Source organism: Salvelinus alpinus, chromosome 10, assembly GCF_045679555.1.
Source record: "Salvelinus alpinus chromosome 10, SLU_Salpinus.1, whole genome shotgun sequence".
Taxonomy (NCBI): Eukaryota; Metazoa; Chordata; class Actinopteri; order Salmoniformes; family Salmonidae; genus Salvelinus; species Salvelinus alpinus.
In genome coordinates, this window is record NC_092095.1 from 59,394,582 (window position 1) to 59,447,987 (window position 53,406).

The window sequence follows — 53,406 nt, forward strand, 5'->3', positions numbered from 1 at the left end:
TGACTTTATGATCCGTCAGGACTGCAGGCAATATTTTTACCTCTACAGTGTTGGGCTCAAGACTAGAGGTTATCACCCACAAGTCAATTCTTGATTGTAGAGAACGATCTCTATTACTCCATGTGTTATTTTTTCTCCAGGGATTTTAACTCTCCATATGTCAATTAAGTCCAGGCTTTGGCAGAACTTCACCAACTTGTTTACACCAATGTTAGGCCTATGGGGCAATCTATCAGTCTCATTTGTCTCTGTTATTATAGATTGGAGTTATGAGTCCTTGATTCCAGATGTCAGGGAAATAACCTACACTCAGGATCAAATTAAAGTTTTAATATAGCCAATTTACATTTTGCACTAGTGAGTTTGAGCATCTCATTTAGGATGCCATCAGGTCCGCATGCTATTTTAAATTTGAGGGCCTGAAGTTTCTTATAGAGCTACTGGTCAGAAATTGGGGAGTCCAATGGATTTTGATTGTCCTTTTATAGCTTTTTGTAAGCCATTCAACTTCTCATGAATTTGGCATTGTTCTGCATTTGTGTCAATTTGAACGGTGTTGTAGAGTGTTTGTTTTAAAATGGGTTGTCCATATGTCACCATTTTGTATCGCTAATGCCTCATTTTCCCCCCCCAATTTTGCCAGAAGTTGTTTATGTTTATGGACTCCTCAATTAGTGTCAGCTGCTTGCAGTTGTACTGTGTTTTTTTGGTTCTGAGTGTAGGTTTATAGAGTTTTAAAGTCTCACAGTAATGAAGGTGTAATTCACCATTATTTGGTTCTCTGTGCCTTTGGTTGGATAGTGTTCTAAGTTTTTTTCCTTATAGTTTTACAATCTGCATCAAACCAGTTGTCATCTGTGGTCTTTTTTGTTTAGTTTATCAATTTCAGTTCTTCTTTTGCCTGAATGTATATATATATAATATATACATTATACAGTTGAAGTCGGAAGTTTACATACACTGTAGCCAAATACATTTAAACTCAGTTTCACAATTCCTGACATTTAATCCTAGTAAAAATGTCCTGTCTTAGGTCAGTTAGGATCACCACTTTATTTTAAGAATGTGAAATGTCAGAATAATAGTAGAGAGAATGATTTATTTGTCACGACTTCCGCCAAAGTCGGTCCCTCTCCTTGTTCGGGCGGCGTTGGGCGGTCGACGTCACCGGCCTTCTAGCCATCGCCGATCCACTTTTCATTTTCCATTTGTTTTGTCCTTGTCTTACACACCTGGTTTCAATCCCCCAATTACTTGTTCATTATTTAACCCTCTGTTTCCCAATGGTTGTCACGACTCCGACCGAGGCAGGCTCTCCTTCCCGTTCGGGTGGCGCTCAGCGGTCGTCGTCACCGGCCTATTAGCTGCCACTGATCCTTTTCTCCCCCTCCTTATGTGTTTATTGGTTACACCTGTTTTCATTTGTTGGTAATTAGTTGGGCTTATCAGTCAGCCGGCCCGCCCGGTTCTTTGTGCGGGATTGTTAGTTGGTAAGCGTGGTGTCTGTTTTGAACTACGTGTCTACATGGTTACTGGACTGCTTTCATTCCCCCCCCGTGTCTGGGGTAGTTTTATGTGAGCACCCAGTGTATTAGAAGGGTGGCTTTAGTTTCTCAGTGTTCATTAAAAGGAACATTTGTTATTGCACCCTCTGTTTCCTGCGTTTGACTTCGCACTCCAACACCCAGTCCTTACAATGGTTGTTTGAGTGATTGTTTGTTTGTAATACGGTCCGTTATTCTGGGGTCGATTTATTGTGTTGCATTTTGTGAATATTTGAGTAAATTACGTTTATTACTCATATCTGCTGTCCTGCGCCTGACTCCTCTACACCAGCTACACACAGGCACTATTACATTATTTCAGCTTTTATTTCTTTCATCACATTCCCAGTGGGTCAGAAGTTTACATACACTCAATTCGTATTTGGTAGCATTGCCTTTAAATTGTTTAACTTGGGTCAAACGTTTTGGGTAGCTTTCCACAACCTTCCCACAACAAGTTGGGTGAATTTTGGCCCATTACTTCTGACAGAGCTGGTGTAACTGAGTCAGGTTTGTAGCCCTCCTTGCTCGCACACACTTTTTCAGTTCTGCCCACACATTTTCTATAGGATTGAGGTCAGGGCTTTGTGATGGCCACTCCAATACCATGACTTTGTTGTCCTTAAGCCATTTTGCCACAACTTTGGAAGTATGCTTGGAGTCATTATCCATTTGAAAGACCCATTTGCGATCAAGCTTTAACTTCCTGACTGATGTCTTCAGATGTTGCTTCAATATTTCCACATTTTTCCTACTCATGATGCCATTTATTTTGTGAAGTGCATCAGTCCCTCCTGCAGCAAAGCACCCCCACAACATGATGCTGCCACCCCTGTGCTTCACGGTTTGGATGGTGTAATTTGGCTTGCAAGCCTCCCCCTTTTTCCTCCAAACATAACGATGGTCATTATGGCCAAACAGTTCTATTTTTGTTTCATCAGACCAGAGGACATTTCTCCAAAAAGGACGATCTTTGTCCCCATGTGCAGTTGCAGACCGTAGTCTGGCTTTTTTATGGCGGTTTTGGAGCAGTGGCTTCTTCCTTGCTGAGCGGCCTTTCAGGTTATGTTGATATAGGACTTGTTTTTCTGTGGATATAGGTACTTTTGTACCTGTTTCCTCCAGCATCTTCACAAGGTCCTTTGCTGTTGTTCTGGGATTGATTTGCACTTTTCGCACCAAAGTATGTTCATTTCTAGGAGACAGAACACGTCTCCTTCCTGAGCGGTATGACGGCTGCGTTGTCCCATGGTGTTAATACTTGCGTACTATTGTTTGTACAGATGAACGTGGTACCTTCAGGCGTTTGGAAATTGCTCCCAAGGATGAACCAGACTTGTGGAGGTCTACAATTATTTTCTGTGGTCTTGGCTGATTTCTTTTGATTTTCCCAGGATGTCAAGCGAAGAGGCACTGAGTTTGAAGGTAGGTCTTGAAATACGTCCACAAGTACACCTCCAAATGACTCAAATGATGTAAATTAGCCTATCAGACGCTTCTAAAGCCATGACATAATTTTCTGGAATTTTCCAAGCTGTTTAAAGGCACAGTTAACTTAGTGTATGTAAACCTCTGACCCACTGGAATTGTGATACAGTGAACTATAAGTGAAATAATCTGTCTGTAAACAATTGTTGGAAAAATTACTTGTGTCATGCACAAAGTAGATCTCCTAACCGACTTGCCAAAACTATAGTTTGTTAACAAGAAATGTGTGGAGTAGTTGAAAAACGAGTTTTAATTACTCCAACATACACTGTATGTAAACTTCCGACTTCAACTGTATATGTGTGTGTGTGTAAGATAATGTGCCATATATGAATGCTATGTGCGCTGCAACTTCAAGTTAGAAGCGCAGCCGCCGAGTGGGATTCATATCAAAGAAAAAAACATGGCTATCTGAAATCATAAACATCATTATGGAGGGATGGACATAGCCTTAACATGCTCTTCATATTGATTTTCAACATCTATGTGGGTTTAGTTGAGAAATAAGGACCGCACCATTTCTATTCCTACTTCTAAAAACCTGTTTCGCTTTGTCAATATTGGGTATTGTGTGTAGATTGATGAGAAAAAAAAATATTTAAGACATTTTAGAATAAGGCTGTAAAGAAAATTTGGGAAAATGGGAAGGGGTCTGAATACTTTTCTAATACACTGTACCCCCACAAGAAGAATTGTTGTAATAAAAGTTAAAGGTTTATATTTCACTTTAAATGCCAACAGGTTACATATTTATACCCTAACCATAACGTGTTACCCTGGATACATTGATACCCTGATACATTTTTCAGATCAGCATAATCTTAAAGTGGGAGGTGAGCTCTTGTTGAAACCAGAGTCCACAGTGACTGACCCCATCACAAGCATCATATGGAAGCATGGGAAGAACAAGGTGGCAGATTGGGACAAGGATTTTGGCGGTCTGGATATCTATGCTGCATTCCTAAACCGCGCAACCCTCTCCAACAATACTGCTGGAGAGCTGAGAATCAGTGGCTTGATGAAAACTGTGGAGTTCAACAGTAAACTGCTTGAAAAGACATAAACTATCTGTTATCAGTAAGTGTGCCTGCACAAAACAGCAGGCCTTACAAGTGTAACAGTATAGCTTCCGTCCCTCTCCTCGCCCCTACTTGGGCTTGAACCAGGGACCCTCTGCACGCATCGACAATAGCCACCTTCGAAGCATCGTTAACCATCGCGCCATTAAAGCCGCGGCCCTTGCAGTGCAAGGGGAACAACTACTTCAAGGTCTCAGAGCGAGTGGCGTCACCGATTGAAACGCTATTAGCGCGCACCACCTCTAACTAGATAGCCATTTCACATCGGTTACACAAGCACTTTCCTCTATTTACAGTGGCAGTCCCCAAACCCACAATCACTTCTTCCTGTAACCCAGACAAAACCTCCTGCACTCTGACCTGTGAGGGCAACACCACTGATGCTGAACCAGTCACCTACAGCTGGAAAGTGGGAGAGGGGGCGTGAGAGGTTGTAGGAAAATGGCTGATTGTCTCTAAGAGCGACAAGGGCCAATCAACCAACAGTTACAAGTACACCTGCAAGCTGAAGAACTCTGCTGGAGAAGAGGAAGTCAGTGAGCCAGTTGGAGAGGTGTTTGGCTCAGGTGAGTGGACACTTATAAGTGTGCTAGAGTCTTATGTATTGATATGTTAGTAACACTGCAAGTGTTATAGGACAATTTGAATGCTGCGCTATGTTGAATTCATGATACATTTCTTTCAACATATCAATACAGAATACGTTTTCATTTCAGAGCCTTCTGAAGTCGGTGGTGGTGGGATTGTTGTTGGTGTTGTCATTATCATTGTAGCGCTTGTTGCCGTCATACCAGGTAAGAACAGCACATCTCTAGTAACAGAGCACTGTACATGTACATAGTTCTGAAGCACAGATTGACATAACAGCAGCAACAATAGTGAGCTGTACCCTCTGAAGGGGATACCTGTTGTACCTGTATTTACAGTAGTTCAGATGTGCAGGTACTGTATGAAGGTTGTTTATTGGTGCTCTCAGAAAAGATGGCTTCTAATTGCAGCTTAAGCGTGTAATTGTCGGTGAAGTCATACTCAATAGCTGAAAGAATATTACTTTGTACTTTGAGGTTATAAAATATTTGTATTTTTACTCCCCAGTTTGGTTGCTGCTTCACCAAAATGTTAGACAATGTGAATTTCATTTAAACGCTTTAAGTGTCTTAATAATGTATTCAATTAGTCTCTTTTTCATCTCAGGATATCCCCAAGACACCTGGATAGACTTTTTGAGAAAGTTTTGAAATTTGTGGTAAGTGTTACCCTAACTTGACTCCATATGTAACCTGCTAACAGGGTCCCCAAAGTATACAAACACAACATTATTCATGTACTGCCCTATATTCACAACCTTCCATGCACTGCACACATGCTTCCTCACAGCACAAGACAGTAGTGTTGTATTTGTCCCATCCCAGAAATCCAGAAATCTGTTTTAATCTAATTAGGAACCTTTGCCCACTGTGTGTGTGTGCAGTGGTGGAAAAAGTCCTCAATTGTCATACTTGAGTAAAAGTAAAGATACCTTAATAGAAAATGATGCCCAAACTAACGCGAATGTCACTCAGTAAATTAGTACTTGAGTAAAAGTCTAAAAGTATCTGGTTTTAAATGTACTTAAGTAGTGGTGGAAAAAGTACTTAATTGTCATACTTGAGTAAAAGTAAAAAGTAAAAGTAAATGCTATACATCAAATTCCTTATATGAAGCAAACCAGACCAGACAGCACAGTTTTCTCAGTTTTCAACACTGAGACATCATTTACAAATGCAGTATTTGTGTTTATTGAGTCCGCCAGATCAGAGGCAGTAGGAATGACAATGCATTATATTGATAGGTGCATGGATTGGACCATATTGGTGTCATGCCTGAGCATTCGAAATGTAATTTTGGGTGTCAGGGAAAATGTATGGAGTAAAAAGTACATGATTTTATTTTTGAATGTAGTGAAGTAAAAGTAAAAGTAGTCAAAAATATAATAGTAAAGTACAGATACCCCCCCCCCCCAAACTAAGAAAAGTTTGAAGAATGAAGAAGAAAATAAATAGAAGAAAGTGTGTGGGTGTGTGTCTGTGAGAGAGTGAGAGTGCACAGCTGTAATCTCATCATAACTTTATGCAAACTTAAAGGGAAAATACATCCTAAATTCAAGGAACCTTTTCTAAACCAATGTTGAGGACTGTAGGGGAGAAGACAATGACCATTAACTGTTATTATAAGAAATTTGTACATACTTTTCACAATGCAAATTGTTAATAATAATAATAATAACAGGCCTTTAATTTGTTACATTCACTGCTAAATTGGACTAAAGTTGACCGCCAGGCAATTTTATGTAAAAACAAAAAATAATCAGCGACTTCGCGATTGGTGGTCCTCAAGCTTCTGGTCGATGGTTCCCGGAAACGAAAAGTCTGGGAACTGCTGTTCTAGAGATTACTCCATTAATCAGAATAATAACAATCAGCCCACTAACCAGTGTAATTTCGTCAACAATAACAATGACGAAAAATACTTGTCAACTACCTATTTTTCCTGACTAAAACTACGACGATAACGAGACACGATGCCCTGGGGGAAAAAACGAGAACTATTACAAATTACTTTCATTTTAGTCTACGAAAATGTGACGACAAGAATTCCCCATGAGACTAATGAACATTTAATTTGTCTTGAAGCTCATTTTCATCTGTTTTGTCCAATCATAAGCATGCATGCAGAATATGTCATACATTCATCTCATTGGCAGAATTTACATCTTTCAGTTGCGCAATATGAATGAGCTGATCTGCACGGCTCTCCTACACAGCTCCCAGGCGGTAGCCTAAATATATAAATGATTTTATAGAAAATAATGCACTGACTATTATGTGACTGAAATGGCTGTGTCTAAGGGAGTGGAAGCCATTATGTGCCTGATGGAAGTTAAGTTAGAGGTTTGTATTAACTTTTTAATAAAACAAAAGAAAGTTACAATGAATAAAATAGGACTAGAATCGTCCAGTAGCCTGATAATACCTCAAACTCAGGATGATATTACTAATATGGGTCTAAGATTAAAATGTATTTTGGTCATAAAGACTAAAACTATATCTAAAATGGGTGACAAAATGAACACTGCCACTAACACAGGTATTAACACTAACACACATTTTACGTCGTACTTCTATGGGGCCATTTTGACAATGCAGATATGTGGAGATGTTGCCAGAAACGTGTTTCTCATATTATTATTGGTGGCATTTATTTAAAGAACATGTTTTAGTGACGTCTACATACAGTATGAGAAGGTGATTCCTAATGTGAGTTTAAAGTTAGCAGTGTGTGGGCTAACCTATATAAAATGTGTATTATGCAGTTAGAATCTGCAAGGAAAATGTGCCGTGATGAGTAACCCCCCTTTTGCTACACATGCCACCACTGCTGAAAACAATCCTAGGGGAAACACTGCTGTAACAGACTGATTCTTAAAAGTTAAAACATAATATGCTGTTTCTTTCAAAGTATCTGATTAGAGGAAGTTTGTCCTTCTGTTCTCATTAGCAGCTGAAGTCAGCAGATCCAACAGTCCTAAAGATGAGTCAAAGCCTGAGTGTAAGAAACAGTGGCGTTCACCTGGAATTCTGCCATCTACTATGTTATTAACCTTGAAGATTGTTTGAGCAAGTTTGTGGTCCAGAAAAGACAAACTAGGAAATCCCTGTACTGTTTGATTGTTGTAGCTTAAGAGGGTGTGAAGGGAGAGCAGGGATGTGTGTGTGCACTTGTGTGCTTACCTGCATGTGTGTATGTATGATTAAGTCCAACTCTTCTATTGTGTTTTCTTGCCAGAAGCCACCCTGTTGATGGAGTAGAAAGACCACCAGTAAAGAATCTAGTATTTTATGATGGTAAGTATGAGTCTGAGAAAGACACCAACCACTACATTTATTAAGAAAGCATTAGGAAGTGCTCACATTATTATGTTTGATGATCAACATGTGGTATTTTTCATTTAATTTGGATCCAATGAAAGAAACAATGAAGCCTGATTGGTGCTGGTGTTCTTAAAGGAAAGGAAGAACACCTGTTGTTGCATTTATAACATAAGACCAAGAGTTTTTCCAGACCATGTGACCTGACCAGGAAAAACTCCTGGCCCTAGTCATTAGTAATGTTTTGTCTCCTGAGCTCTTTCCTCTATTGCTTCCTTCCAGCTGGTGGTTTCCTGGTGGGGTAACTGAGGACCAGAAACATGGGGGTTTTAGGCCTATCGATAACATGTTTGAACTGTTGGAGATGTTTTCAATTAAATCTAAACTTAAAATGAAGGAAAACAGGCAAATGTTGCACATATTAACTTGCATTCAATCAGATGAAGTACAGAGCTACAAAAGTATTGGGACAGTGACACATTGTTTGTTGTTTTAGCTCTGTACACCAGCACTTTGGATTTGAAATTATACACGGACTATCAGCTTTAATTTGAGTATATTCTCATCCATATTGAGTGAACAATTGAGCAATTACAGCAGTTTTTGTACCTTTGCCCCCACCCCCAATTTAGGGAAGCAAAGGTATTGGTACAAATTCACTTATGTGTATTAAAGGAGTCAAAAGTTTAGTATTTGGATCAATTTCCTAGCATGCAATGATTACATCAAGCTTGTGACTACAAACTTGTTTTGGTTGTGTTTCAGATTATTTTGTGCCCAATAGAAATGAATGGTAAATAATAATGTACATCATAGTCATTGTATCATTTTAAATCCAAAGTGCTGGAATACAGAGCCAAAACAACCAACAAAGTGTAACTGTCCCAATACTTTTGGAGCTGACTGTATAATGTGATGAGCTGTGTGCTTTATGAACTTACAGTACTTCAGAAATATGAGGGCAATATTTTGATGATCTTATACTTTGTGAGGTGAATAGCTTAGGATTCTTACCCTTTCTCAGTATTCATGACTCGTCTTTACAAATATAAATCAATTTGTGCATAATGTTTTTGTTGTTTGAAGCCACCAGAAAGGGTATCATACAACCACAAAGTGATTTCTTTGTGGTTGTATGATACCCTTTCTGGTATTTTCTCCAGAGCACTTTATGCCAATCCACAACCCACCTTCTGTTTTTAATCGCAGCTTGTGAATTTATTTTCATAATTTAATAATTCTTTAAGACTTCACTTGACCTAAGTCAAGGAATTTGTACAGGTTGTTATTGTTTTAGTTATTTTTCTCAGAGTAATTTAGGCAAGGTATACTGGGGGGGGGACCAGGCCTGAGAGGTAGAGCTCATCCTCATCTGCCTTGTAAAGAGAGAGAGAGCTCTGTAGTACTGAGATGTTGTATTACTAAGAGAGAGCTCTGCAGTACTGAGATGTTGTATTACTAAGAGAGAGCTCTGCAGTACTGAGATGTTTTATTACTAAGAGAGAGCTCTGCTGTACTGAGATGTTGTATTACTAAGAGAGAGCTCTGCTGTACTGAGATGTTGTATTACTAAGAGAGAGCTCTGCTGTACTGAGATGTTGTATTACTAAGAGAGAGCTCTGCTGTACTGAGATGTTGTATTACTAAGAGAGAGCTCTGCTGTACTGAGATGTTGTATTACTAAGAGAGAGCTCTGCTGTACTGAGATGTTGTATTACTAAGAGAGAGCTCTGCTGTACTGAGATGTTGTATTACTAAGAGAGAGCTCTGCTGTACTGAGATGTTGTATTACTAAGAGAGAGCTCTGCTGTACTGAGATGTTGTATTACTAAGAGAGAGCTCTGCTGTACTGAGATGTTGTATTACTAAGAGAGAGCTCTGCTGTACTGAGATGTTGTATTACTAAGAGAGAGCTCTGCTGTACTGAGATGTTGTATTACTAAGAGAGAGCTCTGCTGTACTGAGATGTTGTATTACTAAGAGAGAGCTCTGCTGTACTGAGATGTTGTATTACTAAGAGAGAGCTCTGCTGTACTGAGATGTTGTATTACTAAGAGAGAGCTCTGCAGTACTGAGATGTTTTATTACTAAGAGAGAGCTCTGCTGTACTGAGATGTAGAGCTCATCCTCATCCTCATCTGCCTTGTAAAGAGAGAGAGAGCTCTGCAGTACTGAGATGTTGTATGTTGTATTATTATTACTAAGAGAGAGCTCTGCAGTACTGAGATGTTGTATTACTAAGAGAGAGCTCTGCTGTACTGAGATGTTTTATTACTAAGAGAGAGCTCTGCTGTACTGAGATGTTGTATTACTAAGAGAGAGCTCTGCTGTACTGAGATGTTGTATTACTAAGAGAGAGCTCTGCAGTACTGAGATGTTGTATTACTAAGAGAGAGCTCTGCAGTACTGAGATGTTGTATTACTAAGAGAGAGCTCTGCAGTACTGAGATGTTGTATTACTAAGAGAGAGCTCTGCAGTACTGAGATGTTTTATTACTAAGAGAGAGCTCTGCAGTACTGAGATGTTGTATTACTAAGAGAGAGCTCTGCAGTACTGAGATGTTTTATTACTAAGAGAGAGCTCTGCAGTACTGAGATGTTGTATTACTAAGAGAGAGCTCTGTATTACTGAGATGTTGTATTACTAAGAGAGAGCTCTGCAGTACTGAAATGTTGTATTACTAAGAGAGAGCTCTGCAGTACTGAGATGTTGTATTACTAAGAGAGAGCTCTGCAGTACTGAGATGTTTTATTACTAAGAGAGAGCTCTGCTGTACTGAGATGTTGTATTACTAAGAGAGAGCTCTGCAGTACTGAGATGTTGTATTACTAAGAGAGAGCTCTGCAGTACTGAGATGTTTTATTACTAAGAGAGAGCTCTGCTGTACTGAGATGTTGTATTACTAAGAGAGAGCTCTGCAGTACTGAGATGTTTTATTACTAAGAGAGAGCTCTGCAGTACTGAGATGTTGTATTACTAAGAGAGAGCTCTGCAGTACTGAGATGTTGTATTACTAAGAGAGAGCTCTGCAGTACTGAGATGTTTTATTACTAAGAGAGAGCTCTGCTGTACTGAGATGTTGTATTACTAAGAGAGAGCTCTGCTGTACTGAGATGTTGTATTACTAAGAGAGAGCTCTGCAGTACTGAGATGTTGTATTACTAAGAGAGAGCTCTGCTGTACTGAGATGTTGTATTATTAAGAGAGAGCTCTGTAGTACTGAGATGTTGTATTACTAAGAGAGAGCTCTGCAGTACTGAGATGTTGTATTACTAAGAGAGAGCTCTGCAGTACTGAGATGTTGTATTACTAAGAGAGAGCTCTGCAGTACTGAGATGTTTTATTACTGAGAGAGAGCTCTGCAGTACTGAGATGTTTTATTACTAAGAGAGAGCTCTGCTGTACTGAGATGTTGTATTACTAAGAGAGAGCTCTGCAGTACTGAGATGTTTTATTACTAAGAGAGAGCTCTGCAGTACTGAGATGTTGTATTACTAAGAGAGAGCTCTGCAGTACTGAGATGTTGTATTACTAAGAGAGAGCTCTGCAGTACTGAGATGTTTTATTACTAAGAGAGAGCTCTGCAGTACTGAGATGTTTTATTACTAAGAGAGAGCTCTGCGGTACTGAGATGTTGTATTACTAAGAGAGAGTTCTGCAGTACTGAGATGTTTTATTACTAAGAGAGAGCTCTGCTGTACTGAGGTGTTGTATTATTAAGAGAGAGCTCTGCAGTACTGAGATTTTCTATTACTAAGAGAGAGCTCTGCAGTACTGAGATTTTCTATTACTAAGAGAGAGCTCTGCTGTACTGAGATGTTGTATTACTAAGAGAGAGCTCTGCAGTACTGAGATGTTGTATTACTAAGAGAGAGCTCTGCAGTACTGAGATGTTTTATTACTGAGAGAGCTCTGCTGTACTGAGATGTTGTATTACTAAGAGAGAGCTCTGCAGTACTGAGATGTTTTATTACTAAGAGAGAGCTCTGCAGTACTGAGATGTTTTATTACTAAGAGAGAGCTCTGCGGTACTGAGATGTTGTATTACTAAGAGAGAGTTCTGCAGTACTGAGATGTTTTATTACTAAGAGAGAGCTCTGCAGTACTGAGATGTTGTATTACTAAGAGAGAGCTCTGCAGTACTGAGATGTTTTATTACTGAGAGAGAGTTCTGCAGTACTGAGATGTTGTATTATTAAGAGAGAGCTCTGCTGTACTGAGATGTTGTATTATTAAGAGAGAGCTCTGCAGTACTGAGATTTTCTATTACTAAGAGAGAGCTCTGCAGTACTGAGATGTTTTATTACTAAGAGAGAGCTCTGCTGTACTGAGATGTTGTATTATTAAGAGAGAGCTCTGCTGTACTGAGATGTTGTATTATTAAGAGAGAGCTCTGCAGTACTGAGATTTTCTATTACTAAGAGAGAGCTCTGCAGTACTGAGATGTTTTATTACTAAGAGAGAGCTCTGCTGTACTGAGATGTTGTATTACTAAGAGAGAGCTCTGCTGTACTGAGATGTTGTATTATTAAGAGAGAGCTCTGCAGTACTGAGATTTTCTATTACTAAGAGAGAGCTCTGCAGTAAGATATTTTATTACTAACCACAGTGGTGCATGTGTATTTGTTTTAATACCTTAATATTAAAATTGATATTAAATATTAAAATTGTCTTTGTCAAATTCCTTCAAATTACCATCTGGTATATATCTAAGCATATCTGTTTTCACAATAGAATTTTGTCACCTGAATTTTTTCTCGAATATATCTGAACATCAATCTGTGATGGACCAATTATGACCATAGTAAGGGGTACCACTAGTTGCCACCAGATTGTTGAGAACATTTGTTGGGCAAGACCACTAACCTGGTATATCCCAGGTTTTAGTTCTGTTACTGGTATGTCTCATGTAATTCTGTTACAGAAGATGTTATGAATTAAGACCAGCTCACATTAATTTATTGTGGGACTGGACCAAGACTGTTCTAAAATGGAGTCCTGGCACATTCAAAAACCTGTACTTGTAGTGATGTGTTGAGGACTGAATGTTTGATGTCCATGTACACATCTGAACACCAATTCTGTTTCAGCACTTTGTCTTAAGAATGTATTTTTTCCATACTTGATTGGTGAAAGCAATACATATAGGGCTGGGTTCAGACATCCCCAACATGCTTATCCCTATCTGAACCCTTCAGATCTGTGAATACTGAGCTGGGGAAAGGGACTAGTTAACACTAGACTTAGAGATCAGTCTCAGTCAGGTTCACCAAACGGATCACACCACAGGACTGACGATTCCTAAATCAAGTGTCAACTCTTTCCTTCCGAGACATGCTGCTGTGCAAAACAAATGCACTTCAAAGTTCAGTGTGACATCTTCTATCTGCAACGATTGAATTCCAGCCTGCATATACTGCCAATCCTTTGTGAATTTGATATTTATATATTTTCTATAAAGGAGTTGAGTTCTATATCGGATTCTATTATTATGACCTCCGTTCAAAAGGCACATCTGAACTATCTTTGTAGCAGGTGCACGGTAACAACTGAATAACATGAGAAAAAAAAGAAGAAACCTGCACACTGCTCTTGGTAGTATCGCTGCATTTTATTAAGCTTAACGTATCGGCCTCAAGGTCTTCGTCAGAGATTTTGATTTTGTTTGTTGAGTGTTTTTAATTTGCACCCTAATGTAGACATTGCTCCACCCACATCCTTTCAATGCATTGAATGAGGTTGGAGTCGAGGGAAAATAAACGTGATACCAAATATAACAATGTGCATTTCATAAGTATTCTAATAAAGTGTGTACATAAAATGTATTAAACACTTATGTAAAACCACAATGAGGAAATCAAGTAAGTTTTCATAAATCCTTGTGAACATACAGTGCAAGAAAAAAGGCCAGAGTAGGTTGAAGTGGTGGCATTAGTTCATGTTCATATTTACGTACCATGCATTGGAATTTCATCATTAAGACCTTTTAGGAATAATGTCTGGAGGGTGAAAATCCAAAAACATATTTTGCTCAGAGTGTTGTTTACTGTTTATCTCCTCCCCTGTCTGATATCTTGACTTTCTCTATGCCACAAAATCTAAAGGTAGAAATGTCCTGTTTTTGGTCATTAAAATGTAATGTATAATCCCTGTCGTTTCTCCTGAATTAACTTTTATGTTCACTAATTCTCTGTTTGAGAGAACAAGAGGTTTTACCTACATAACACAGCCCACATGGACATTTATTCATGTACATAACATGGCTGGAGGAGCACGTAATAATGTAATTTATTTGGAACCGTTTTCCTGTGTGGGTGGCAGAAATATTCACACTTCATCATATTGCTGTAAAGCAAATGCACTTGAATCTATCTGCCAAACCTTTGTGAATTTGAGGTGTTTGATATTTAGACTGTTTCAATAAAGGACTTGAGTTCTATATTGTATTTTATTATTATGACCTCTGAAAGTGATAAGGTCGATTTTTTCCCTAACCTGATTGGTGACAGAAATATACAATGCCATGCTATTGCCATCCCGTAGGAGGCGCCAAATAGTAATACACTAGTAGGAAGAGACTCTTCGAGAGAAGGGTGGATATTCTATCTAGGGGCTACATTGTAACAATTAAGAAATGTATGTAGCCCGTAATCTAGGTAACATTTTAACCATCTAAATTGTAACTATTTAAAATACATATAGTTGGCAATTGTAGCCATTAGGCAAACAAATGCTTAGCCACACGACAGTGCACTTATAGGCTACTAAAAGGGGGTTTTCTCAGAAAGACAAACACATAATGAAACTCAGGCTACTTCAATAGCAGTGTTAACAGATCGGACGAATTGTCAACGAGATTTCAAAGAAAATGTCGATCTCACTTCTGACTGTCTTTCTTACGGAAGCAATACTCTGCACAGTTTCAGGTAGGTTTTTGTTGCGAATGGATTATCCATGGTTTTCGATAGTCGATATGGGTGGGAGCCCATTCGCAAATTCTAGTTTGTTAGTAATTTAAGCTGTTGTGTGCGTCTTAGAAACAAGGTCAAGAATAACAAACCACAGCCAGAACAACAGATGTGCTACACAAGCCTCAAAAATGGAGACCGTCGGAGTGAACTGAAGCTTTTACAATGTGTAGTAGTCTACCTAACACCAGCATAATCGCATGAATGGTAAACATGGTAAAAAATACGCGTTTTTAGGCCTATGGATAAGAAAAACGACCGCACCTTTTAATGTAGGCTACACCCACTGGGCACATACGTAATTTCAACGTCTATTCCACGTTGGTTCTGTCGAAACAACGTTGATTCAACCAGTGTGCCCAGTGGGACAGATAGACTTAGTGTGAGCTGGTTACATAGAGGCCTAACCAAAGTACTTAAGTAAAAATACTTTAAAGTACTACTTACGGTAAGTAGTTTTTTTGGTATGTGTACTTTACTTTACTATTTATATTTTTGACAACTTTTACTTTTACTTCAGTACATTCCTAAAGAAATTATTGTACATTTTCCCTGACCCCCAAAAGTACTCATTACATTTTGAATGCTTAGCAGGATGGGAAAATGGTGCAATTCACACACTTATCAAGAGAACATCACTGGTTATCCCTACTGCCTCTGATCTGGCGGACTCACTAAACACAAATGCTTCGTTTGTAAATTATGTCTGAGTGTTGGAGTGTGCCCCTGGCTATCCATGCATTTAAAAAAAAAAAATGTTGCCGTATATAAGGAATTTGAAATTATTTTTACTTTTACTTTTGATACTTTAGTATATTTTAGCAATTACTTTTACTTTTGATACTTAAGTATATTTCAAACCAATTATTTTTAGACTTTTACTCAAGTAGTATTTTACTGAGTGACTTTCACTTTTGCTTGTCATTTTCTGTTAATGTGTTTTTACTTTTACTCAAGTATGACACATACAGATATCTCTAGCTTAATTAAACAGACATATTTTGATTAATTTCTATTATGTTACTTAGATGCACCGGTGCGTCAATCGACTCTAAGGGTTTATTCATGAGGTATAACTTCTTTCTCATTTATACATTTGTGGCAGAAAACAGAACAATATGGTTGGAATATGTTCATGCAATGGGATGAGAAGGCCACAATAATCTGCAGGCCTTGTGTATACATGTATAGATAGATATAGGCTATCAGACTCCTAACCTGGATAGGCTACACCTCCTTAGTTCATCTCATTGGTATTCTGTTACAAGTATGGCATATTGTCTGGTTTTCCAGGTGAACAGCTCTACAGAAAAGTGGGAGAGGATCTTGTGTTGACGCCTGACAAGTTCACAGTGCCTGACCCCATCACAGGCATCCTATGGAGGCATGGGAAGAACAAGGTGGCAGAGTTGGACAATACTTTTGGTCTGGACATCTATGCTGCCTTCAAAGTGCGCACAACCCTGAACCAGACTACTGGAGAGCTGAGAATCAGTGGATTGAAGAAAACAGACAGTGGAGTTTATTCTGTGGAGTTCAACAGCAAACTGCTTGACAAGACATATAAACTATCTGTTATCAGTAAGTATTTCTGTATGTGGACTTGTTTTCCTACCTTGAGTAGAAGTCGGCCGATTATGATTTTTCAACACTGATACCGATTATTGGAGGACCAAAAAAAGCTGATACCCATTGATCGGGCAATTTTTTTTTTTTTTTTTTTTTTTTTTACATACAGTGGGGAGAACAAGTATTTGAGACACTGCCGATTTTGCAGGTTTTCCTACTTACAAAGCATGTAGAGGTCTGTAATTTTTATCATAGGTGCACTTCAACTGTGAGAGACGGAATCTAAAACAAAAATCCAGAAAATCACATTGTATGATTTTTAAGTAATTAATTTGCATTTTATTGCATGACATAAGTATTTGATACATCAGAAAAGCAGAACTTAATATTTGGTACAGAAACCTTTGTTTGCAATTACAGAGATCATACGTTTCCTGTAGTTCTTGACCAGGTTTGCCCACACTGCAGCAGGGATTTTGGCCCACTCCTCAATACAGACCTTCTCCAGATCCTTCAGGTTTCGGGGCTGTCACTGGGCAATACGGACTTTCAGCTCCCTCCAAAGATTTTCTATTGGGTTCAGGTCTGGAGACTGGCTAGGCCACTCCAGGACCTTGAGATGCTTCTTACGGAGCCACTCCTTAGTTGCCCTGGCTGTGTGTTTCGGGTCGTTGTCATGCTGGAAGACCCAGCCACGACCCATCTTCAATGCTCTTACTGAGGGAAGGAGGTTGTTGGCCAAGATCTCGCGATACATGGCCCCATCCATCCTCCCCTCAATACGGTGCAGTCGTCCTGTCCCCTTTGCAGAAAAGCATCCCCAAAGAATGATGTTTCCACCTCCATGCTTCACGGTTGGGATGGTGTTCTTGGGGTTGTACTCATCCTTCTTCTTCCTCCAAACACGGCGAGTGGAGTTTAGACCAAAAAGCTCTATTTTTCTCTCATCAGACCACATGACCTTCTCCCATTCCTCCTCTGGATCATACAGATGGTCATTGGCAAACTTCAGACGGGCCTGGACATGCGCTGGCTTGAGCAGGGGGACCTTGCGTGCGCTGCAGGATTTTAGTCCATGACGGCGTAGTGTGTTACTAATGGTTTTCTTTGAGACTGTGGTCCCAGCTCTCTTCAGGTCATTGACCAGGTCCTGCCGTGTAGTTCTGGGCTGATCCCTCACCTTCCTCATGATCATTGATGCCCCACGAGGTGAGATCTTGCATGGAGCCCCAGACCGAGGGTGATTGACCGTCGTCTTGAACTTCTTCCATTTTCTAATAATCGCGCCAACAGTTGTTGCCTTCTCACTAAGCTGCTTGCCTATTGTCCTGTAGCCCATCCCAGCCTTGTGCGGGTCTACAATTTTATCCCTGATTTCCTTACACAGCTCTCTGGTCTTGGCCATTGTGGAGAGGTTGGAGTCTGTTTGATTGAGTGTGTGGACAGGTGTCTTTTATACAGGTAACGAGTTCAAACAGGTGCAGTTAATACAGGTAATGAGTGGAGAACAGGAGGGCTTCTTAAAGAAAAACTAACAGGTCTGTGAGAGCCGGAATTCTTACTGGTTGGTAGGTGATCAAATACTTATGTCATACAATAAAATGCAAATGAATTACTTAAAAATCATACGACGTTGAAGTAGGCTGTGATTCGATGATGAATTAACAGGCACCGCATTGATTATATGCAACGCAGGACAAGCTAGTTAACCTAGTAATATCATCAACTATGTGTAGTTAACTAGTGATTATGTAAAGATTGATTGTTTTTTTAATAAGATAAGTTTAATGCTAGCTAGCAACTTACCTTGGCTCCTTGCAGCCACAAGGTCCTTTTGATGCTGCACTTGTGTAACAGGTGGTCAGCCTGCCACGCAGTTTCCTCGTGGATTGCAATATAATCGGCGTCCAAAAAGGCAGGTTACCGATTGTTATGAAAACTTGAAATCGGCCCTAATTAATCGGCCGACCTCTAATCTTGACCAGAATGTCCTGACAAGATAGGAAAACAAGAAAGAATCTTGGAAGTCAGGACATTTAGCATGTCCTGAAAAGTAAAAATGCTATTTTAAGGTTTAATGGTTAGGTTTAGGGTTTGGTGTTAAGGTTAGGTTTAAGGGTTAGGGTTAGGTTTAAGGGTTAGGTTTAAAGGTTAGGGTTTGGTTTAAGGGTTAGGTTTAAGGGTTAGGTTTAAAGGTTTAGGGTTTGGGGTTAAGGTTAGGGTTAAAGATGCACTCTCAAACCTTTGTATAATTTCAGCCAGTAGTTTTGAATGTGGTGCAAGCGTGCCAAAAGTGATCCCCGTTTTTTTGTACTACATCATCCAATTGTGTACTACATCATCCATTTCATATGAAATGTTGCATCTTACAATTTTTATTTGTTTATTATTATAATAAATGTTTTTGTAATTTGTATGATACTGTATGTTACGAATCCAGTTTGTACTATATGTTCTGAATTTGAGTGTGCTTAAGATCCTGGAGTGCATCTTTAAGGTTAGGGGTAGGGTTATGATTAGGGTTAGGAGTTAGTTCAGTTTCGGGCTAAGGTTAAGGGTTTGGGGAAAAGAAAGGGTTTTGAATGGAAATTAATTTTTACTCCCCAAAAAGTCCTGACAAGTAACGAAAACATGGCTATGTGTCTGTTTGCATGTGTGTCTGGCGTGCACGAAACAGCGAGTACAAGCACCCCCCCCCAAAAAAAACATTGTTCTGTCTTGATCTCCTCTATTTTCAGAGGCAGTTCCCAAACCCACAATCACTTCTTCCTGTAACAACAACAAAACCTCCTGCACTCTGACCTGTGAAGGTGACACCACTGATGCTGAACCAGTCACCTACAGCTGGAAAGTGGGAGAGAGAGCATCGGAGGTTGTAGACAAACAGATGAATGTCTCTAAGAGCGACACTGGCAAATCAACGAACAGTTACAAGTACTTCTGCAAGATGAATAACTCTGCCGGGGAAGGTGAAGTCAGCGAGCCAGTCGAACTGGTGTTTGGCTCAGGTGAGAGGACTCTCGTAAGAGTGACAACACTAAAATCAGCTACACCTGTCAGTTCAAGGACCCTGTGAGCGAGGCCAGTGAAGTCTTTGATAAAGACCCATTTGGCCCAGGTGAAAGGCCACTCATAGTTGTTGTTACACTGCCCAGTATGTTGTTATAGCCTAAGACTACTACTTGTAATGATATGTATGAATCAGTGATTGTTGATAGGTGAGGTACTCAATATTAAGAAGGTGTTCCTAATGTTTGGTATAGTCAGTGTAGCAGAGGGATTTGGGAAGATGGAACAAAAGCATCTGGACTGGAAAGTTGTGTCATATTTTATTAAATGTTAATATTAAATGTATTCCTTCCTCACTGCAGATGGCTGGTTGACCAAGGCCAGGTTATTTGGTATTTCTGTCTTTGTTCTTGCTATTGCTGGAGTTCTATCGTTCATTCTTGGTCATAGAGCTAAAACAGGTAAGGACAAATTATATTTATTGCAAGTTTTACTTACACCAGTATGAGGTGGATTGTCAAAGTAAATGTATTCTTCTTTTTCTACACCACAGGAGTTTGGATCTATGAGAAAGGTAGGATGATTATCTGTCTGTCTGTCTGTCTGTCTGTAATCTTGGGTACTAGTTGTGATTTGATGAAAGTAATCCCTTTTTCCTTTTTTTCTTTCAGAATCAATGCCATGGAAAGGAGGTAGGAAACATGCATTACGTTTATTTTGTAGTAATGTTCATTTAAGTTCCATTCATTGTTTTGTTGTAATGTTCATTTAAGTTCCATTCATTGTTTTGTAGTAATGTTCATTTAAGTTCCATTCATTGTTTTGTAGTAATGTTCATTTAAATTCCATTCATTGTTTTCACTGCCATCACGATTCCTCACGATCATGTCCCTTTGCTCCGGTGGAAGGGAGATGACAATGGTACATGTGTATTACTTGCATTAGTAACTGTTGAGATTATTGACCTAATTGAATATCTCTTCTCTGTTTTCCATTACTAGAATTTTGGAAACACCAGAGAGAAGTGGGACCTAGTAAGTGTTTCCTTTACTTGACCACAACAAACAGGATCTGTGTATAATAAAGCTAAGCTAAACTATTCTCTCTTCTCTCTTTCAGACACTGACACATCAAATGGAGTGTCTGCATCCACAGGCAAGTCATAGAGCTACTTCTAGACTGCATGATGCAGAAATAGCACCAGAAGTATAATTAGATGTCTCCTACTCTGCTGTTAACACAAACGCAGCTGAAGTGGGGCAGGGGAAGGAAGGTATGATGCCCAGCATCTTCCACTTCTATGTTTGATCTGAAGGGACCAAATAGGACTTAGGAATATAACTTTAACCTCCTAGGCCACCCAAATGAAAAATGTATGCATGCATGACTGTACAGTAAGTCACTTTGGATAAATGGCATAAACAGTATTATATTTAGGTGTTAGCAATATGGTGGTTGCTCTATCTAGCTTGGCAATGGGACTTCGAGCGCTCCAACTATCCTGTTTTGTTTGTTATTTTGCAGAGGAAGCCTTGGCGAGGAAAAATGATCATAAAGATGATTCAGTATTGTAGGACGGTAAGTTTGACTGTAAAATAATATATACTGCATCCACCTCATTCTCTAAATTGTGAACCAATTTAGGCCAACTCTACCAGTGTGTTACCAACTTGTTCCTACTGATGTGTTTTAGCTGTGGATCTGTGGGCCAGAGGATCACTGTGGATCAAGAGAAACAAACATCTAGACAACGAGCACTGGATGACAAAGGGAACGCTCTACCAATTTATTCTACCCATTAAAAGAATGTTACATCCCGATCTGAGAAATAGAGGTCAATTTGAGTTACAGATGTAGGATCTTAATTTGAGCTAAGCTGAGTTTGTTACTGCAGGAAAATAGTCCTGCAGAAAGGACATTTTAATTATATGGATTATAATACATTTTTTATTTATAATACATTTTGTAGGGGTTAATATATTTTTTGTACAGGAAAATCAAGTCAGAAGTTTCAAAGTGGAAATTACTAATTTCAGAAGCCCTTTTAAGCCTTGAGTACACTACAAGTTTTACATGCTTAGGGCCTCCCGAGTTGCGCAGTGGTCTAAGGCACTGCATCGCAGTTGCTAGCTGTGCCACTAGAGATCCTGGTTTGAGTCCAGGCTCTGTCGCAGCCGGCCGAGACCGGGAGACCCATGGGGCGGTGCACAATTGGCCCAGCGTCGTCTAGGTTAGGGGAGGGTTTGGCCGGCAGGGATGTCCTTGTCCCATCGCTCTCTAGTGACTCCTGTGGTGGGCGGGGCCAGTGCATGCTGACACGGTCGCCAGGTGTACGGTGTTTCCTCCGACACATTGGTGTGGCTGGCTTCCGGGTTAAGCGGGCATTGTGTCAAGAAGCAGTGCGGGTTGGTTGGGTCGTGTTTCGGAGGACGCATGGCTCTCGACCTTCGCCTCTCCCAAGTCCGTACGGGACTTGCAGCGAGGAGACAAGACTGTAATTATCAATTGTATATCACGAAATTGGGGAGAAAAATGGGTAAGAAAATAAATAAAAATAAGATGTATTAAAAAAAAGTGTACATGCTTTTCAGGGAAGTTTTACAAAACAATTTGCAAAGTTGCAAAGTAAATTGCTAAACCTTACAAATTCTCAGGATCATAGACAAACCTATGACACAAATGACTACTAGACTGAGTATTCTTACATGCACACTAATTATTCAATATTAGCTAATTAGGGTTAATACTCAGAGTTTGGCATTAGTCATGTCAACACCTTACTCTGATTTTCTTAATCGGTGTAAGGTCAAAAGCGAAGTAAGCATATGCCGCAATCTTTCTAATTATAATGGTATGTAAAACACCTTAATCTGAGTTCCAGTGGTGTATTAATGGCAAGTAAACACCTTCATCTCAGTTCCAGTGGTGTATTAATGGCATGTAAACACCCTAATCTCAGTTTCAGTGGTGTATTAATGGCATGTAAACACCTTCATCTGAGTTTCAGTGGTGTATTAATGGCATGTAAACACCTTCATCTCAGTTCCAGTGGTGTATTAATGGCATGTAAACACAGTAGTCTGAGTTCCAGTGGTGTATTTGATCTGCACATGTGCTATCACAAGCAGCGTGAACCTCCTTTTCTGGCACAGGTGAAGTGAGTTCGGAAAATCTGAAAGTATGCATAGTTTTCACATGCAAACTTTATATAGTATGTCCAAACTCTGAATCAAATAGGCTTCCCAAAAATGATATGATCGATGTGATAGAACGTTTATGTTGATTGGTGATTTTCTGGTTGCCTGATTATGACCTGTACACTGGATTTTAGAGGAAATCGTTCTTCTCACAAAGCATGTAAACGTTTTAATCAAACTATAATATTAATCAGAGTATTAACACTAATCATATTATTGAATGCATATAAACTGTTGTTACATGAAATACAGTAGTTTGCAAAAATACTTAATTTAAAGTTTGTGCTTATATAGAAATATGCAGTTGGTAAAGTGCTATTGCTCAAACTAAAGCCATGTGCCTTTAAAGCCTGCTCACACTTCTACTCTGCCAGTGTGTATCTCTGTGTGTATCTCTGTTCTTTATTAACCTATGTGAGAACAAGTTTACTGTAGTACTAGCAAACTTTGTCATTGTAATCTTAAAATGTGTGATGTGGTTGTAAGATCACTGCCTTACCTCTCATAATCAATAATAGTAAAGTCAATTTTTACCCAGTGCTGTCTAATTGGAATGTAAATATCCTATTGTTTTACATGTTTATTTCCTGCATCTTAAACCAATGTTGAATGTATGTTGTATGTATATATTTCTATAGAGACCAAGGCCTCAGTTTTGTACATGTTGTGAGAGTGAAGGCTGTCTTTTTAACAGAATTGTAAAACTGTCACACTTAGAATTTAGTAGTAATAAAGCAGTGGTTTTATTTTTAATGATTTGAATGTGCCTGATACCATAGACACCCTACAGGCCTGTACTGTACCTGGCATTGCGTGGTATACCAAAGATACTGGCAACTAACCTAATATATCTCATCGGCGTCGTTTCTAATGTGAGGAAATTAAGCATATTGGACAGAACAACCGAGGTGGGCAGAGCCAAGCACGAGCTAGCAAGATCCTATTGGCACGTGTTTGCAAGCATTTGCAGGGAATTCCTTTTCTCTAAAGTGTGTTTTGGGCAATATTTCAATTCGCCCTTGCATTCCTAAACAACAAAAACATTTGAAGCTTTGGCGAAGGGTCAAGTCTACAAAACGTAGTGAGTGGAGGTTCTAAATGGATGCTTCAGATTTATACATCCGGTGAGACATCTGGCTCTTTCTATCTGTGGTGCACTTTGTGACAGTTGAATAAAGAAGTCTCTATTGCACCCCTTAGTCAACTCACACGATCATTGCATCATAAAATGAGGACGGGTGTGGCTTAGTTGTTACTATCTGATCATGCTAGAAACGACGGAACATTCCAACCACAGATTCAATTTAACCGCTACCCCTAACCTTAACCATTACCCAAACCTTAACCCTAACTCTAAATCAAGTACCAAAAATGTACGTAGTTAAACATTAGTTCGAACAAAATCGTAACTTTAGTTCTTTCTAGCATGGCCAACTACAGTAGTAACTACAGAGTTGTTTTTCGCTACACTCTCAGTTACTCACAGATGCCCCCTTCTGGATGTACAGCCAAAAGGACTATGGACACCGTTGTGGCCAGTTTGTGCTGTTAGATTATGTCTAGTTGTGTGCGTGTTTGTGTGTGTACCCACAATGCCTGCATGTGAGTTTGGAGACCTGTTCAAGCCTCTACCCTTGAATGACACTCACCTTGAGGTTCCGTTTCCTGCCCTCGGCTATCGATTAATAAACTACAAATGTCTTGATCTTCTGAAACTTCGGTTTCACCACACCTCCTATTCAGTTTTAATAGTAACCCTCTCATTTACCCTTCAAAGCTAAACGACACAGTGTCCCAGAGTCCACTTGTTTATGACATCCTAGACTAAAGGACAAGGCTTTTCTGAACCTTTCCTGTCTAGGTTGATGAACAACCAACCTTCACAATTTGTGCAATCGTTGTGCTATTGCAGGACTAGTGTCAGAGTCCTTATAGTGATCTTTTCAAACTGGCAGAATCTCGGTAACGGAATGTTCATTTCGGAGTAGAATTAATTGTTAAATGGAACAGATCCCTCTCTCTTACTTGACTGTAGACAGCTCAGACTCAGTTATTCAACTGAAAAATCTTCATTTGAAGGCCTAATAATACTTAATATGGACTTGTTAATAGATGAATGATACCAGATGAGTTCTGGTCCAACAGACAGTATAGCCTACTATTGTACCACATGTTAAACTGTAAGATCAAGCCCAATGACATGCTGTATGCTTCACAGCCTCACACATTGACCTAATGTTCTAAGGTAACTGATTCAGAGTGAATATCCTTCATCTCTGTGACATTGTTTATGACCTGGTAGTAATGGTCTTTATTAATGTATAACTATGGCAGAGGGATCGGCAGGTTGGCTACTTTTATGGTACGTAGTTCCACTGACCCTGTTACAATAAAGATAACCTCGTCCCCAGGCTGGAATTACTGGTGACAGAGAGAGAGAGACAGAGAGAGAGAGAGCCAGCTGGTGTATGAGACTACAATAAAGATAACTTGATGATAAGACTGAAAGAGCTTAAACAAGCGCTGTGTGTGTGTGTGTGCTTGAAGCTCTGACAGTGCTGCCCACTAACAGAACCATGCGTGCCAAGTGTGTGAGTACATGCTGTCTGTGTGTGTGAGTACATGTTGTCTGTGTATGTGTATATGTGTGTGTGTGTGTGTGTGTGTGTGTGTGTGTGTGTGTGTGTGTGTGTGTGTGTGTGTGTGTGTGTGTGTGTGTGTGTGTGTGTGTGTGTGTGTGTGTGTGTGTGTGTGTGTGTGTGTGTGTGTGTGTGTGTGTGTGTGTGTGTGTGTGTGTGTGTGTGCTTGAAGCTCTGACAGTGCTGCCCACTAACAGAACCATGCGTGCCAAGTGTGTGAGTACATGCTGTCTGTGTGTGTGAGTACATGTTGTCTGTGTATGTGTGTGTGTGTGTGTGTGTGTGTGTGTGTGTGTGTGTGTGTGTGTGTGTGTGTGTGTGTGTGTGTGTGTGTGTGTGTGTGTGTGTGTGTGTGTGTGTGTGTGTGTGTGTGTGTGTGTGTGTGTGTGTGTAAAGCCCTGCCAAAGAGCACAAAGTGCTGCCCACTCACACAACCATGGCATCTGTTGGCTCTCTAGAGCAGTAATAATAAAGAGAGATATTCAGGAATGGGAGAGCCCAAACTGCACAGTTGTATCGTTAGTAATGCCAAGAAGCAGAGAGAGAGAGAGAGAGAATGAGAAGGATGAGAAACAGAGACAGAAGTGTATTTCTTTTTTCTACCAGGAGGAGGCAGTACTAAGCCAAGCTTTTGCACTGCTGGCTGCACCCATCAGTATGCACAGTGACTGGGAGTAGCATGTCAAACACACCACAGAAATAAACACATTTACCCCCATACAAAAAGCACGAATAGATTAAATCTACACATTATTATTGTATACTGTAATGTTTTGTAATGATCATAGGATTTCCTGGAATCAGTCTAGACTCTAGAGACATGAACAAGGATTATGGAAAGATTATGTCCTGTAAGAAAGCAGGAAGTACACATGGGAGCCAACTGATCCATTTGTGTCACTCAGTGGGAGTTGATGTCTAATCCCTCTTCCCTTTCTCATTATAGGAATCAGTATGACAGCTATGAGCCATTGACCAACTCATCATTTTCACCTGTTGACACCACAAAATCGACACTGGTGTCGACATCACAGTTCCACATGAATGACTGCCACGTCCACTCTACCTCAAAATGTTTAACCCGGACACTGCATTTTAACTTGCTTATCCACTCAAAATGTTGCTTCCTCAACAGTTTCTTCAAACTGTTTTGTATATATTTAATGTATATATTATCTAGATATTAAACTGTCTTAATGACATCTCTCATTTCCTTATTACCGTAGTGCCTCCATGGTAACAGCGTGAGCATCCTTAGATTATTCCGCAGCCCACTAGTGAGCTAATCTAAAACCAGCATGGGAGAGACATACCTCCTATTATAACCCTTTGTAGAGGGAGTTTTATGTTATTCTCAGAATTCTACCCCACTCACAGAATTCTGCATTCTACCTGCCCCTTCTAAGTGGAGCTAGATCAATGAATGCAAGGAATTCTCTTTCCAAAACTGTCAGGTTCCCCCCACCTCCTCAACATGATATGTATGCTGTTAAAAGCTGGTGTTTTTATTCTGTCTATCCGTGGAGTTCACATCTGACCATGGTCACTGAGCGATGGGCTGTACCTGCCATGGTGACATAGGGCGACCATGGTTTGGGGGAATGGTATTGGAGCTGTTGATGTATTGGAGTTTGCTTTATGATGAGTGGTGAAATGATTATCCCAGACGGTGTGGAAATGTAATCCAGATACCGGTAAATTAATCATTGATATGCACATTTTTCATACCAAATAATTAATTAAGCTTTCATTATGTGTGTGTGTGAGAAAGAGAGAGAAGAGAGGGGTGAGAGAAATAAGGAAGAGAGAGGGAGATAGTTTAGAGATGATGAGACCATTTCCCACACATTTGGAGTGGCCCTAGTTATCACCTATAGCCACCTCCTACAGTAGCGTTCATCTCTCATAGAATGTACTGTATGTATCTAGCTATCACTTAATCGTTAAATCAAATTGTATTGGTCACATGCTTCGTAAAAACAGGTGTAGACTAACAGTGAAATGCTTACTTACGGGTGTCAGGACCCGGTGCGAGAAACAGTCACTAATAATCGTCAGAACCCAGAAGATGAGGCAGACACAGCAGTACTAGCGATAGTGGTTTAATAAAGAACAAAATCTCCAGGCAAAGAAACTAAAACCACAATGTCCAAAAATCAAGCCAAAAGGCACAAAAATGGAAATCCTCCAAAATACTAAAGAAACTCCACAAAGTGGTAAAAAACAGCAGGGAAAAACAAACCTCAAAAGACTACTCAAATAATACACAAAACTAAACCAGAGAACCTCTGGAAAATCCAACAAGAGAAAACACTGAATAAAACAAGGCTTGGGCTGGGGCTGGGTGCTAACTTACAAACACTGAGCAAGGAACTAAGGAACACACAGGGTTTAAATACTAACAAGGGAATGACTTACAGGTGCAAACAATAATTGGAGCAAGAAAAACAAAAGGTACAAAAAAGGTGCAAGGGGGACATCTAGTGAACAAAACCTGAACAGTCCTGGCCAAAACCTGACAGAATCCCCCCCCTAGGAACGGCTCCTGACGTTCCTACCAGCCTTCTCAGGGTGGAGGACCCTGAACTGACGAATGAGGTCAGGGTCCAGTATGTCCTTGGCAGGAACCCAGGAGCGCTCCTCGGGACCGTAGCCTTCCCAGTCCACCAGATACTGCCAGGACCGCTGCACCCGGCGGGAATCCAGTATCCGATGGACGGTATAAGCCGACTGGCCTCCGATGATACGGGGCGGAGGGGGAGGTCTGCCTGCCGGGATAAGGGGAGAAAAAACAACAGGTTTTAATAAAGAAATGTGAAACGTGGGATTAATTTTAAGGGATCTGGGTAAGTGCAGGCGAAAAGTAACGGGGTTCACTTTTCTGGCAACCTTAAAGGGACCGATGAAGTTCTGGGACAGTTTGCGAGACTCCACCCGTAGCGGTAAATTCTTGGTTGAGAGCCATACTCTCTGGCCGAGGCGCAGGGTAGGCCCGGGACGGCGACGTCTGTTGGCTTGTTGTTGGTACCTCTGTGAGGAACGCAGAAGATTAAGACGGGCCTTCTTCCACGTAAGCCGACAGCGTCTGATGAACCTCGAGGCTGAAGGCACACTGACTTCTGCCTCCTGGTCCGGGAACAATGGAGGAGCATAGCCAAACTGACACTCGTGCGGGGACATACCAGTGGAGGAGGAGCACAAGGTGTTGTGCGCGTACTCGGCCCAAACCATGAAGGACGACCATGTGGACGGGTTGTTGGAGACCATACATCTGAGGGTGGTTTCCAGCTCTTGATTCATCCTCTCGGTTTGGCCATTGGACTCCGGATGGTACCCTGAAGATAGACTGGCAGTGGCCCCTATGAGTTGGCAGAAGTCCTTCCAAAACCTTGAGGCGAACTGGGGACCTCTGTCAGAAACCATATCTTGCGGAATGCCGAAGACTCGGAACACATGGTTAATCACCAACTCAGCCGTTTCCTTGGCAGAAGGTAACTTAGTCAAGGGAAGGAACCTGGCCGCCTTAGAAAACCTGTCGATGATGACTAGGATAGTTGTATTACCATGGGATGGAGGAAGGCCAGTAATAAAGTCCAATGAGATATGGGACCAGGGTCGGTGGGGAATAGATAGAGGGTGAAGGAGTCCTTGAGGGCGGAGGTGAGAAGATTTGCCCTGGCAGCACACGGAACAGGCCTTGACGAAAGTGGCAACGTCTTCTTTTATGGTGGGCCACCAGAACTTACGCTGGATGAACTCCAAGGTGCGACCTACGCCCGGGTGACAGGTGAGGCGAGAGGAGTGCCCCCACAGAAGGACTTGGGACCTTGCTGCCTTGGGAACAAACAACCGATTGGCAGGACCTCCTCCAGGGCCCGGTTCGATGGCTTGGGCTTGTTTCACGGTATCCTCCACTTGCCACGAGATCGGAGCCACGATCTTAGCGGCCGGAAGGACAGTCATGTCAGTATCTTCTCGAATGGCAGGAGAGTAGATTCGTGACAAGGCGTCCGGTTTGAGATTCTTCGACCCGGGTCTATAGGTGAGGATAAACTGAAATCGGCTGAAGAAAAGAGACCATCGAGCTTGTCTGGAGTTCAACCGCTTCGCCTGCTGGATATACTCCAGATTTTTGTGGTCCGTAAGCACTTGAAACGGTTGAGAAGCCCCCTCGAGCCAGTGTCTCCATTCCTTCAATGCCATCTTAACCGCTAGGAGTTCACGATCCCCCACATCGTAATTCCTCTCGGCCGGGGTAAGCCGGTGAGAGAAGAAGGCGCAAGGATGAAGCTTCTTGTCTTCACCCCTCTGAGACAGGACAGCTCCAACCCCAACCTCTGATGCGTCTACCTCCACCACAAAAGGTTCATCCGCCGTTGGTAGTGTCAGAATGGGAGCAGAGAGGATGCGCTGCTTGAGTCCTTGGAAGGCCGTCTCAGCTTCTCTTCCCCACAGAAACCTTGTGTTGCCACCCTTGGTTACAGCTGAGAGAGGGGCTGCCACCCAGCTGAAGTTCTTGATGAACTTGCGGTAAAAGTTGGTGAAGCCCAGGAAACGCTGAACTTCCTTAACGGACTTGGGGGTGGGCCAATCCTCTACCGCCCCTACCTTCTTGGGGTCCATCTGGACTCGACCGGGTTCCACTACAAATCCCAGGAATTGTACTCGGGAGGAATGGAATTCACATTTTTCCGGCTTCACGTACAAATGGCTGTCAAGGAGGCGTTTGAGTACTTGTCTGACATGCTTAGTGTGTTCTTGAAGGGAGCTCGAAAAGATGAGGATGTCATCCAAGTAAACAAACACGAAGATGTTAAGCATATCCCTAAGCACATCGTTTATGAGCGCTTGGAACACAGCCGGAGCGTTGGTCAGGCCGAAGGGCATCACCAAGTATTCGTAGTGACCAGTAGGCGTGTTGAAAGCGGTCTTCCACTCGTCACCGGGTTTGATCCGCACAAGATGGTATGCGTTCATCAGGTCAAGCTTAGTGAAGACAACTGCTTCCTGGAGCAGCTCAAAGGCTGTGGCCATAAGGGGTAGCGGGTAGCGGTTACGGACGGTTATGGCATTAAGTCCCCGGTAGTCGATGCAAGGACGTAATCCCCCGTCTTTTTTGGCCACAAAGAAAAACCCTGCTCCCGCCGGCGAGGTGGATGGACGCATGAGGCCTGCTGCCAGAGCGTCCTTGATGTAGGTATCCATAGCAGCTCGTTCGGGAGGAGATAGGGAAAAGATCCGACCCCTGGGGGGGCAGGTGCCCGGAAACAGGTCGATGGGGCAATCGTAAGGTCTATGGGGTGGTAGTTTGGTGGCCCTCTGTTTGCTAAATACCGGTTTGAGGTCATGGTAACACTCGGGAACTCGGGACAGGTCGATGGATTCTAGAGACTCGGGAGGGGAACTCGGGGAACTTGGGAAGATACAAGTGGCTTGGCACGTAGGACCCCACTGCTTGATAGTGCCCACAGACCAGTCGATGTGAGGGTTATGGCTGTGAAGCCAGGGGTATCCAAGGACGAGAGGGAACTCGGAACACGAGGTCAGATGAAAGTTCATCACTTCCTGGTGTTGGGAAACTGAAAGTCGCAAGGGAGTAGTGACACGAGTGACAAGTCCAGATCCCAAAAGGCTTCCATCCAACGTAGTAACCCTTATGGGGTCACTTAGAGGTTCAGAGGGAACGCCATTCTCCTTCGCCCAGACACCATCCATGAAGTTACCTGCGGCTCCAGAGTCTACCAAGGCTTGAAGGGGAAGCTCGTGGTTGTCCCAGGAAAGGGTAACTGGAATGAGCAGGCGGGAGTTGGATGGATGGGAGGAGGTTATGTTACCCGTTACAGTCCTCCCAGGCCTGCACGGGAGAGTGCGTTTTCCCTGGAGCCCGGGACACGTGGAGAGGAAATGGCCCGGTTTGCCGCAATATAGACAGCATCGCTCCCTCATCCGGCGGTCTCTCTCAGCCTGGAAGATGCGTCCAACCTGCATGGGTTCCGGTGGAGTCAGTGAGGATAAAGGTGGAGACTCGGAGCTGGGACCGATAGGAGCTAGGGTGAGAGATCTACGGTTGAGCTCTCTCTCTCTCAGACGCTGGTCTATGCGTGAAGCCAACACACTGTGAGCGCCTCGTCATTCCAGCCACTCACTGCTGCCACCGTGTGGAACTGGATGGCATAGTCCATCACGCTGCGCCGACCTTGGCGGAGAGTCAGGAGCTGTTTGGCTGAGTCAGGACCGCTGGTAGGACCTTGAAACACTCGCTTGAATTCTTCAGCAAAGGTAGAGTAGCTGGCACAGCAGGGACTTTGGGCATCCCACACAGCAGTAGCCCAGGCTAGGGCTTTTTCCGACAGCAGGGTGATAATATATGCTATCTTGGAGCGGTCGGTGGGAAACGACGAGGGTTGCAGCTCGAAGGAGAGAGAACATTGGGTGAAAAACCCCTTACAAACACTCGGATCACCTGAGAACCGTTGGGGAGGCGGCAGACGAGGTTCAGCCAGGGGGTTAACTGCCACGGGCACTTGAATCTGATGAACTGGAGCAGAAGCGGTTGCAGGAGAAATTTGATCAGAAATCTGCTTTATGGAAGTCATCATCTCCGACAGAAGTTGAGAATGTCCAGCCAGTAAGGCCTCTTGCTGAACCAGAGCAGCTTCGTGACGTTGGACAGTCCCCTCGTGGTGGGACAGCATGGGAAAAAAGTCCTGGGTACTGGCTGCCTCTGGGTTCATATTAATGGCTCAGTGTTTCTGTCAGGACCCGGTGCGAGAAACAGTCACTAATAATCGTCAGAACCCAGAAGATGAGGCAGACACAGCAGTACTAGCGATAGTGGTTTAATAAAGAACAAAATCTCCAGGCAAAGAAACTAAAACCACAATGTCCAAAAATCAAGCCAAAAGGCACAAAAATGGAAATCCTCCAAAATACTAAAGAAACTCCACAAAGTGGTAAAAAACAGCAGGGAAAAACAAACCTCAAAAGACTACTCAAATAATACACAAAACTAAACCAGAGAACCTCTGGAAAATCCAACAAGAGAAAACACTGAATAAAACAAGGATTGGGCTGGAGCTGGGTGCTAACTTACAAACACTGAGCAAGGAACTAAGGAACACACAGGGTTTAAATACTAACAAGGGAATGACTTACAGGTGCAAACAATAATTGGAGCAAGAAAAACAAAAGGTACAAAAAAGGTGCAAGGGGGACATCTAGTGAACAAAACCTGAACAGTCCTGGCCAAAACCTGACAACGGGCCCTTCCCAACAATGCAGAGAGGAAGAAAATATAGCTAATAGAAAAATAATAACACAAGGGATAAATACACAATGTGTAACAATAACTTGGCTATATACACGGGGTACCAGTGCCGAGTTGAAGTGCAGGGGTACGAGGCAATTGAGGTAGATATGTACATATGGGTAGGGGTAAAGTGACTAGGCAACAGGATAGATTATAAACAGTAGCAGCAGCATATGTGATGAGTCAAAAGAGTTAGTGCAAAAAGGGTCAATGCAGATACTCCAGGTAGCTATTGATGAACTATTTAACTAACTATTTAGCAGTCTCATGGCTTGGGGATAGAAGCTGTTTAGAGTTTTGTTGGTTCCAGACTTGGTGCATCACCGCTTGCCGTGTGGTAACAGAGAGAACAGTCTGTGACTTGGGTGGCTGGAGTCTTTGACAATTTTTAGGGCCTTCTTCTGACACTGCCTGGTATAGAGGTCCTGGATGGCAGGAAGCTCGGCCCCAGTGATGTACTGGGCCGTACGCACTACCCTCTTTAGCGCCTTACGGTCGGATGCCAAGCAGTTGCCATACCAGGCGGTGATGCAGCCAGTCAAGATGCTCTCAATGGTGAAAGTGTAGAAGTTTTTGAGGATCTGACAAATCTTTTAGCCTCTTGAGGGGGAAGAGGCATTGTTGTGCCTTCTTCATGACTGTCTTGGTGTGAGAGGACCATCTTAATTCCGTAGTGATGTGGACACCGAGGAACTTGAAGCTCCGTTGATGTGGATAGAGGTGTGCTCGGCCCTCCGTTTCCTGTAGTCCACGATCAGCTCCTTTGTCTTGCTGACGTTGAGCGAGAGGTTGTTGTCCTGGCACCACACTGCCAGGTCCCTGACCTCCACCCTATAGGCTGCCTCATCGTCTTCGGTGATCAGGCCAACCACCGTCGTGTTGTCAGCAAATGTAATGATGGTGTTGAAATCGTGCGCGGCCATGCAGTCGTGGGTGAACAGGGAGTACAGGAGGGGACTAAGCATGCAACCCTGAGGGGCCAACGTATTAAGGGTCGCATGGCGGATGTGTTGTTGCCTACCCTCATAGACTACTATCTCGCACAGAATGTGCTGTATGTATCTAGATATCACCTATAGCTACCTCCTACAGTAGTATTCATCTCTCATAGAATGTACTGTATGTATAGAGTTCTGATCTGGCTGAGGGCCGTGGGCTGTGGGATTATGCAACATGACTAGGCCCCAGGAATCTGAGAGAGCCCTCCCATTGTTCACAGCCATGTGACAAAGGTCAGGGTCAACTGCAAAGGCATGCCAACACAGGGGCCGGCCGGACTGTAGAAACACAGTGAGGAGGATGGAGAGGAGATGTTTCACATCGGTGCAGCTAAATTGAACGGGCAGGTTGCTCAGAGAACACTATGACAAGCAACAAGTGATTGAATGTTCTAGAGAGTAAGCCACGGAGATAGAAGTTTGACTCTCAGTGAGAATGTACATTTGTAGGAGATAAAGAGTGTGGGAGGTAGAGGGGCTGGGGAGGGAGGGAGGGAGGGAGGGAGGGAGGGAGGGAGGGAGGGAGGGAGGGAGGGAGGGAGGGAGGGAGGGAGGGAGGGAGGGAGGGAGGGAGGGTGAAGATAAGAAAGTGTGCTCTACATTGCTCATTTATATGAATGGTATTAGGCTGTAGGGGAGAGTAGGAGGAAGAATGTGAGAGAGAGAGAAAGAGAGGGACAGAGAGAGAGAGAGAGAGACCGTGAGAGACAAAGGAGAAAAGGAGAGAAAGCGAGTGAGAGAGAGAGACCGTGAGAGACAAAGGAGAGAAAGAGAGTGAGAGAAAAAGAGGGAGGGAAGAAGGAGAGGGTCCAAACTCCACAGAGCTTTCTTGTTAGTGTTGCCAAGGTCAGGTAATTTAGAACCCAACCTCCCTCACCAGGCACATATGGTTAACCCTTTCCTTGGTCCAGTTCCCAGTTCCCAGCCCTGTCTATGGCTATAGGCCTGGCAATGATATGAAGGTGGAACTCGCTCAACTACTTTCTAGACAAAAAATATAATAACGGCTGGTTGCTAGGAGCTAAGATACCTTCAGTTATGTCCATATACAATTGTCAGGGCCAGCACTCATTGATGGAGTTGGAACAGTTTGCCCTTTTTTACACTGCATATTAAAGGCTACCTCTATCCCTCCCTCTCCTCGCCAGCCATTTTGCAACTTGCCACCATCTATCAACAAGTTGTAGATCAGCAAAGAGACATGTTAGCTAATTGCACTAACGGGTACAGCGAGCCTTGCATCAGGGCGACAGAAATCATAGTGTGGCGTCAACAGCGTACCATGGTTGGCACTCAACTGCTACAATATGATATGTATGGTGTGTGTGCGTTTGTGTGTGTGCGTGTTTGTGTGTGTGAGTGTGGTGGTGGTGGTGAATTCAGCAGCACTGGAGAGAGTAATCTGATCATATAATGAAAAGTCTTTCTAAATAGATATCGCTCTACTTAAAGCTCTCTTCAAAACTCAAGAAACAGTATGATTGACAACACAGAGGACTCAAATAAAATTAAGAAGAACAAGTATCACTTCTTTCCCTGTGGGTGCAATATAATGGTTCTTACATGGAGCTCGGGCCAGCTCGACCTTTCTCTGATAAGTGTTCAGCTAAGAGTCTGCGGTATCTGAACACTTTGAGTATTTAATTATTAATCTTTAATGTCCATAACAGCCTTAACTCAGCTACACATACCGGTGTTTAAGCTACACTCTCTCTGGCTCTGGAGCCACTCAGCTCACTGGAAAACATGGCACCGGATTCTAGGCCCTGAGTGGGTGGAGACTGAAGAAGGCAAAATATGGCACTGAATTCTAAGACCTTGAGTGGGTGGAGACTGGAGAATGTAAAACATGGTACTGGAATCTTGGCCAAACTGGATCAGGTACCAAGTCTGCTGGATCATTAACAAATGTGAATGATTGGTTCAGTTGGCAATGGGATGGGAAATGGGAGAGGGGCCACTGGGTTTGCAATAAAGGCCTTTATTATGGCTAGCTCAGCATGTTAGCAACAGGACAGTTCTGCATTGGACCCAGATGGACTGTATGGCTTTACTGCTACTACTGCATATCAGCTGCAGCTAGATTCACCACATGTTGCAGGGCGAGTGTTGCTGGATCCTTAAGGATGGCTAACGACCGGCTAACGACTATGTTCCAGAGACAGCGATGGGGATGGAGGGTTGAGAGTGGAAGCAGAGTTAGCAGTTAATTGATTACAGCTATATTAGTAATTGAGTACAGGGGCGGTGGTTGGCGTTGATGAGTTCGTACATCACCAGACTTGCAGCAGCTGCACTGTTTCTCTGTCTCCTGATGTCTTCAACAACTCTCAGGGGAACCCCTAGCCCTCCAAGCTAGACTTCTATCAACAAAACACACGATGTATAACAACGCCCCTCTGCTTCCCTGGTTGCACTGCTCTAATGTCTGAAAGTTGCGTGTCTATTTGAGAGTTAGTGGATGGTAGATGGAGGGAAGGGACCCGAGGGGTTAGTTCAAGGGGGAAAAAATTACCATCCGCAAGATTCAGTTGATTGGCTATTTAATATGCTGTTTGTTGGACAATAACATGTTTTTAGGGAAATAGGAGACGATAAAAGGCCTATCAGGACCATTATTGATGGAAGCTATAATATTTGCTTCTGTTTAGAGAGACTTGAGGGAAACCTATAAGTGAGTGAGGTTGTGAAATTAAAAAGTATACTGTTGATATCTCACAGTTCAATGAAGGTGCATGATGAAATGAAGGACAACTCTGATCTAGAAAAGATATTCAGCCATTTTCCTCCAAGAGATGCAACTGTAAATATTTTTTGGAGGAGGATGGAAACGTAAGAGTCCCCCCCCATCCCCACCTTTCTGAATCCATTCGTTCTTTTCTTACATTTATTTGGTATAATATTTTATTTCAGCAGGAAAGATATTACAATTCATACATCTCCCAGTCAACTGTTTTTTAAAAAGTAAAGGTAATCCATTGAGTCTACCTCACTCTGAAAACCAGACTTTAGAATCTGAGTTATCCCTCTTACCCATGATTGTTGTTTAAAACTGGAAGACAACAACGGCCAGATATACCCAGCTTCAGTGTCAGTCATATGTTACATAGAGAAGCCACATTAACTTTATGGTATCCTCTTGACATGGAGGTGCATCACCTGCATTGCTTGCTGTTTGGGGTTTTAGGCTGGGTTTCTGTACAGCACTTTGAGAGATCAGCTGATGTACGAAGGGCTATATAAATACATTTGATTTGATTTGAGGTGGTTCCCCACCCACCCTGTCTCTACTCCCACCAAAACAGCCATTAGCACTAATGATAGTAATTGTTGAAATACGTGGGAATCCTAACAATACAGGTACAGTACCCAACACACAGCATCATAATTCCTAATGTGAGGGGTCTCAGTGTGTGTGTGTGTGTGTGTGTGTGTGTGTGTGTGTGTGTGTGTGTGTGTGTGTGTGTGTGTGTGTGTGTGTGTGTGTGTGTGTGTGTGTGTGTGTGTGTGTGTGTGTGTGTGTGTGTGTGTGTGCGTGTGTGTGTGTGTGTGCCTGCATATTTGCATGTGTGAGCTGTGTGTGTGTATGTTTGTGTGTGTGACTGTGCTTTACACAGGGCAATAAACCTCCACAGCCCAATCTTCTCGGAACAAAGTAGCTATTGATTACCCTCATCGAACAGCACCAGATATTTCAGGTGATTTACATTATGAATTGGTGAAAACTGATCATCACCTCAGTGGAAAACCCCCAGTTTGGTCAAACACACATCCTTGTGATTCCTTCTGAAATGAGCCAGTGGTGGGTATAGACGGTGGTGTGGAAGGGCTCAGCTGTAGCCTTCACCGGCCATTATCTGATCCTTTTATCCACATGGCGAGGACACCTGTGCCATCTCAGGAATACAATACAGGAGATAGGGGTGTTAAATGCAGACGTTATGGCTCTATATCAATGCCTTGTATGAAAACTGAATAAGTAGGAAATGGTGAGATGTTTATTTTCTTTTTCTTACATCCCTCATCCACTCCATTTCATTCTGCCTCTCACTTTCAGTTTGTTACATTCCCTCGTTTCTTCTCTCTCTGTCTGTTTCCTCTTTAATCTCCATCTTTCTTCTTTTCATCAACTGAAATGTTCTTCCTCATCACCATGCTTATCCAACTGATGGGGTCTAAATTGAATATTGACTGAGCTGATGCGTTCCTTACCATTTACAGAGAATAGAGGCGAACAGAGGGCTTGTCCCCCACCCCGGAGAAATAGAGTCTGGTTTGTACTCATTTCCAGAAGAGCAGGAGGGCAAGGCGTCTCATTTCCAGAAGAGCGGGAGGGCAAGGCGTCTCATTTCCAGAAGAGCAGGGGGGCAAGGCGTCTCATTTCCAGAAGAGCAGGAGGGCAAGGCATCTCATTTCCAGAAGAGCGGGAGGGCAAGGCGTCTCATTTCCAGAAGAGCAGGAGGGCAAGGCGTCTCATTTCCAGAAGAGCGGGAGGGCAAGGCGTCTCATTTCCAGAAGAGCAGGGGGGCAAGGCGTCTCATTTCCAGAAGAGCGGGAGGGCAAGGCGTCTCATTTCCAGAAGAGCGGGAGGGCAAGGCGTCTCATTTCCAGAAGAGCGGGAGGGCAAGGCGTCTCATTTCCAGAAGAACGGGAGGGAAAGGCGTCTCATTTCCAGAAGAGCGGGAGGGCAAGGCGTCTCATTTCCAGAAGAGCGGGAGGGCAAGGCGTCTCATTTCCAGAAGAGCGGGAGGGCAAGGCGTCTCATTTCCAGAAGAACGGGAGGGCAAGGCGTCTCATTTCCAGAAGAGCAGGAGGGCAAGGAATCTCATTTCCAGAAGAGCGGGAGGGCAAGGCGTCTTATTTCCAGAAGAGCGGGAGGGCAAGGCGTCTCATTTCCAGAAGAGCGGGAGGGCAAGGCATCTCATTTCCAGAAGAGCGGGAGGGCAAGGCGTCTCATTTCCCAGGGTCCCTTACCATCCAAAATCTCCTCCCATGTCCATGAGTCCAGATAACGCTGCTGCTTGATACCACGCTGCTTGGTCCTTGGTTGGTGGGTGATTCTGTAACGGCTGTCATCGGAAGAAGGTGAAGACCAAAACGCAGCGTGGTAAGTGTTCGTCATATTTAATAGAAACTGAACACTAAAAAGCAAAAACAAAGTGACAACCGAAACAGCTCCGTCAGGTGCAACACACACTAAACAGAAATGAATCACCCACAACACAAAATGGAAAACAGGCTACCTAAGTATGGCTCCCAATCAGAGACAACGATAGACAGCTGCCTCTGATTGGGAACCACACCAGGCCAAACACATAGAAAACCAATAACATAGAAAAAAGAACATAGACTGCCCACCCTAGTCACACCCTGGCCTAACCAAAATAGAGAATAAAAAACCTCTCTATAGCCAGGGCGTGACATGCTGATAATGGGCCTCTCTACGCCTATGTAGATATTCCATTAAAAATCTGTTGTTTCCAGCTACAATAGTAATTTACAATATTAACAATGTCTACACAGTATTTCTGATATATTTGATGTTATTTTAAGGGACCATTTTTAAAATTTTCTTTCAAAAACAAGGACATTTCTAAGTGACCCCAAACTTTTGAACGGTAGTGTACTTTGTAAACTTTCATTCATAGGCTAGGTTGTAGCAACCTCATGATGGGTATAGGGACAATTAGAGTATCATGTAGTAGCCTAAACCTATCATTGTTACATTGAACTGGGTGAATGGAATATGAATGACAGTCATCCAATACGCTGTAATAGAAATAAGGCCATGCTCATACAAATAATATTGTCCTCCCTTGTCATAAACATCACCGACCGCTACTGGTATATATATATAGACAGAGACAGAGACAGAGACAGAGACAGAGACAGAGAGAGAGAGAGAGAGAGAGAGAGAGAGAGAGAGAGAGAGAGAGAGAGAGAGAGAGAGAGAGAGAGAGAGAGAGAGAGAGAGAGAGAGAGAGAGAGAGAGAGAGAGAGAGAGAGAGAGAGAGAGAGAGAGAGAGAGAGAGAGAGAGAGAGAGAGAGAGAGAGAGAGAGAGAGAGAGAGAATGCAATACTGCATTCTTAAATACTGTCAGCAGAACCTGCAGCAAATATACTGCAGCCAAAATACTGCAGCCAACGTACTGCAGCCAATGTACTGCAGCCAATCCCACAAGAACAAAGATATATCAATGGAGATATTCATGGCTGCGTTTAGACAGGCAGCTCAATTCTGATATTTTTTTCACTAATTGGTCTTTTGACCAATCAGATCCGCTCTGAAAAGATCTGGTGTGATTGGTCAAAATACCAATTAGTGGCAAAAAGATCAGAATTATGCTGGCTGTGTAAATTCAGCCAATGAAGCCTGGAGACTGCCACAGAACAGCAAGCTGAACAAAAAAGGAATATGATGGTCAGTCAAAAGATAGATGAGATGGCTATTAAATGAGAAACGTCTCAGGGGACAATAAGAGAAGAAAACTATAGCCTACAGTTACTATCCTGCAGTGAATGATTTCAAAAGATTAAATTGTCTAATTTGAATGTGCAAAGAGATATTCACTCAGCCATTCTTGGAGAAAAAAAAAAAGTGTATTTGCCATTAAAAACCTATCTGTTTCAGTATTGCACACATCATCAGCACATGATGGATCCTAACACCTGCTGAACTGAGCTGAGCGGTGTTGGGTTGAGCGCTATCTGTCAGAACCATCAGTGGTGCCACTGAGCCAGCAGGGAGCTATCCTAGCACATTACATGAAACAAGCAGCAACCAAACTCTAACGTTGCCACAACGATGTCATAACCATACAATAGTGAGATGGGGGAACAGATGTAGAATGCAACATAACTGTGTAAATGTTGGCAAAGTGAAATTGTCAGATTGGATTACCTGAGTATTCTTTATGTAGCTGTTCTCTGTCTATCTCTCTTTCTGTCTTTCCCCCTCTCTCTTCATCTCTCTGTCAAACTGCTAAAAATGTCTCAGAACAAAGTCATGTAATATTGATGATGTATGATCTTAAAATTTGTAAGTTGATTTACCCTCTCTTCTCACTCTGTCTCCTTTCCCATTTCTCTCTTTGCACACACACACGCACGCACGCACGCACGCACACCCACACACACACACACAAACACAAACACACTCACAAAGAATTATCGCAAAACAATCCAATCAGAACCAGTACCAGAGCCCTGGCAGCCCTGCTTTTCCTGTCCAGACATCAGCCAGAGTTATTGTATTATTCCCATTAGTGAGGAGTCTAAGGATGTTTTATTGTGCCTCCACATTGGACATCAAGAGGATTTAAGACAGTGGTGCCGCCGACTGAGAGACAGAGGGAGAAAGAGAGAATGTTTTAACGGATGCTTTCATCAGAAGGAGAAAGCAAAGCAACACACCATAATACCAGTCTACATACAGATTGGTATTTCCTTGTTGCTGTATGTTAATTATGTTTTTCCTCTCTGTGTGTGCTGATGCACTGTGCTGTTTCTCTGGTTTTTACTCTCTTTTTTGTCTCTTTTCTCAATCTTTTTACTTTCTGTGTTTCCCCATTAGTTTTATTTTTCTCTTTCCATTATCGGTCACCCACTTATTGTTCTCTAAATCCATATTTATCTTGTGCTCTCTCTATCTCTCTCCCTCTCCGTCCCTCTCTCTCTCTCTCTGTCTCTCTCTCTCCCTCTCTCTGTTGTTGTCATGGGTGCCACCGAGCATCTTATTCAAATCAAATCCAACTTTATTTTTCACATGCGCCAAATAACAATAACGAGGCTATATACAGGGGGTGCCAGTACCGAGTCAATGTGCAGGGGTATGGGTTAGTTGAGGTAATTTGTACATGTAGGTAGGGGTGAAGTGACTATGCATAGATAATAAACAGCGAGGAGCAGCAGTGTAAAAGCAAAGGGGTGGGGGGGTGTCAATGTAAATAATCTGGTGGCCATTTGGTTAATTGTTCAGCAGTCTTATGGCTTGGGGGTAGAAGCTGTTAATAAGGAGCCTTTTGGTCCTAGACATGGTGCTCCGGTACCGTTTTCTGTGCGGTAGCAGAGAATGTCTATGACTTGGGTGACTGGAGTCTTTGACAATTTTTGGGGCTTTCCTCTGACACCGCCTAGTATATATGTCCTGGATGGCAGGAAGCTTGGCCCCAGTGATGTACTGGGCCGTATGCACTACCCTCTGTAGTGCCTTGTGGTCGGAGGCAGAGCAGTTACCATACCAGGCGGTGATGCAACCGGTCAGGATGCTCTCGATGGTGCAGCTGTATAACCTTTTGAGGATCTGGGGACCCATGCCAAATCTTTTCAGTCTCCTGAGGGGGAAAAGGTGTTGTCGTGCCCTCTTCACGACTGTCTTGGTGTGTTTGGACCATGATAGCTTGTTGGTGATGTGGACACCAAGGCACTTGAAATTCTCAACCCACTCCACTACAGCCCCGTCGATGTTAATAGGGGCCTGTTCGGCTCGCCTTTTCCTGTAGTCCACGATCAGGTCCTTTGTCTTGCTCACATTGAGGGAGAGGTTGTTGTCCTGGTCTCTGACCTCCTCCCTATAGGCCGTCTCATCGTTGTCGGCCTACCACTGTTGTGTCGTCAGCAAACTTAATGATGCTGTTGGAGTCATGTTTGGCCACGCAGTCGTGAGCGAACAGGGAGTACAGGAGGGGACTAAGCATGCACACCTGAGGGGCCCCAGTGTTGAGGATCAGCGTAGCAGATGTGTTGTTGCCTACCATTACCACCTGGGGGCGGCCCGTCAGGAAGCCCAGGATCCAGTTGAAGAGGGAGGTGTTTAGTCCAATGGTCCTTAGCTTAGTGATGAGCTTTAGTCAGACGCCTTCTTCCACCAATCATGTATTATTCATGACTCTGGCACACATAGAAATTAATACACATCTCTATGGTAGTAGAGCATGGAGACTGGGTATCAGAGCTGTTGTGGCTCTGTTGTACCCTGCTGCTCTGTAGGCGGTGCATACAGGCTCTCAGATCCACAGGAGGTCCTTGTGTGTTGGTAGGAAATCAATTTGGTAGCACTTTACTTAAAGCCAGCATGGATAATGCAGTATTACAGTGTATATGGCCCATTATAATGTTTTTAGTATCAATGCAAATGCTGCATTTCTATCTGGCAATGGTCCAAAATACTAAAAATGGCCTCCAATGGATTATGATTGCATACTATATCATTAAACATGTTACAACTTTAATAGCAAAATATGAAATTAATTCTCAATTTGTAAATGACTGCCAGACGCAACAAAGTAACATAATATGAGAAATGGGAGGCACATTTCTTTGTTTATTTTCTCATTACATTTTAAAACAGATTCAGTCTGCTAGTTGGGTATAGGCCACACAGTCCCAGCTCCTGCCGTGCTGGCATGCCGTTAACTAGCGACCCTGTCCAAAACTAGACCTCCCATCACCACACTGGGCACACAACAACACACACACACACACACACATCAGATGGCCTGGTATAAACAAAGGTCTATATAGTAGCTTCTACAGTATGTGGAGGATGGATGTAATGATGCTATTGATAAGCCCTTCTCATGGTGCCTGAGGAGATTGATCTATGGTATTCTATTTTATTGTCTTGTATTGTCTCATGAGTGAGAATATCAGTTATTTTATGTGTCCTTGTATTTCCCTGTTACTCCTCATCTATACACCCAGCCAGACAAGGTGAGACTCTGTGAGCTCCCTGGGCAGGCCATACAGAGATAAAAATAACTATATTTCTTTCTCTCCCTACTCGCTCTCTCTCCTACACGTTCACAACACCCAAGCACAGACGCGCGCACGCTCACACACGCACTCACAGACACTCCCCTCTCCCCCTTCCCCCTCACAAATACACACACACTCCCCACTCGCTCTCTGTAGAACATAAAACAGTTCCACTGCCACAATCTCTCAGCTTTGGCCCAGATACTCTCTCTCTCTCTCCACCTTATCATATGCTTGATGGTAACAGATGGTGGACGTGATAATTACCAAACACAGACCAAAAGGGAAAGTCTCTGCGGGACGCGCTCTCTAAAATAGCACTGCATTCAACACCACGTCTGCTCCTAGGCTCTAGGAAGCATAAAGTGAGGACACTTCTGTCTCTTAAACCAACCTGATTTATGCCTACGAGACCCCTGACTGGTGACGGGCACTACTGTCCGGGGAGGGTTATTAAGGCAATGGAAACATGCACGTGCACACACACACACACACACACACACACACACAGCTACACACATTCGCAGACGCACGCGCGCAGAGAAACAGAGCGTAAAAGCTGGCCCTCCTCCTCGAGATTCAGCTGCCCTCTTCACAAACACTTCGGCTGGTGGAGGATGGTGATTTCGATTTCAGAACACTCTTAATAAGAACCACCTACTAGCACACAGGTCAGAGGCTCCAGAGGTGCTTCTCTAAATCAACAAAAAGATGTCCCTTGAGAAAACACTGATTACTTAAAGCCTCTACAACAACACGGTTAAAACCCATTCACCTGGAATACGTAACATGATGTCTTGTGTTGAATCAGCAGAGTGCAACATCGTTAACCCGTGACTTGTTGCCTCACTGACAGCGTAATCCAGCATGGTGAATTTCACCAGTGGGTTATATATATCATCATTATAGCATAACTAATAGGAAAACTCCTGTATAATGCAAAAGAGGTGAGTGTTCCTCCTCCCATCCCCCCGAGCAGTAGCCACTAAGCTATCAACATTTCCTTCATCTATGAGAAATGAGCACCAGTGTGTGTGTGTGTGTGTGTGTGTGTGTGTGTGTGGTGTCTACGTGTGAGTAGAGTTTGTAGTGTGAGTGGCCCCCGGGGGCTGGTTTACCTGCCTGCTGTCTGCACCTCTGGCTCAGTGCCATTTTGAGCCTCCATTTGAACACAGTGATCCATCCCATCTCACTACTCCCTCACACAGTCACCTAAATAGTCACTCACGTGTTTTTGTGGGTGTGTGTGTGTCGATTTGTATTGTGTGTTTTCCATTTACAGGGGCAAGGAAGGAACACATCTGAATAAATTACCTGTTTGACTCCACGCAATCCTTATTTTGACAACGTAGCATCAATAACATACCGATTTGCTTTCAGCTAGAAGCACATTGCTGTCTTTTCAAACGTCTAAAGTAAAGTTATCCCATTATCATCTAATCATACATTGTCATTGTGGTGACATTTTGTCAAGGGAACTTTTTGTAGATTGCAGTTTTCTGGTTCTTGTATCATATTTATCCTCAGGTAGGCCTACTATACAGCCTATAATTAACAATTAGTAGGCTAAGCAATACCATGAGCTAGCCTACATCAATACAGTGTGATTATTTTTATGATGTGGGATTACTTGTCTTTATGTAAAGCCTACTTGTGAGGTGATATGATAGGCAATTTTCCATAGAAAAGGCTATATTCTATTCTATCCATGTGATGTTATTACTTAGGCCTTCTTGAATTTCTGTTTTTATTCTCCATTCTCTGTATGTGGTCAGCTGCTTCCATGACTTGCGTCCTGTCCAGCTGTTGATTATCCATCTCTCTTTCCCTCTCTTCACAGGTTCGGTCCTTAGTAAACCCAGCTGCGAGCCTCAGAGGATTCCTGCCGGGAGCTTGGACGACTCAGGTGACACATTGTGACTCACAGCGAGTTGTAAATACAACAAAAACACCCTCACTACAACGGTATCACTGCTATTACTACGAAAATGTAATGGGTTTGTGGAAATGGCAGTTGGTTGCGAAAGTAGAGCGTTTTATTTTAGAGTAGCCTACTCTCGAGTGCGACGTGCTACCGCCATTCTCCCATCAACAGCGGCTGTGAGTGAGAAAATTAAGTGTAGCCTAGAACGGTCAAATCAGCGTACGCGCAATTATATATATATATTTATTTATTTTAAATGTAACCTTTATTTGGCTAGGCAAGTCAGTTAAGAACAAATTCATATTCATAATTACGGCCTACCGGGGAACAGTGGGTTAACGGCCTTGTTCAGAACGACAGATTTTACCTTGTTGACTCGGGGATTCGAACCAGCAATCTATCGGTTACTGGCCCAACGCTCTAACCACGAGGATACCTGCTGCCTCTCAATAGATAATGGACCTGATCGGACAGCACAGAGCTTCTGCTCTTTTCTGTCCATAAAAAACAAATGGATTAGTGGAAGAGGCAGGGCAGGCCAGGAGCAAGGAAGGAGGGTCTGGTCAAGCAAGGCATCCCCCGAGGCTAAATGCCCTAAGGTTTTTATCAGAACAGGCGTAGGTTAGTTACCTTTTTCTTTTCCCGACATGAGTTTGTTGTGTATAAAAAAAATAAAAAAAAAGCTTAATTAAAAGAATAGCTCACAACTGTGCGGGGGGAGAGGGGTGGGGGTGCTAAGGAGTGCATTCACATATATCTACACACTTTCATGCACACACAATTTGTATTTTGTATTTAAAAATTCACCTCTGCTCTGTTAAATGATAGTGTCTGACTTCGAGGGTGTCTGACTTCATGATGGATGAGTCAAGAAAATAATACCCCGGCATGACATGAATTATGTGAAGTGAGTCCGCTGTATGTAACAGTTTAACTTTAGTCCGTCCCTCGCCCCGACCCGGGCGCGAACCAGGGACCCTCTGCACACATCAACACTAAACTCTATCTACTAGCTAACATTAGCTAACTAAATACTTTCCCAGAATAGCTAGGTGGCTAGACAGGGCTAATGTATTTCATTTGACACCCTCGTTTTATAAATGGTCAAAACAATAGTTAAACAACAATTTACTAGTACTAGTAAGCAGGCCTGTCTAATTCCATTTGATAACTTGTCCAAATTGTTCTGCTTATCAAAATGTTGGAAATGTGTGTTTTGTATTCATAGACTTTAGAAGTCTGCCAAACATAATGGCAGTATCTCACACAGAATACACCCCTTTTCTTTGAAACCCATTTCTATCAAATCAGTTGCTACCTTTCAGATGGGTCCCTTGCCAATAGACCTGTTATCCCCTGGCAAAATCCAGAAATCTAATTTCATCTCCCCTCATAAAATCTAATGAAGGTTACTACCAGGAAACCACAGTGATAGTTCCAAGAAACTCAGGAAGCAAAATATGATAATGTGAACAGAAGACCGACTTTCAAAACCGTCTAATCCTTGTCAAATCAGTTATAATGGCTGTAATAACATATTGCATGTCTATTACCATATCAATTACATGAAATACATCAGACATGTTTGTTAATAGCCACTCGGGGTGAATACATTGTCCGTGATGATCCACAATGGTGCACAATCTGCTGAGCAACTACAGTAGATTGCCTTGTTGTTTTTCTCCGCTCATTGCTAGTCACAGAGAGAAGCCCCGCTCGCATGCAAGGCCTCTTGGTGGGAGAACGAGACCAGCACTGCAATAATGAACAGCCCCAGAAAGACAAATGCTTCCAGTCCGGGAGAAGTGAACCCTGTTTTCCCTACTGCCGCTGATCAGAGCTCCACAAGAGCTCCATTGTTTTGGTGCAGCTCCCCTTTGCCATGGTTCCGCTGCCATTGCCAGCCGGCTAAAGCTACGTTTAGCCAGGAAACAACCAACAGAAGCTCGCCTTCCACCTTTGGAAGCAGAGCTGTGCTGTGGCTCAGTTTTTTCGATGAAAGGCCTGCTTAACCAAGAGCTTTGGCGAGCACATTGGAAAATGTTTGGGCCAGCAGGGATGACGTCTGTGTAGTTAAGATGAACAACTCGTACCGAGATCCTATTCATCGCTCCCACCAGTGTCTCTCCAGATAAACGCTACACGCTACTAGAGGATCTTTAAGATACAGCTGATGTTTTTTCTCCATGGAGGTAACCATGGAGAACAAAGTCTAAAAGCTTGTTTATTCTGCCTGTGTTACGATTTCCAATCCATTTCAAATGTGACGCTCTCATTATAGGAAATTAGAAATTCAAATGGACTGTGCAGGCCAGGTAATTAGCGGCAGCGGGGGGGAAAAACCAAGCTAGCGTTAATTTAATCATTTCTCCAAACCTCTCAGCTGCAGGAAATGTAAGACCCTCCAGCTTTTTGGGCTGGCATCCTCCTCTCCTTTCCATCTCCCCTTCTTTCTTCTGGGCCTATTTCATTCCTTCCTGACGTTTTTCACATCCTTTTTAATACGGTCTGGAGGACAGCGATCATCTACTTCTTAGTTCCTGTGCTCCATCATTGACTGGTTCTGTCCCTCTAGGGAGGAACGCCTGCTGTGTTGCAGTGGGACGGATGTGGATTAATTCTGTCTCTCTGTCTTACAGTCGGATCCAGGGAGATAGCTCAAATCCTGCTCTGATAAAGGCTATGTCCGAGGCAGGACAGTCCAGAGCCTGACAGGGATTGTGTTGATTCTGTGAGGCATACCATAGAAGGAAATTTGGTCACCCCAGTTTACATATTGTAAGCATGTCCCATTGGAATAGGCCTACTTAAAATTCATCCTTCCTTCCCCTTCTTTGAATTAATGATTGATCTGACATGACTGGATTGATGAAAGCTATGTAGTGGAACCCTTGCTTTCACCTGTCCAGTTAGTCAATGCTTTCACCTATCCAATTAGTGATAACTTCAAGGAAGGAAGTTGGGAACGGAGGATGAGTTTTTAAAGTATTCAACCAGGGCCCTTGAAGCTTATTTGGGGCACAATAACATTTACCATCCATTTCCCTTTGTACCGTGTACTTAAAACACCCTTAGAGAGATTGTCTACGGTGCTCGTTTGGCACAGAAACTGTGTCAGTTTCTCTTTAAAGTTTCAGCTCCATTTTCTTTTACGAGTGTAGAGATGAGAGCAGTAAACCCAATCTCCTCCCTGAAGGCACACTACAGCCCATTAGCACCACTGTCTCCACGGTAAAGAGAGCTCTGAAGAGTGGCGGGAGAAAGAGAGAGAAACACATCCACAAACACACTGCCTGTAGGATTAAGATCTCTTTATTGGTCAGTTGAACACATGGTCTAATCGAAATTTGGCTTTCGCTTTTATCCCAATCCGGCCGAAAGACACACGCACACATACAGGTTTTGGAGATAGCCCCCTGGGTAACCACAGAACAGGGACCCGTGCTCATCAGAGCTCCCTCGTCATTTTCTGCCTCATTCGAGCCTTTTAGAAAAAACATTGGCCACTCAGTCTGTAGGTCGACTGCAACAGGAGACATTGTTGTTAGCTACAGCCACTTCTTGTCTCACTACACATTTCATCTATAGTTACCTTATGGCTCAGAGCTGTGTTACACCTAAACACCTGAGCGCTGGCTTCTTGCACTTGTCAAATAAAAAGCTTTGTACGTTACAGGAGGCTGCTGAGGGGAGAACGGCTCATAATAATGTCCAGAACAGAGCAAATGGAATGGCGTCAAACACCTGGAAACCATGTGTTTGATGTATTTGATACCTTTCCACTGATTCTGCTCCATTTATTACCACGAGCCGGTCCTCCCCAATGAATGTGCCACCAGACTCCTGTGTTGTACATTGCATGTAGCCACGTAGTATCTGTTTGAAGACAATAACAAACAGTTAGCGCAGCACAGCAACCGCAAAACCGTAAAGAAAAGCTACTAGCGTGCCTCAGGAAACAAATGGGTATTGAACTTCAGATTGTTGACTCAAGACTGCATTAGCCCATTGAGTTAAAGCCTAGGCATTAGCTTTGGGAGCTATAACTAATCTTAATTTCCCAAGCAAGGCGACTCATCACGCAAACTGAACCTGCTCCACTATACACACGGAATAAGGGTGGCTGTCTGTGCAGCATGGCAGCAGGCTATATAAGGACAGTAGACCGTTTATCTTATCCACAGCGAGGCCCAGCACCAGACAGAGCTCTTTAACAGAGCCAGCTGAGGGGTCTGGATGAACATAATCAGATGGGCCAGGCTACAGAGGGACAGCCAGACCATGCAGTTATTGGATTGGGTTCTAACAGATTTCAGGAACACTTTTAGTCTGGATTGACTTCATATCAATCATATCATAGTCCTAATTATCTCATAGTCAATCATGTCATAATCATATCACAATCATGCCATAATCATATCATAGTCAATCATGTCATAATCATATTATAGTCATATCATATCATAGTCAATCATGTCATAATCATATCATTATCATATCATAGTCAATCATGTCATAATCATATTATAGTCATATCATAGTCAATCATGTCATAATCATGCCATAATCATACCATTATCATATCATAGTCAATCATGTCATAATCATATTATAGTCATATCATATCATAGTCAATCATGTCATAATCATGCCATAATCATATCATTATCATATCATAGTCAATCATGTCATAATCATATCATCAAATCAGATTGGATTTGATGATAATCATGTCGTCATATCATAGTAATAATCATCATAGTCAATCATGTCATAATCATATAATATATAATCATATCATAGTCATAATAGTATCATAATCTTATCATAGTCATAATAGTATCATAATCATAGTCATAATAGTATCATAATCATATCATAGTCATAATAGTATCATAATCTTATCATAGTCATAATAGTATCATAATCATAGTCATAATAGTATCATAATCATATCATAGTCATAATAGTATCATAATCATAATAGTATCATAATCATATCATAGTCATAATAGTATCATAATCATAATTGTATCATAATCTTATCATAGTCATGGTGGTATTAGTCAGGCAGACTAGAGATAGAGGCATGTAAAGGATATTTATATCAGAAGAGGTTTATTTTAACCCTCTTTCTGCTGCCCAGAAGTCAAACAGTGATTAGAGAGGCTAAAGCCGCCTTTCCCCTCCAGTAGCCAAGTATTGATTATCACCTGCTGCCTCGACACGCAAACTCCAGGATACGGCTGGAATCTCTGACTGGGGGGTTCTGGAGAACCGGAACCCCTGTAGATGATGGAAGAGCAGGCAGGCAGGGCTGTGATTTAGAATGTGATGCAGAAGGGTCAGAAAGAGATTAGGCCCAGTACTCATGGGAAGCCAACTGTTCCAACTGTACCAATGTGCAATTCCATTGACCTACTGAGTTCCATTTGGCTGTTCAGTCTAAGGAGAAATGTAGGCCTAGCACAGAGGAGGAAGTAGCAGTCCCTCTCCAGACTGAGTGTCTATTGCTTTTTTTAAAGCCTAAATGAGGCAGAAAATACTGAGGGAGCTCTGATGAGCACTGGTCCCTTTTCTGTGGTTGCTCAGGGAGCTACATCATGTTTGTGAATGTGTTTCACTCTTTCACCCGCCACTCTCCAGAGGTCTTTACTGTGGAGCCAGTGTCGTTAATGGGCTGTAGGGAGGAGATATGGCCCACTGCTCCGATCTGCACTCATTAAAATTAAGCTGAAACGTTAAAGAGAACCAGACAGACACCATTTTTTAAACAGCACACACCTTAGTGCAGTAAACCAAGCACACCGCATAGTGAGGTGTTGGTGCTTGGATCAAAGCGATACCAAAAGAGATACCATATGATTGCTTATGACCTTATGACCTGACCTGATCTGTCTAGCCGATATGTAAGTTGTTGCTTGAATGTAAAAGGTGCTCCTATCTGGCCTTTCCTGACCTTAAACGTTTTCAAACACAAGATGTCATCAAGCAGCATACGCTCTGTTCCCGATAGAGGTGAAGTTATAGAATCTGAATCCCTTGAGTGTTATGGAACGCTGAGTGCCTTAAAATGTACACATGAAGTTCCAATGAAAATCAGGAAGCGATAGGAACTACCAACGACGTGCTATTGATGACAGAAAAGTTTCAGAAAATTCCAACTATGACCTTCAGTGACTATGTAACCAAGACTACACTATTTAACAATATATTTTTTAAACTATTGTACTCATTCTAATATTTTTCATGATGATATTTGCAGATTGAGATATGAATGAAACCATATTCCTTCTCTCAGTGTTGTTTAAACATTCTACTCTTCGATAGGCCTACACCATGAATGGAAATAATCTTGAATGGGGCTGTATTCGGCCAAATCACTATAGAAACCTCAAATTTCACACGGTGCAGGAAGTCGGTTTGTTTCCATGCCTACTGTACATACAAGCCTTAACTACCATAGAACTGAAATGGGGCTGATCTAGAATGGTCATTCTCATTCATTGAATGCAGAGTTCCGTGTGGAAGTTTATAATTCAGTATGTTTTTCAGAGCAAGAATGTATTTGGCTGACATTTTGGTAGGTCTGTGTTAAATCAAGTGGAATTTCTAGCCATGTCTGTTTTACCTATTTCTAGCCTCACTCTTCTCACCCCTCTCATTTTTGGCCTCTTTCCAGACCTGCTAAAGACCTGCCAGAAGCACCTCTGGGAGATAGAACTTCTTTCCGTAAGTATAACGTTTTTTTCACTTTACATTAAAGGATAGTTCACCTCAGTGGTGCCAATGTTTTCTATTCATTTGAATCCTGAGACATTTACACAACAGATGCCGTGGGATTTGGAGCTCGACTATAGGCCACATTTGAGGCATGACAAACTTTGGCTTTGGAGAATGAACTATCCCTTTAACTGGTAGCCACATAGGCCGTCCTATGAGAGTAAGGGAGGTGTGGAGATTACGCAGCGCTGTCAACCCACCCGCTGTCACGCAGCCTGACCAGAGACGGAAGAGAGACATCCCACTCCCAAATTGTTTCTAGTTCATAAACAGTCAATGAACTAAGCAGACCCAGCTGCTATCATATTGGTGTCTATGGGAGAGTCACCCCTTAATACTGGACTGTGACAACAAAAAAATTCAATGGTAAGACATCTTCATTTATCCACCATCTTTGCCCAGACATGAAGTCCAGTTGGGACTGACAAAACTGGACTGTGCACTGACACCCCAAGCTTGGGGATTGTGACAGTTTTCTTTCCTTGTGGACAAGTACTGTCGTCTCAAGCGTCTTCCACTCCACAGACAGACGGGATGTGAAATACCTACTTTAGCTAGGTTCAATTGTAGTGTGCTTAGTCTGAGTGGGGAGTTATCAATGAAATGTTTTCTGAACAGTAGGTAGCTTAGCTTCTTATTTCGATAAGTCTGGTTGCAGCTGTCGACAAACAGCCCTGTAGATAATGTAGCCTGCAGTAGATCTACATGTTCTTCGTTGACAATGCTGCAGAAGTGGTTGTTCCTTTCACGATTTCAATGGCAGGAACTTGAACTAGCTGTTAATTCTTATTTATTTTACCTTTATGTAAACTAGGCAAGTCAGTTAAGAACAAATTCTTATTTACAATGACGGCCTACCGGGGAACAGTGGGTTAACTGCCTTGTTCAGGGGCAGAACAACAGATTTCTACCTTGTCAGCTCGGTGATTCGATCTTAACTTTCGATTACTAGTCCAACGCTCTAACCACTAGGCTACCTGCTGCGTGTTTACATGAGGGATGTCCACAGAGAAATCAGGAGTTCTCCTTCTCTTGGTCATGCCGTCAGTGGGACTAGGGGTTCACCACTAGTGGGTGGATAAAAAAATATATATGTTTAGCTTCATTCCCAAACCACAAGCGTAGGATATTGGATTAGGCATTCCATAGCTACTTTATTTAAAACACCCACCCACAGGAGAGCATTGCTACTGTAAGCATTATACAGTGGGTTTGAATGAAATATACATATTAA

General features: G+C 42.6%; 1 protein-coding gene across 1 annotated transcript; it reads left to right on the forward strand.

The window, feature by feature from the left end:
- The first annotated feature begins 14,578 nt into the window (after nucleotides 1-14,578).
- On the forward strand, nucleotides 14,579-23,516 carry LOC139532436 (T-cell surface antigen CD2-like). The gene is made up of 10 exons (XM_071330008.1): nucleotides 14,579-14,946; nucleotides 16,282-16,569; nucleotides 19,296-19,565; nucleotides 19,929-20,027; nucleotides 20,120-20,140; nucleotides 20,238-20,258; nucleotides 20,568-20,600; nucleotides 20,686-20,721; nucleotides 21,091-21,144; nucleotides 21,260-23,516. Exons 1-9 carry the CDS (start codon nucleotides 14,889-14,891, stop codon nucleotides 21,138-21,140), a joined length of 876 nt encoding a protein of 291 aa, XP_071186109.1. The 5' UTR covers nucleotides 14,579-14,888; the 3' UTR covers nucleotides 21,141-21,144; nucleotides 21,260-23,516.
- Nucleotides 23,517-53,406: the final 29,890 nt, after the last annotated feature.

What these genes read in the sequence shown, in the direction of transcription:
- LOC139532436 (XM_071330008.1), top strand. Translation starts at nt 14,889, where the DNA reads ATGTCGATCTCACTTCTGACTGTCTTTCTTACGGAAGCAATACTCTGC. An exon ending in TGGTCATAGAGCTAAAACAG is followed by an intron (nt 20,028 to 20,119) that starts GTAAGGACAAAT and finishes TCTACACCACAG; the next exon opens with GAGTTTGGATCTATGAGAAA. An exon ending in AGTTTGGATCTATGAGAAAG is followed by an intron (nt 20,141 to 20,237) that starts GTAGGATGATTA and finishes TTTTTCTTTCAG; the next exon opens with AATCAATGCCATGGAAAGGA.